At 55.2% G+C, this 71049-nt stretch overlaps 2 pseudogenes; one reads left to right on the forward strand and one right to left on the reverse strand.

The window, feature by feature from the left end:
- Window positions 1-24719: 24719 nt before the first annotated feature.
- Window positions 24720-50323, reverse strand: LOC116854975 (annotated as a pseudogene).
- A 4100-nt stretch (window positions 50324-54423) lies between these two features.
- Window positions 54424-55378, forward strand: LOC116854980 (annotated as a pseudogene).
- The last annotated feature ends 15671 nt before the right edge of the window (window positions 55379-71049 follow it).

The following is a 71049-nucleotide window of genomic DNA, read 5'->3' on the forward strand; positions in this document are numbered from 1 at the left end:
ACAAAAAGGAAGGTCCTGCCAAAATGCGTGGCATGGTTTAGAGAGAGAATTTCTGGGGGAAGACGATCTTTGGGGAGCACATAGGATATTCCCTAATTTTCCCCTCAAACCAGAAGATTTTTGTGTAACTAGTCACTCCTGACAAGAGCAGACACCGTCCACTTCATACACAGCCCGTCAGCTCCGCACCTGGCCTACCTGGTTCCCACTTTCATTTCCTAGAAGAAAACCAAGGCCCAGAAGGACCACAGAAGAATCCCGTTCAATTTCCGTCTCTGTTTTCCTTGGACTGAAAAAACCCATGATTCTAACATCAACCCAATATTGTAGACAAGTGCTTATCAGTAATTCTAGGCGGTTCTCTGCCCTCCAAGCAAAAACGAGAAAAGAGAAAGAAAAGGAAAGCAAGCTGGGTACACGGCCCGGGGCGGCACACACTCTCCTAGGTCGCGAGCGCAGCCGAGAACTCGGACGACGGACATCCCGGCCTTCTCAGTCCGCGGAGATGCCCCCCAGCGAGCGGCTGCTGAGGAAAATGAATCTGTGCAGGCTCGAAGCCGGAGGGATGCAGCCCTCGCGAGCCCCGGAACGCCCGCAGGAGCCCATTTTGCCCCGAGGCCACGAAGATAAGTCTAGAAGTCCAGTCCCTCCAGGCGCCGAGGGCCGCTTGCCGGGGATGGTGGATCTGCGACGGGCGGGGGTGGACACAGCTGCGCACCCGCGCTCCGGCTGCGGGAAGAGTGGTCTCTGCGCTCTGCCTCCCGCCTCGCCAAACGGGAGGCGTCCGTCTGCCCCGTGGAGCGCTGGACAGGAGGGTGCGGGGAGATGAGGCCTCGCGCCTGCTCCGTGTTGAATAGTCTGGTGGGGCCGATCAAGTCCCCATCCCGTTCATGTTTAAAACGAGACTCTCACTGCAGCAGATTCAAATGACCTTTCTTTGTGGGTCGCGGACCCGGTCACCAGCCCGGGGTGATGCCCGCGACACGAGCATTCTTGGAAGAGCCAAGTCACTTCGTGTGCCTCGTTTCTCCTTTGGCAAAATGAGAGCCTCGGTCCCTACCTCACCGGGTGGGGAGGACTAAGTGTGAAAATGAACGTGAAGCTTCCGCCGGGTTCCCCGAAGAGTGCGAGGTCGGCAAACCCGGCCGTAGCGGCAGGATGACCGAGCCCCATCGTTAAGAATTGGTTCAGGTCCCCATACACAGTCGCAATTACAGGGTCCCCCCAAGGCGGCAGAATTGCGTGGAGTCGCCGTCTCTCGGGGACGGTGAGAGAGTCTGGGTCGTCCGCCGGGGGGCGAGGTGGGACCCCCAGGGAGGCCGTGTACCCAGCACGCGCTAGAGACAGGAAAACACTCAAAAAGTCTGAGCCGTGACTGTGATGTCCAACAATATTTTGGATCAGATAGGCTGCACCTACTTCATAGCGACACCTAGAAATGCTGAATGAAATATGTCAGTCATCCTTTTAAATATGGAAGGAGCAAATCCCGCGGAGACCAGAACCTCCCGGACACCGGAGGGAGGTCCCACGGCAGCCCCAGGGGCACTGTCCGTGCCTGTGACCAGGCTCTTGGATTCAGAGGTCTCTGGGAGGTTGGAAATTAAAACCAAAACCCAACCACAAAGACGGGACCCTCAAAGATTTCCCCTCAGCAAAAGCATACTCCGGGAAAAACCCCTTTCTGGCAAGAGGAGATCGCAGACAAGTTTATCTCTTTCCATGGGCTCTGATGTGGGGGAAGAAGGCTTCCCAGAAAATTCATCACCACCGGCCTGTTCTCAGCTGGGACTGGGGTTCAGACTTTTACTACTTGCTCAGTGAGGGAACATTCCTTATAAAAGGAATGCCAGCGGGTGATGAAAGGGAAATGGGGAAATGGGAAGTCAGCTTTCTGGAACACCGTGGAAGTTACAGACTCAAGCCGGGGCTATCTGCTGTGGGTGTGACGATCAAGCGTAAGATGGAAGGAACCACCAAGCCACGGAGGAGCAAAGGAGCCGCACACATTGCTTTCTAGTCGGATGGGGGGAGGAGGGGGAGAGGGGCAAATGCCCAGCACTCGGACCTGCTGGCCTCACTGAGCACGGGTCCTGCCACCAGGTCGGTCCTGCCCCCGCCCCCGCCCCCACCCCCGGGGTATCTCATTCCCTGGAGGGGGGTGTACCTTCTTTGTCTCACAGTTTGGTATTGATTAGGATATTTTATAACTTCGTAAGGAAGTTACAGTAAGGAAAGATGTTAAGCTGCAGAAATTGATTCAATGCAAATGATCCTTTCCTCATAGCAATGCAAACGAATTTGGTCTGGTAGAAATACTAAAAAAAGCCTTTCTGGTAAAAAAGATACCCCTAAACCATCCAGTTTCGGCACATGACAGGGCTTAACCTGTGCTGCATCTACTCAGCGCTCTCATGACGACACTGTTTCCCTCAGTGGCCATAAATGCTTCCATCTTTTCTAGAACCCTTTGAGCAAAGATCGTCACCCTCTTCGTGGCCTTATTAATGAGTTAAACAAATCTCGGTCACTCACCTCTTGTTTGTAAGAGTCGTGTTTCTAATTTTTGGAAAACTCTATCGGCAAAGCAGAATTTTACGATGGAAACATCAGACCATCATCATCTTAACGTCTTTTTTTTTTTTTAAGATTTTATTTATTTATTGGACAGACAGAGAGCACATGCAGGCAGAGAGGCAGGCAGAGAGAGAGGAGGAAGCAGGCTCCCCGCTGAGCAGAGAGCCTGATGCGGGGCTCGATCCCAGGACCCTGAGATCATGACCTGAGCTGGAGGCAGACACTTTAACCCACTGAGCCACCCAGGCGCCCCATCCTAACCTGTCTTGAGTCACTCGGAGCCTCCTGGATGATGCAGATGTTTTGTCACTGATTGGACACACCCTCAACAAAATCTGTGTAAATTCTAGTTGGAAAATACAATGGGCACTATGCCAGATTAATTGAGTTTTAAGTCTATAATGATCAGATACAGTTCCTGACTGGCCGGGGTCCTAGTTGAAAGACACCAATTGCAAATAACGTTTTGGAACAGTGGGGGAAATTTGAGATGGATGGTGGATATAATAAGATGAAAGTGTGATTTTGTGCAAAAGTAGAGATAATTAACCAAGAAAAGCTCTTGTGTACATAAGTTCTTGGTACATTTATTATATTATTTCATTATTTTATTATCTATCATTGTATTACCATGACAATTATCTTATACATTATAATAAATATATAAAATAATATTACAGCCTATATAATAATATAGATAACATAATAGAATTAATATGTCATATTATACACAGAGTGACATACAATATAATAATTAATAGTATAATAATTATCAATAAATATTATTATGATCTTAATTTAATAAAAAACAGAGAGAATGCATATTGGGAATACAGGTTGAGAGTTACAAAAGACGATAGAAGGGACACTTGGTTGGTTAAGCATCAGACTCTTGATTTCATCTCAAGTCATGATCTAAAGGTCATGGGATTGAATCCTACCTTGGGCTCTGTGCTCAGTGGGGAGTCTGCTTGGGATTCTCTCTCCCTCTCTCCCTCTGACCTTCTCCCCCAGGTGCACTCTCTCTCTCCCTCTCTCAAATAAATAAATAAACCTCCTTTTTAAAAAAAGATTTTATTTATTTATTTGACAAATAAATAAAATCTTTAAAAAAAAGGATGTTAAGAGAAGACTGACTATATATACTGAGATGTGTAGTAATAGTGATGAACTCAGGATGGTAGAAATAGAGTATTTTCTTTTTCTTATCTCTTGTCTCTTGTTTTCTAATTTCAAATATATTTTTACTGTTTTATAATAATAAATGTTCTAAAAATAAATTAAAACATATAAAAACATTGATACTGAAAACTTCCAAGATGAAAATTTTGTAAGACTTATCCAAGGATAATAATTCTGGGTCTGTGGCAAAAGCAGTCACGGGATTTTCTGGGCGGACACATCCTTACCAAACCTGCACAGACTTTCCCAGAAACATCGTCACAGAAGAGGGGCTTATGATCCAAAGTCATAAACAGATAAGAGTTTTTTAAAGGTTGAAAAAATTAAAGCTCGAGAAAAAGTAATGTACCTACATCAATCCATAAAACAGTGACTGTCTCGTTTACAAGTACGGTTGTCAGAACAATTAATTAATTAACCGAAAATACATAAATGTTATCATAGAATTCTATGTCTCAACAAGCTATCTTTCAAGAGTGATAATAAAATAAAGACATACTTAGAAAGAAAGAAAGAAAGAAAGAAAGAAAGAAAGAAAGAAAGAAAGAAAAGAGGAGCATTGGGGGTGATGAAAACCGGGAGAACCAATTCTGGAGAGCAGTTTGCAGGTGTGAGAGGTGGAGTGGGGGGGATGAAGAGGGGTTTTGATGGCCCTTTGCTTTGTTAACTTCAAAATGTGCATTAATATTTCAAGAGTAAAAATTTGTCTGTGTTTGTAGAAAATACACCTCCAAAGCAGTGAAAACATGAGAAGAAATATAGAATAGACAATCAAGCAAATTGGAAAAGAGGAAAACATGGGATGAGAGGAAGACAAAAAGCAGCGGAACAATCACTATAAACCAAAAACAAGGGGGTAGAAATGAATCCAGATTTTTAGGAATTAAAAATGTGAATGTTTTACCTTCATCAGTTAAAAGGCAGGGATTCTCACATTGGATATTTTTAAAGATTTTATTTATATATTTGACAGAGGGAGAGAGAGCACAAGCAGGGGGAGCGGCAGAGGGAGAGGGAGAGACAGGCTCCCCACTGAGCAGAGAGTCTGACACGGGCTTCGATCCCGGGACCCCGGGATCACGACCTGAGCTGAAGGCAGACGCTTAACCAACTGAGCCCCCCAGGCCCCCTCATATTGGAGAATTTAGAAAAGAAGAAGAGCAATAGATACAGCTATGCACTATTTACAGTGGATGCTCAGAGAATGAAAACACAGGTTGGAAATGAGAAGCGGAAGCAGCAATGGGCCAGTCTAGAATCCCAGTTATTCATATCACGATAGACTACATACCTCTTCTATGTTCTATTACCCATTTTTTACATCCTTTTCCATCCTTCTCTGTGGGCCTGAAATAATCATGGCAAAGGAATCACGATTCCAGAATTGAGCAGGTGCGTTCTATTTAGACATGTCTGGCCAGCACCGGGGGACCCCAGGACACAGCAGCTCACCAAAAAGTCCCTTTCTGGGGCCCACTGGGCGGGGCACCTTCACCCCATGAGTGGGACTGTTTATAGAGACGTCCCCAAGTCAGAGTTGAATTTGATTCCTTAATGGGCATCTTCCCTTAGGAACCCTCCCTTAAAAAAAAAAAAAAAAAGATCCTCCCTGCATGGCCTTTGTACCGAGTGAGGCTTTCAAACGTCTTCAGACCCCCTTTCCTCGGTGACCCTAAGAGTAAGGACACAGCGAGTAAGAGGTGTGAGAGTGAGGAAATGAGGAAGTGAGAGGAAGAGCCCAGACAAACAATTCACTCGGCGCGCAGACGTTTCCAGGAAAAAGTCAAGTTCAGACTCGCACGGCAGATCTCCAGGTCACTGCCCAGGAAAGTCTGCCTGGGGAGGGCTGGGCGCCGCGGTCATGCCCCAGGGAGACGGACCGTGGGCCCGAGACGCCGCCCGTCCAGCCCAGCCAGCTGCATATCTCCAGCCCTCCGAATCCGTATCCCAAGACTGGTCTGCCTTGAGCTGAAAGCTGCTTTTTATTTCTTTCTTTTCGAGGCAAAACTACATTGAGATACAAGCCAAAGCCTTTGTTATTAACCCCCGCTTGGCAGTCTCCGTCAATACACGGGGTCACTCTCCGCTTGGTAGCAGATGGAGGGACTTGAATTAGCCTCTGGGGGGCCTGGGGAACAGGACAATCAAGGGATTTCCTCTGTTCCCAGCAAGAGAAAAAAAAAAGAAAAATAATAAAATCACGCTTCTCCCTTTTCTGCCCTCCAGAAAACATAGATTTGAGACTGGCCTTGCTTCGGTTACGCACGCATCCCGGAAGTCGCGTAGACCCTCCAGCGCTCGCGGCCTAGGGCCAGGAGTTCACAAAACCAAACCCAAACCTTCTACGTGATTTCTCCTTATTGTATCGTTATTTTGTGATTAACAGCAGGACTGCAGGCGTCAAGCAGAGGCTCTGGGCACTCGTGCTGAGTGAGACCCACATCTGGCCAGGTGCCGCGAACCTCTGCAAGGGACACGGGTGTCTTCGGGGAACGCTGTCCTGACGTTACTTGTGACAACTGCGGATATGTCCTATTTCTCCCTTATCAACCCTGCTTGCAGCTACGCAGATCTCCTGTCTGCAACAGTCTTTGGGGTCTTTAGAAAAACAAGTTCAATTCAAATTATAAAATAATGTTTACTATAAAAATACATCAAGTACAGAATGTTTAAAAGAATGTGGAAATCACTTGCAATAACATGAACACTAAGATATGTTTCTTTTTTTTTTTTAAGATTTTATTTATTTATTTGACAGACAGAGATCACAAGTAGGCAGAGAGGCAGGCAGAGAGAGAGGGAAGCAGGCTCCCCACAGAGCAGAGAGCCCGATGCGGGGCTCGATCCCAGGACACAGAGACCATGACCTGAGCCAAAGGCAGAGGTTTAACCCACTGAGCCACGCAGGCGCCCCTAAGATACGTTTCTTATATGTAAATCTGGTTCTTAAAACACCTTCAGACTTGCTTTTCTCCTTCACGAAGCTGGTAGGCTGCTGGCAGGGGCTGCTTCCGTGCACGGAGTGTGGCAGCCTTCGGGCGACAGAGGGGCTGCGCGGCCCGCCCTCGGTGAAGGTGGACGTGGCAGGGAGTCAGGCTTGGGTCAGTGAGTTCGAGGGGAGGTGATGTCTGTCTCTTCCAGAGAGAGACCGTTAGAGCCCAAGGGCCGTGACCGCGCTCCCTCCTTCTGCCGGGGGATACAGGAGTTAAAAAACTTAATTTGTTAAAATGGGGCAGAGCGAGGACCGTGAATTCCTAAGCTCCCCCCTTGACCTCTGGCAGGACTTGCTGATGCCCTAAGTAACACGGCAAGGGGGCACCCCGGTCAGCCGGGCCCCGCGGTCACCGGACAGATGCGTGACACGCACGGACGCGTCCATTGCCATTTGCTGCTGAGATTTGCTGCGTGTTTGTTCTGGGCACATCCGGCCCATCCTGAGTGAAACACCTGGAAGTACATTATGCTTCTGGATCATCAAATATCCTTTAAAAATAGATGCTTTCTACTCTACCTGAAGTTCCAACACTCGACTCACCCCTGTCCTACCTTTTCCCGGGATCAGCTGGGAGGAGAAGCCCGGAGCCCAGCAACCGGTTCCCCCGCAGGCACGTGGCGGTGTCGAATCATTTCTCTAAAGCCAGCCACGCCCCAGTTATCCCCACTGTGGCTGCCTGGGGTCCTGTCTGACCCACCGCTCCCTTTCTTGCGAGAGCTGGGTTGGGGGCTGGGATTTAAGGATGGCAGCCGAGAACGTGGGGCCCCACCGAAGCCCCACTGCCAGTCAAGTGACCACACCCACGGCAGGCGGGCAGGAACCGTCCATCCTCCAGCACACGAGGTCCCCCTGCGGGAGTCGTCAGATTGGGGTGGGGGGGTCTTCGGAGCCAGCATGCACCTGCCAGGATACCAGGAGTTCATCCTGGAGGTCAGTGCAGGCAGAGGCTGTCTTTGCGTCGTCCTGGACACGGCCCATGCGCCCTGCCCCCGGCCCGTACTCATAGCCGTCCACTGGAGGCAGCCCTTGGGTCTGGCCGAGGAAGGGGCTACAGCAGCCAAGGGAGAACCAAGCTCTCGGCAAGTCTGGGTTTTCCAAACCCAAGGCAGGTGTCAGTTAGTGGTGAACAACCCTCGGGGTCCCGTGTCCACCTAACCCGGGGACGGAGTGAGACTAAACGGCTCCCCGAGCCTGAGAGCCACCCAGCACTCTGCCTACTTCCTGCAGGGTCTCTGGCCACGGTGCCCACCTTCTGGGGCTGGGGTCAGGGTCGGGACAGGGCTGGGATCAGGGTCAGGGCTAGGGTCAGGGTCAGACAGGGCTGGGATCAGGTCAGGGCTGGGGTCAGGGAGAGGTCAGGGCCAGGGTCAGGGTCAGGTCAGGGCTGGGATCAGGGTCAGGTCAGGGCTCAGGGCCAGGTCAGGGCTGGGATCAGGGTCAGGGCAGGGGTCAGGGACAGAGCACAGGTAAGTGCCCTGGCTAGGGTCAGGGCCAGGGCAGGGCAGGGGGCACTCGGGCCTGCCGCCGACCTGCTGGTAGAGCAGGTGGACCAGAAAGACATCACCAGCGGGAGGAGGAGGCCGTAGCGGAGTCAGCAGTGTGGTTCCTCAGTGTCCGCTTGTCTGCTCAGAACGTGAGGAGAGAAGTGTCCGGCTGCTTAGGCAAGCACGAGCAAACACCTGAGCAAACACTCTTATACGCCGTTTGTGTTCCTTCCTTCATCAACGATGCTGTCAACTAGGGAAGGAAGTCTGCGTTGCTTTGTGGCCACGGGGACTGGAGAGGTGAGAACTGGGATCCGGGCCGGCCCCCTCATCCCCCCCCCACTGCACTGGGGCCTCCCGGGCACCGGAGAGCTCGGGGAATGCCATGCCAGCAAGACTCCGACCCACCTGGAACTCCAGGGGACGACGTCCCTGCGTTCCGTGCTGGCCCCTCCGTCCGCCTAGGGGCGTTCACAGCCGTTAGAGGCGGGCACCGCAGGTTTATCTCCAGACTTGTGTCTCGGGCTTTTCCTACATGGTTGTGGCCATGTGGTGCGCTGAGCTGGTCTGTGGTAGGGCCGATTTAATGTTAAAACCTGTTTAACTATTAGGGCCTGCCTAGCCAGAGCAACTCCATATTGCCCAGGTAGCCATATTGTTGTTTACATCCACGGACTTCATTCCAGGAATAAACGTCCCCGTAGTTCCTGGTATGGTTCTGGGTCTCGATTCTGGGAGTAAATGACTTAACAGTAGAAGCCACGTACCTTGGGTCTGCGGTTATGCCCTATAAAACCAGCCTGTGAGATCGGGAGGGGGTCGCTGTCTTCGGAGGCAGCCCTGGCCGGTCAGTCTGACTTCTAATGCTTGGCATAGAATAAGGCTTTGCATAACTTTTACTTTGTCTCAGTCTCGTTCCTTTGATAACGGACCCCAAAAGTCCACAGGTGCCCTAACTGGGATGGCCACTGCCGTGGCCCGTATCTGGGACTGAGGCCCAGTCAAGGGGCCCTGTCCTCCGTCACATCCAGCCTCACCGCAGGCCCAGATGGCTCCCCAGTCTCACAAGAGGGAAGACAGGAAGGACCCTGTGGGTAATTTAAGGAGAAATGTTCACTTAAGATAAAACAAACCTTTCTCAGCCTGTTAAAATGCACCTCACCCTAAATCAAATAGGAAACCCAGCAGCCAGATCCCAGAACAGGCATCCCCGCGCTGTGACACTCCATCCTCCCACAGACCAACCTTGACCCCGGGACGGCGGGGGCCCCACAGCCTGCGCCTCGAGGTCCTGTTCGTGGTTGCCTGGACAGGAGGCCAGTGTAGTGTCAGCTGTGCTCTGAGTCACGCTGAGGGCTGTCCCTGCCTTGGTGTCCGCCGCCACAGGGAGCAGGGCCCGGAGGGCACGGCACCCGCAATGCCCTGCCCCTCCTCCCACATGGCTCCCCAGGAAGAGCCAGGCCAGCGGCCCTCCCGTTGCTCTTGTCCCGCTCATACGGGCTCACCCCGGGGCATTCTGCAGTTTGGGTCTTGCTCCGTTTTCCAGAACAGATCTATACTCTGAACAAAGTGTATCAATAATTCGAGAAAGTTCAAACACGATGAGCATGGCTTTGAAGTTACAGGCAGCTTTGAGAATTTCAAGCAAACAATCCTATTTTTTTCCTGAAGAACAGGCCTTGAACCTGAGCAAACACGGTCGCCATGGCGATCCCAGATCCCGTCTGCGCTGAACCGAGGCTTTGGTGGGCGATTCCTGTTTTACCGCGACCCGGCAGGGAGGCGGAGCGCTCCTCGCCGCTCGGCCGTGTCTTCCCTCGAAGGGTCAGCAGAGATCCCCGGAGGTAGTGCCGATTTTCCTCAAGGTGATATCCGTGCAAAATACACGGTCTGAGCAGAAGAATGGCTTGTCCACTCTCCCTTTTCAGAGACACGGTGTCCGGATAAAGTCAGGTCTAAGTGTCATTGTCTCCAATCCCACATGTTCCGCGTGGGGAAGGCGGGTGACCCCCATGTCTCGTGTTCACAGCCACGTACATGGGTGCCCCACGCTCAGCGTTTGTCTCTTCCAGCCTCGCGGCCACGGGAGGCATGAGCCCTGGTCTTCCGTTCCCTCCAACCGCGTGGGGAGGAAGGGCTGCGTCTTCCTCGAGCCGAATGTGCTGACCACACTTGATGTCCTCACACCAGGATCCTGCAGTTTTTCATACCTTTAAGACGTTGAAAAGTCAGAAGAAGATGACTATTTCTTGATATATGGAACTTGTAAAAAATTCAGATCTCAGCGTCCCAAAATAAGGTTTTATTGGAACATGGCTTTGGCCCCATGGCATGGACCGTGTTGCGTGTCCTTGACGAACGGCACCTGTGGCGCGGCAGGCAGCAGGCAGGGAGTAGGGGCTTCGGGGACCTCGAGGCCCCACCTGGCCCAAGTGCTTGCTCTTTCCCAGGACAGGAATCCGCGGACCCTGGACCGGCCAAAACACCTGTGCTCGGCTGTCTGCCCCCGCCTTCTGTCTCATTACTGCTGTGACTTACTTCTGCTAAATCATTTGACTTTTTCTTTTTCTTTTTCTTTTAAAAGTGATTCATGTTTGGGGCACCTGGGTGGCACAGTCGGCTAAGTGTCCAGCTCTTGATTTCAGCTCGGATCATGATCTCGGGGTCATGGGATCGAGCCCTGTGCCAGGCTCCGCGCTCAGCGTGAAGTCCGCTTCAGATTCTCTCTCTCTCCCTCTGCCCTTCCCTCTGCTCTCTCTCTCCCAAATAAATAAACCGTTCTAAAAAATAAAGAAAAACTTAAAATAAAATTTAGCAGCTGTTTAAAAAACAATAATAACAACTCTTCCTATTTAGCAGGATTCCTCAAATATTGTTGAACTAGCCCAGCCTCACATTCTTGGGAAGGGCAGGAATAATAATAGTTGTATTTCTTTTCTTTTTTAATAAAAAATAAAACTAAAAAAACCGTAAGTGATCCTGTTTCTCTTCAAAGAGCAAAACAGCTTTGCAGGCAGCCTTTAGGGCCAACTCTAAAGGAGGTCATAAAAAGAAGTTATTTATTCCCAAACACAGCCGGTACCTTTGGCCTTTGGCCCTTCTGTCACCCCGCCCTGGAGCGCCCTCCCTTTCCACCAGGCACCACCTACACCAGCGAGCTGCCCCGGGCTTCCCCAGACCCCGCGTGGGTCCCTGCATCCCGGGTGCTGCCCCGTTCTGTCCATTTCATTCTTTAAACCTCATTGTGCTCTTGTACAAGGCGGGCTCAGTAATCAAACAAAGGCTGCCTGGATTAAAGTAGAATTATCTTCCGAATTTAAGTTATTCCCCAGATTTCTGGCGAAGAAAGGGAGAAGCATCGTCATTGAGGCTGCGTGGGGCTGCAGGGGAGAGGCAGGCCAGGACGGTGGTCTATGCGTGTGCCCTGTGTATGCCTGGGCACTAGAGCACACTCGTGTGTGGACACGCACATGTGTGCGCTGCAGCCAGACCCCCTACGGTGGGACTGAAGGGCCGATGGGGGGTGCCAGGCTGCCCTGGGCTTGGGTCCTGGCACTGTGTCCCGGGAGACAGTCCCACGGTGGCTGCACGGAGGCCACAACGTCTTGCCAGTGCTCATTCTGTCTTCCAGGCACCGCGCAGACTGACAAGCCATCAGGCGCCACGCAGGAGGCAGGTGCAAATCCTTTCTGCAGCCACAGAAGCAGGCCGAGGAGAATTAAAGGGAATCGTGGCTTTTGTGCATTAGGGATGGTCCCCGCAATTAATGAGGTCTCCACAATGCACGGGAGAGGCACACTAGAGCCTGCGCACATGTGGAGAACGGACACTGGTTGGCCGCGTGGCAGGCACGGCTTTTCCAGGGGCTGCTGCGGCAGGGGGTGGGGGGCACGTCCATAAGTCCCTCCTGGGGTGACAGAGGCAGGTCTTCCTACACGCAAGGCACCTCCCACTTCCAAGCTATCAGAACTTCTCCAACCTTGTTTCAAAGCCTTTGTCAAATGGGGTGGAGGACAAATTTTCTAGGTCATGAGTCCAGAAGAGAACTGTGGAGCGAGTGAGAAGGGGTTTTCCAACATGCTTTTCACCCTTACAGAAATTAAGGTAAATTCTAAAAAATAAAAAGCATTGAGGTTACAAATTAAGAAAAATATGAGTGTATATTGTCAGCAGAAAACTGCAGACTTCTTGCTGTTTAGGTGACATAATCTTCCAACGTGCGTATGGTGTTTTCTAACACCCCTGACCCCACCCACGGAGGACCTTGCTGGGTCTCATTTAATTTCATGACACTCACATGTCATAATGGCCTTGTATCAGCAGATGCACTCGTGTTAAGTGCAGAATTGGTTAATTTTGGGCAAATTCCTCACCTGGGTAACCACCACCATCAAGATGTTCTGGAAAGTTCCTTGTTCTTCTTTGCCGTTGGGCCCGTACTTCACCGCTGGTCTCAAAGCTCTCACCGTAGGTGAGTGTTGCTGCTCTGGACCCGTATCACCGGAGTCACACGGTAAACGTTCTTTCGTGTCTGCCTCATTTTGTGCAATAAAAACTTCTGAAATTGATTCGTCTTGTATCTGTCAGGGGTTACGCCCCCTTTACTGCTGACTTCTTTTCATTGCGTGGGTGTACAATGACACGCTTGTGTGTTCCTCCGTTCTTGGTCAGTGGGCTGTTCCTAGCTTGGAACTATTATGAATGAAGCTGCTGTTTACCTTTGTTTACAAAGTTTATATGGGCGTATGTTTTCTTGCCTCTGGACATCCAGCTGGGAGGGGCATTGCTGTGTGTGTAACTTCATATAAAGCCGATAAACCCTTTCCCAAAGTGGCTGTGAGGTTTTAAATGCTCAATAGGGACATGTGAGTTCCAACTGCCCCTCTTCACCAACATAGGGAATGGCCCACCTTTTTTCTTTTAGTCATTCTAGCGGGTGTGAGGTGGAATTTCACTGTGGTTTTAATTTTCATTTTCCTGATAGTTAGCGATGTAAGGTACCTTTCATGGGCTTAGGGTCCATTATCATAGACCTTCTTGTGAAGTTTCTGTTTATTGTACGGTTGTTCATCTTATTTTATGAATGATTTGTTGGAGTTGTGATGTATTTTGGTCACAAATCCTTTTTTTGGATAGATGTGCTGCTGATGTTTCCTCCCAATCCATGGCTTGACTTTTCATCTGAATGGTGCCTTTTGAAGAGTAGGTTTTTAATCTGAATGAAGTCTAACTTACCAATTCTTTTCTTTTACATTTAGTGAGTTTTGTGCCCTAAGGAAATGTCAGCCTCTTCAATCTTGCAAAAAAAAATAAAAGTCTTTAAACATTTTACAGTTTTAACTTTTATATTTAGGATTTTTTCCATTTCAACTTAATCTTTGCATTTGGTCTGAGGTGAGGGCCAAGGAGACATGTGGAGATCTGGTTGTTCTAACAAGAGTGGTTGAAAAGCGACTATCCCATCCGCGTTGAAGAAACTGGACACCTTTATTGAAAGTATGTTAACCTGCACATGCAGGTGTATTTACTGGAAGAGAGTCCATAATCTATGTGGCTCTCTGTATGCTAATAATACTCCATGGGACTACAGATGATTTGGAGTCAATCTTGAAATCAGGTAATGCAAGTCCTCCAACTTTGTTCTTTATCAAATTTGTTTTGGATCTTCTAGGTCCTTTATGGGTTTCTTTAAATAATATAGAAACAACTCATTAATTTCCACTAAAAATTGCTTGCTGTTGTTTTGATTAAGATTGCATTGGTTACCTAGATAAATCTGGGCAGAACTGACCTCATAACATTATTGGTGCTTTCAACCCATGAATACTATATACCTCTCCATTTATTTAGGCTTTCTGTGATTTCTGTTAGCAGTGTTTTAGGGTTATCAGGGTGTAAGTTGTAAGCATTTTTCATTATATTTATTCTGAATTATTTTATGTTTTTGATGCTATTACAAAATAGAAATATTTTTGTTTTACTTTCCAATCATCCATGTCAAGTGTACAGAAGTAAATTTTTCTGTCTTGGTCTTGTGTTCTGTGACATTCTTAATTTCATTTATTAATTCTAATAGATTTTGTGTCTATGGATTCATTGGGCTTTTTATGTATAGGGTCATGTTATCTGAGAAAAAGACACAATTTTACTTATTTATATGTATGCGTGTTATTTCTTGACTTTTGCATTGACTAATATTTCCAGGATAATATTAAATAGAGGTGGTAAGGACAAACATTCTTGCCTTTTTCCAGTCTTTGTGAAAAAACACTGAATCTTTTACCATTAAAAGGATGTTCAGTGTGGATGTCCTTTAATAGGTTGGAGATGTTTCATTTATTTTTAGTTCGTTCAGAGTTTTTGTCATGCATGGCTGTTGAAGGATTACAAATGTCTTTCTCGTATCTATTGAGATAAATATATGATTTTTCTCCTTTATCTTATTAAATAGTGAATTACATTGTTTAAATTTTTTGTTGAGGTGTAGCTTACATATAGTAAAACTCACTTTGTTTTTGCTATAAAGTTCTATGATTTTGACACACACAGATTTTAACTATTACCACAATCAAGATAAAACAGTTACATCACCCAAAAGAAAAGCCCTCCTACGTCTTAGTAATCAGCACCTTCCCCCACCTGCTGCCTCTAGCAACACTCATCTGTGTTTTCTTCTCGAACTTTCCATGTTCTGTCTATCCTAATCATAAAATCATACTGTGCACAGGGTTTGGTTATGGTGACTTACCACAATGCGTATTGAAACGTATATTGTTGTGCACATTTCTATCATCACTAAGCAGTATTCCATTTTTATGGAGATACCAAATTTGTTTATCATTAACTAGTTGGGGTCATTTTGTTTGTTTCCAGTTCACTAATTGATTTTCGAATGTTAAATCAGTCTTGAATTTCTGGGATTAATTCCATTTGGACATGATGCATTACCCTTTTTATATACTGCTGAGTTTTATTATCTAATATTTTCTAAATATTTTTACAAGTCTGTTCATGAGGAATATGTTCTTGTGACTTTCTCAGATGGTGACCAGTGTCATGCTGACCTCATCAAATGATTCGGAAATGCTTCTTCTTCCTTTTCTTAAATTGATGGTGGAATTGGTTTTACTTTTCCTCAGAAATCTGATGGTGTTATGAGGAATAAAGTGAAGCCACCTTGGCCCGAGTTTTCTTTGTAAAACGGTTTATCATTATGACCTTTATTTATTTAATAGAATATATTTAATATTCAGGGTTTTTTAAATCTTTTATTGACTTAGTTTTGGAAAATTGTGTTGGTTAAGGAATTTATCCATTTTTTATATGATTATCATGGTAAAAAATACAACATTACGTTTCCCATCGTAAGCATTTCAAGCACGCAGGTCAATGATGACAATTATATTCACGTGATTGTACCGTAGATCTCTAGAACCTTTTCATCTTATAACACTGAAACTCTGTGCCAGTTAAACATTAATTTGCCTCCTTTCTCCTGGTCCCCAGCCCCTCATAACCACCTTTCTCCTTTCAGTTTCTCTAATTTTGACTCTTTTAGATATTTCATATGCATTAGAACCATATAGTATTTGTTCTTTTTTAACTGGCTTATTTGGCTTCGTATCGTGTCCTCCAAGTTGACCGGGTTATAGCACGTGATGAAATGTCCTTCTTTTTTTAAGGCTGAATAATATTCCGTTGTGTGTGTATATGTATTTCTATACATATGTCCCCTTTTGTTTCTGCATTTATCAGGTGATGATTATCTGTATTGCTTCTACCTCTTGGCTATTATGAATAATGTCGTGATAACACGGGTGTGCGAATATCGCTCCAAGATCCTGTTTTGAATTCTTTTGAATACAGATCCAAAAGTGGGATTTCCATAATAGTAATTCTATTTTTAATATTTTAAGAAACCTGAAAACTGTTTTCCATAATGGCTGCACCATTTTCCGTGTGACAGCGCAGAGGGTCCCAACTTCTCCACATTCTCTTCAACATTTACTACTTTCTGTCCTTTGCTGGAAGCTACGTCGTCGGTATGGATTTGCATTTCCCGAGTAATTAGTGACGTTGAGCACCTTTGTCTGTCATTATTGGGTATTTGCAGATCTTCTTTGGAGAAATGTCTACTCAAGTACTTTGCTCATTTTTTAATTGGGTCATTTTGTTGTTGTTAAATTGTAAACACAAATGGTGGTGGCAAATGAGACTTTTATGAATGAAACTTTGACTACAGTTATATAAATGATAAAAGACCAAGAATATAGCATTCACTCATTCTTTATTTCATTTATCACTCACTTATTCATTGAATTATTCAGAGACTTTGTAATAATCATGTGTTTACTGAGACCCTCCTATGAGCAGAAATTATCGTAGATGTTATCGATGGTGTTGTAAACAAGACTGATGTGATCCTTCAAACCGCATGTTTAGAGTCAAGAAAGAGAGAAAAGAAAAGAAAAAGGAAGTTGCTCCTTTCCTATCCCAGATCCCAGATCTGAATGTTGGATTCCCTCTTGCTGTAACACCTAAGGTCAATCCCTCTATGTAGCTTTTCTTCCAAAGCTTTTCCGGGTGACACCCATATAATGGGGTCCCAAGCAGCCTTGAGTTCCAATTTTAAAATATTCACCCTACAGCCTCGAAGATACATACGTAATCACCGTATCCTGCTTTCGAGGATTCACACTACGGCAACCATAAACACATCTGACACCCTCTTTCCTTTGCAGACTTCCCAACCTTTAGAGATGTTCTCCTCTTATACTGAATTTTCCTTTGAACTCCACACCGTCTAGCCTCCTGGACACATAACTAAAGGGACTTCTGACCTTCTCTGTCTACCGACCCAAGATGGCTGAAGGGCCATGCAGCTCAATGCCCCCAAACCTCCCAAAATCCCACAAAAGTAAGCACAGTGAGGCACTTAGATTTATAATTTTTCTCCTATTCTGACACTTTTCCTCATAGAACATATTCACTGAGTCTTTCTCAGTACTAAAACTCTCCACCGTAGTGCAAACAGATACGAAAAAGATGGAAGGTACAGTCAGCTATACTGGGAAGATAATTTTTCCAGAACAAACCTGAGTTCTAGCTTTCCCTTGCACCATAACCCAGGCAAGTGACTCAATTTCCCTGAACCTTTGACAGAAATAGTAATATCTCGGTCCAAGAGTAGTTTGGGACAGTAAACGAGACGATGTACAGATCCTAGCAAACCGCGGGCACTCGGAAATATCAACCTCACTCTTCGGGCAAGAGACAGTCTTTGCGGGCCTTAGCATCCTGGCGTGTAAAATGAAAATCGTAATGACTTCTGCGAAGGTGAAAGGTACGTCCTGGTTGGCGCATTACGGGCTCGCGGGGGCTGGACGCATGTTAAACAACACCTTGAACAGGCAATGCCTTGCGAGAAGACCAAACGGAACTTTAGCTTCCCTGTCCTGCTGTCCCTTTCTTCATGGGGACTGTCACTCCTGCTCCTGATGGAAACTCAGACAAGCTCGTGAGTTCTCTGCTCGCTCTTGAGTAAGCAGACAGTCCTGAAGTAGCTTTAAATCACCACTGTCTCCCCCCAGAAAGGCCAACGTCTAGTCTAAGATCTTCATCCCGCAGCAGCCCTGATGTACTGTGCCCTCTCCTCCCCAGATCCGTCTGGAACCCTGTGCCCAGACAGCGTGCGTCATGGGGACATGTATACATACACATACTTCTTTCTTTTCCTTCAAAAATATCAGCAAAATATCATCTTGCTGGGAATAGTTAACTTGGAAAATCCAGAGGTTTATATGGCTGGCGACATTTCTATCTGTTTTCACAGTTTCGTGTGTGGATTTTATTATTTATTTTTTTAAGATTTTTTTTTTTTTAATTTTATTTATTTGACAGACAGAGATCACATGCAGGCAGAGAGGCAGGCAGAGAGAGAGGGGGAAGCAGGCTCCCCGCTGAGCAGAGAGCCCGATGCGGGGCCCGATCCCAGGACCCTGAGACCATGACCTGAGCCGAAGGCAGAGGCTTTAACCCACTGAGCCACCCAGGCACCCCTCGTGTGTGGATTAATACGCAGGTGCAGGCCTGAACGCCATAGTAGAGGAGCCACTTTGTGGCCGTTGGAGAAACGCACAGATCTGGGGCTTCTTCCCAGGAAGCCCTGCCCAGCGCGGGTCTCCGAGGGCAGAGCATGACTCCTGACAGCAGCATGTGGGTGTGCTCGGCCGCTGATGCTTCTGTCCACGTGATCCCATCCCCAAAGGGCCGAGGGCACCTGGAATCACAGCGAGTGGATTGCTACAAGTGGAAGGACCTCACAGTCCATCGGGACAACCCCTTCATTTCACGGACAAGACTGGGGTGATTCCTCTAGGGCCCCCGTGAAACCCGTTGGTGTGGGAGGAGAAGTCTGTGTTGAGGCTCCACACCCAGCAGGCCAAGGGGTCCTCCAAGTCCGTACTCCAAGTCAGTAAGAACGCAATGAGGTCCGTCAGTGCTTATCCGCTGCAGGTTTGCACATGTCCCATGACCAAGTTTTAGTGTTTGTAAGGCTTTCTCCCAGGGGTGCAGATAAGTTAGGACTATCTGTGCCCTTAGGAGCCCATGATCTTGACAGGTAGAAATGATGGGACGAATCGAAGGGAAACCAATGTCACCTTGATTCCAAAAAGCCCGCAGACGTGCAGACTGAAGACGGCTGGTGGACCCGAGGTCCGCGTCTGTCCTCGCCAGCGTGGCTCTCAGCAGGAAGGCAGCTTCCTGGTCCAACCGCGGAAATCAGGGTCAAGGGACAAGAGCAGCCGTTGCCTCCTCCTTCTCATCATGAGGCACGAGGCATTTCCTGCTAGTTCTAGGTCCTGGTTAGGCCTCCGACCCACCCGGGCAGCCCTCGAGGGGCTGCGAGCAGGACTGGTAAAGTGTGGACACGTTCAAGGACGAAGGTGGGGAGACGGGTCACTCGGCCTGCTGCGTGGCTCCGTGCCCGCTCCTGGGGGCAACTGTGTGCAGAGGGCGTGCGCTGGGGGGTGTGGAGCACAAGTCCAGCCACAGAGGGCACAAGTGGGCACACAACGCAGCAATTACCACAACACTTTCGTGCCATGTATTCTTGGGATGTCTTCGGGCATTTCAAAGTTCAGAAAGTACAAAAGCTAAAGAATGTCCCCGTGCATCCAGGCACAAGAATGACCATCTCTGACCTCACCCGGTCAGAGAGAAGACGCCTCTCACCTGTAGCAGTTGTCCTGACAGGGAAGGGGTCAATGCCAGTGGACCGAGCGCGTCGTCCGTCCGCGGTGGAGCTCCATTCGCGGGAACAGTGTGAGGGCTGAGGACAAAAACAGAAGACGACCTCGTCCCGGTCCCTGGCAGACCCGGGGCTCCATGGCGCTGGGGCCTCCACGCTGACAGTGGTGAATCGGGTAGCATGGGGCAGCTCCCACGAAGCTCCCGTTCTCCGGTGACTCCCTCGAAGCTTCCTGACCACAGGGAGCGGCCACGTGTCCGGACCTCCGCTCCCATCCCGTCTCGGCCTCTCCTGCTCTTCCCAGAGGCTCCAGAGCCACATCGGCGGACTCTGGGCCCCTCAGTGCTCGCTTCCCTTCCAGCTTGAGCTTCCCTTCCAGCTCTCATCCCTGGGCGGCCTCTCCTGGAGCCTCTGCCCCCTTCCCTGTTCCTCCGTCATCGGGGGGCCTCCCCCTGCAGCATCCTCCCGGGCTGCCCCGTCTCACCCCTGCAGGCTGGCAGGGCAAGGGAGGCCAGAAGCTGCGGCGCATCCTGACGCAGCCTGTGAGCCGGTTCCCTCCAGAGAGGCTGCGGGAAGTCGAGGGTCCCTCCAGCATTCCTGCAGCGCCATGGGACGGGGACGTGCTGCCTCGCTCCCGGGGTGGCCCTCTCACGCCGGAGGAGGCAACGGAGCTCCCTTCTCCCCTCCTCCCCCACCCCTTCCCTCACCCTTCCTTCTGGCTCTGTCCCTCCCTCTGGCCCTCTCCCTCTCCCACCCTCCCCCTCCATTCCCTCCCTCTCCCCCTTCCTCACTCCTCCCACCCTCTCCTTCCTCCCCCCTACCCATCCCTCCCCACTACGTGAGTTCACAGCAAGCAGAGACCACCAGCAAGCCAGGAAGCAGGACCCCACCCGTCACCCGCACTGCCCACACCCTGAGCTCGGTCCTCCGGCCCCGGAACGTGGACTGGCTGAGACGGGTGATCAACTGACCACACTGTGCCACCCCGCTAAGAGCCACAATGACACGGGTCTCAGAAGACAGTTTTCTCAGGGCTTCCTCATCTCCGGCATCCTCACCCCATGGCCAGGACTTACAGGATGACCAGAAGCAACACACCCTTGTGTCTCCGCCAGCTGTCCCCAGCCTCTGTCCCCCCAGCCTCTGTCCCCAGCCTCTGTCCCCAGCCTCTGTCCCCCCAGCCTCTGTCCCCAGCCTCTGCCCCCCAGCCTCTGTCCCCCAGCCTCTGTCCCCAGCCTCTGTCCCCAGCCTCTGCCTCCCCAGCCTCTGTCCCCAGCCTCTGTCCCCCAGCGTCTGCCCCCCAGCCCCCGTGAGCATGCTGGTGGCTCCCCACACGTTCAGACCCGGAACACCCCACAGACACTCCCACGCTGGGACAAATGACTGAGATCAACGGCATCAGGATTGGGGAAGAGCAAAGAGTCTGGCCTCAGTTCACCTGGTTCGGGTCCTGGCTCCACACTTCTCCTGCAGAAGGATGCGAGTTCCCACGCCCTTCCCACCCTCTCCGTGCCTCTGTTCTCAGCCAGGAAGTGGGGCCCGCATTGCCATGTCCTCATGCTGTGGGCACGACATGGAAATGCTCCTTTGCTCCGAGGGTCTCTGTCATCTCTGTGGTGCGGCCGGCCCAGCACCCCTGCAGTTTCTGGGTCCAAATATACACGTCAGAGCGGGGAACTTACCACAGTCACCAAAATCGTGGTTACAGATGGGGGTAAGTAAGAGATGGCGGGCCGTTCTCCCAGAGTCTGGCAGCGGGAGGACACGAGGCAGAGCCGACCCGAAAGCCAGGGGTCAGCACCCGCCAGCCGCCGCCGAGGAGAGCAGCTTCCACTGGTCCCGCCCAGCGTCTTCGGCGCCTTCCTGGTGCGATCCCAGCCGGGCGAAGGCGGAAATCCGTCCGGGCGAGTCCATCCCGAGCAGCGTGAACGGAGAGTTACGGCTCTAGATGGGATGAAAGTCCTGTCCAGAAGCCGCAGGAGCATAGTCCGACCTGCAGCAAATGACCCGACCGGAAGAGCCCCCGGGAGACTCGGTAGGCGCGTCCGTACAGAGCAGGGATGCCACAAGCGTCCCGCGTTTTCTGGGCACTGCCGGTGCGCGAAGGCCGCACGGACCATCGCTAGGGAGGGACGGCTCGCCGTCCCGGGACTGGGTTGAGGCCACTGGTCCTGGCCACCTCCTGCCCCCGCTGCTGACCCGCACTCCGCAGAGCACTTTCCTGCTCGCCCCCCAATCAGTGCCCGACGCGGGGCAAATCTCTCCGCTCTGGGTCACTACGACTCCTTTAATGCTTGAAAGAAACACCAGAAAACTCAGTGAAGAGAAAGCTGGATGGACCCCTTCTGTGTGCAGGAGGGAGGTGGGCGGAATGGAAAGGAGCCGAGGAGAATTTTCTGGAAGGACAATGATCTCTGGCTGAGGAAACACTTTAACAAACCCTCAGTCACATGGAAGAAAAGCCTGAGCGTAGTCTGGAAAGCAGAGGGTTAAACAGTGAATGTGTGATTTATATGTTCGAATGTCGTATTTGCACACACAGTGCATTTACGAGTGTGTGATGCCCACGGACTGCGAGCGGGAAGTGGAAGGAACTCCCAGGGTGAGGACAGACCGTGAGACTTTCCGCAGCGACAGCGGCCTCTGACCTCAGCTTCCTACCTTTCTCCTCCATCGGCCTCGTGCCCAGGGTAGCGACACAGCCGCACACCCCGGCTCCTGGCAGGATGGGCCCGTGGGGACAGTGACCAGCCCCAGAGGTTGGGGGTTGTTGCGCGGCCAGGAAGGAGAGGCTGGCACATCCCAGGGGTCCACAGAGACCCTGGAGAGGACGCCGGGGTGCCCGCCTCCTCACGAGTGGGGCCGCTCTGCCGAGGGCCTGAGCAAGAGGACAACGTCGCGGGAGGGCGTGTGTGAGGACAGAGGCTACACTCCTATGCCTGCCTCTAGCTCCCTTGGGCCAGACTGAGCTGGGTTTCCTTCCCAAAGAGTCACCCCAGGATGGGAGCTCAGGAGGCCAGCTCGGCAAAGGGAATTAACTGGTGTTTTCCAAGAGCAGCCATGTGCAGGCTCAGGGAGCATGTGCCGCCACAGCACGGCAGGCCCCTTCAGTCCTCCGAGGAGGGGCAGGGGGGCCCTGGGAGCCCCAGATCCGCTCCCGTGGCCCTGATTCACTGTCCCCTCAGGGAAAGTGCTGACCAGCACTGGGGGAAACAACGCCACTGATGTCCCCTCACGGCCAGAGCTGGAGAGACAGACAAGGGCCTACGTCAGAGCCGAGGTGAGGCTGAGGCCCGGCCCTACAGGAACGAGACAGCCCTGGACTGGGGCCCTCCTTGGGAGGTCTCGTCTGAAGCATTTCTTGGTGGCCCCTCCAGCTGCCTAGGAGGTCAAGCCCCCACTTTGCCTGCAGATCCCGTCAAGGCAAGAAGGTGGCGTCACCCGGTGGCTCTGGTGGACTGGAGGGGCAGCCGGGGCTGGGCCACCTGACCTGGAGAGCAGGCGCCTGTCACTGCTGGGCCCCCAGGCGGTGACTCGGGAGGGAACGGCCGGGCTCTGGGGCCAGCCCCGTGGGCAGAGGACAGGTCCAGCTTCTGGGCAGGCTCTGTGCCCGCTCCCTGGACAGCTCGCCCCTGAGAGGGGACACCAGCCTCCCTTCCTCTGGTCTGAGGCACAGGCTGCCGCGTCCCTTTCCAGCCGGGCCCGAGACTGCGTGTGGGCCGCTCGCCCACGTCGGCAGCCGGCATCGTGGGACTCAGGGCGGACCAGTGGCCTCCAAGCACCCGCGGTGTTGGTGGAGGACAGAAGGCACCGCATGTAGCACGTCTGCCATGGAGACTCCAGGGCAGGTGTGGGAGCCCCCACCTGGCCTCCTGGAGACCGGTTTGCGCTGCGCCTGTTTGCCGAGGACCGCGGCGGGACAGGCCTGGAAGAGGAGGCGGCCGGGCAGCGGCACGCGAGCCGTCCCAACCCCTGCCTTCCTGAGCTGCAGCTATGTGCCGGGCCTAGGGTCCGTGGCCCAGTGGATCCTCACAGCCCGGGAGACTGGAAGGCCTGTGGTTCTGGCCGGTGAGTCCGGAGGCAGCTCCCCACCACATGCGGGTGGCATTGTGCCTGGCCCGCCCGCCGCAGGCCATGCCTGCCTTTGTGGTGTCCCACCGCAGTGGCTGCAGGAAAGACATGAGGCCAGCAGCTGTGGCCCCAAACAGACAAGCTCCCGACGCTTCCAGGCTCCTGGCTGCAAGCCGGGGCTCAATCTCTCGCTCTCGCTCTCGCTCTCTGTCCAGCCCCATCACTCCTTCCAGAGTATCGGGCAGCAAAACCGCGCAGGAATCAGGGGCTCGTCCCAACGAGGCTGTGAGTGACGGCAATAAGCCTGTGGTGACCCTCCAGCTAACCAGTCAACAGGCTCCCAGGCTGTCCTCCTCCAGTGTCCTGGGGAGCCCCCACCCCCGTGCTGAGTGGTGCTGTCCCCGTCGCGAAGGCCACTCCACGGCTCCCACCAAGGGCCATGGCACGCCGGGCTCCTTCCACACCCTTTCCGGGTCCCCAGACAGCGAGAAGGCAAACCTACCCCCTTCCTCCACGGGCACCCAGAGCTGCGGCTTTTCGGTCCGTGGTTGGGGCGCGGTGCGTGCTTGTGGGGACGCACGCCCAGGGGCTGCCTCGCAGGAAGGGCAGGAACATGCCACAGCCTTGCGGTCAGAGCACGGCTGCACTGGCCACGGGGACATGGTTACCTCTTGTGCTGACGCACAGAAGGACGGACTGGGAGAGCCTGAGGACTTGCTCCAAAACATGTACATGCCAAGACACCCTGCGAGACTCGCACCCCACCAACATGCGTGCCCCGGGCACATCTGGTGGTTGGAAACCCTCAGAGACCCTCAGGGAGAACTGGAACGGCCCCTGCGAGGCGATACCCCCTGCTCTGAGGCAGGGGAGCCTTTCTCGAGGCAACAGGGAGACGGCCCTGCGGGATTCCTGCCCCACGCCGGCCAGCTAGGGGACCTCGGACAAGGGACACGGCTGTGAGGCTCACCTGCCCCCACGGGAACCACGGTCTCCTCCATGCCATGGGACGTGTGGCCCCGAAGAGAGAAGGAAGGGCTGAGACACGCAGCGGCCACACTAGCCGTCCTGCCCTTCCCCGGAGCAGCACCTGCGAGCCAGGCTCTGGCCGGGTGCCGGGGTCATGACACGGAGCAGGCGTGACCCCGCCCATGAGGGGTCAGCCAGGTCCACGCAGGGACAAGGAGCTGCTGTGGATCCCGGCAGAGGCTCCCGGGCTCCCCTCCCTGCACACGGCATTCGCCCAGAGCAGCAGCTCCCCACAGACGAGGACCGCGGAGCAGCCGGTGAGGAAAGCACCAGCCCTGGGGTGACGAGGGGGCCAGGGGCACATCCTGATGCTGCTGTGCCCCCGAGGCCCCTTGGTAGAGAAGGGGAGGCCCACGGGAAGAACAAACTCACAACAAAGGGGCAGGGAGTGGAAAGCGTAAGAATGTTGGAAATGGCATCCGTCTGGCTAGACTCAGGGTGGGCAGAGCCGTTACCTCCGAGGACTCGGCACAGGGGCGGCCTGAGTGATGCCGGGAGGGACCGGGAGTGTTCCTGGGAGGACACGGCAGCAAAGGCTGTGCCACAAAGCGCGTCCAGGAGTCCAGAAAGGGAAGGACGAGAGTCCTGGCCATTGATCCCGGTGTGACCTGAGAAAAACCTGGGTCCCCTGTGGCTCAATCTTTGTTTAAAGTCACATTCAGGGGATGCCTGGGTGGCTCAGTGGGCTGAGTGTCTGCTTTGGGCTCAGGTCACGGTCCAAGGGTCCTGGGATCGAGCCCTGCGTGGGGCTCCCAGCTCAGCGCGGTGTCTGGGTCTCCGTCCCTGCTGTGCCCTCTTTCCCGCTCTCCTTCTCTCTCTCACATAAAGAAATAAAGATCTTTAAAATAAATAAATAAATAAATAAATAAATAAATAAATAAATCCAGTCACATTCACGTCACAAAGGCTCGCTGCTGAGAAGGAAAGTGCTCGAGGGAAGGAGCGGTGGGTTTTTGCCTTTTCTGCCTCCCACCTTCCTCCTGCTCCTGCCAACACACACACATGTACATGCACACATGCACTTGCACACACATGCACACCCTCATGCACGCACACGCTCACGCACACACTCATGCACACCCTCAGGCATGCACACACACACGCACGCACACGCTCACACACACACTCGTGCACACACGCACTCACACGCTCATGCACTCACACACGCTCACGCACACACTCATGCACACACACATGCACGCACACGGGCGGAAATCCAGGCTGAACGCCCAGCAGCACTCCTTAACATTCCGTGCTGACATCCCTGCCACTCCCTAAAATTCCACACTCACAGCAACTGCTAAAGATCTGTACTTTTCTTTGTGCCCTTAAACCTCCTCATGGGTCATGTTGTGGTCACGACCCACCCCCACCCACCATGCACGGTCGTCCCTCTGGGGGCTGTGAGGCCTGGGGTCCCCCACCCCCGGCCGGGAGACCTCCCCGTGCACGGACGGTGCACAGCGTGGGGACCCTCTTCTAGAGAAGGAGTGAGACACGGCACAGCGGGAAGTAGGAATGAGAGGTGTTTAGAACAGAAGAAAAATCCGAAACAAACCCTGGCAGACGCAGTGAGCACAGGAAGAAAAGAGGAAAACTCGCCTTTTTTGCTAATTAAGTGCCTGATGATGACTAGTGTTTTGAAGCATTTCCTGCAGGGAGATCATCAGGCCTTCCCTCCGGCTCCGTTTGAATAAGGCCCCCTCCGCTCCGAGAGGGCTCGTCCCTTGACCGTGGCCCACGCGGGGGGGGCTGTGGGCGTGCTCCCATGGGGTCTGCATGGCGCTGGCCTGGGTCCACCTCGGCTCCCTTAGCCAGGCTGTGCCCGGGAAGCTGCAGCTCCAGCCTCCGGCGCCCGTCAGAATGGCCTGGAAGCTTCTCGACGTCCAAGCCTGGCCCAGCCCGGAGAGGCAGGGTCCGGGACTTCAGGGCCCACAGTACAAACCTCGAACCTCAGGACCCGAGGACCCATGGAGGGAGAGCTGCTTCCCAGGAGCCGAGAGGAAGGTATTTTCAGGTTCAGTGTATGAGCTTCTGCCTCACATGGGCCCTCGTCACTACTCACTCGCCCCTCCATGTCCAGGCCGCCTGGCGGTTTCTCTCTTGGGGCCCCCAGGCAGGGGCCCACAGACTCGTGGCCATGGCTCCAGCACCTCTACCCCAAGGGGCTTAGACTAGGGAGCGGCCCTTTGACCAGAAGACAGGAGAAGAGGGTTGTTTTGAAAACTAAGTTTGCACAGCAAACATGCGTTCATGTAGAACAGACGATAAACATTAATTTAGGAGACAACGTTCCTAAATACGCTTTTAGTCCCACTTTCCCTCCTACAGACGCCCGTGGTTTTCCAAGTTCACCTTGACGATGTTTGGACTTCACAGTGGTGCAGAATCAATGCATTTCACTACAAATTGTGCTTGGAGTTTTGAATCTGGGTCTTGTCCCCACCACAGACACTCAGATCCTCGCTCGGGGCACTGGGCCGTGGCCCCGAGCAGCAGCTCCATGCCAGCCACGTGACCACAGGGGGCCGCGGCCAACACGGGCTTATCAGGAGGTCACCCCCTCATCAGTCAAGGAAGACCTACACGCTCGGTTCCCAGGGTCACCACGACACTTCGCACAGACCGGTAGGTAGGACGGTGTCCCTGGGTCTGGAGGCCATGCATCTGAGGTCCGGGGTTGGTGGGGACAAGTGCACGGCACCCTTCCTTCCAGAGGAAACAGGAGTCCACAGGTTTTGCTATATTTCCTCTAAAACTGACAAGTGACGACACTCACACAGACCCCTAAAACTCCTCTCCAGGGAGAATGGGAAGGGCACCCAGGAAGGCCACAGTCACCTTGCCCTTCCCGGGCCTCCCCCTCCTGCAGGCCCAGCCCTGCGCCCAGGCCCCACGGAGAGGCCCATGGAGGGGCTGGGCCTGCCGGTGCGGGAAAGCATCCGTGTTGACGGGGTGCGGCTCCTCCAAGGCCTCAGAGTGGATCCCTGTGGAAAAGCCACAAAGCTGGGAAATAGGCTTCTTCTCAGACAGGTCCCGGGCTCGCCCGAGGGGCCAGGGTGATAGAGACCTGCTGGCTTGACCTCTATGGCCTGAGACCGGCCAGAAGACACCACCGGGTGGGCACCAAAGAGCAGGAACGCTGCGGAGAGGATGTGCAGGCGACACGGAGCCCGCGGAAGGTGGCCCCGAATGCCTTCCCGCAGGGCCAACCCCTCGAGCCCGCACCGGCCACAGCGCCGCCACCTCTCCCCTGCTCTGTCTCTCTCTCTTTCTGTCCCTCTCTGTCTTTGTCTCTGTTCCCGTCGCTGTCTCTCCCCTTGCCCCTCTTAGGCCCCCAGTCTTACCACCTGCCACATCGTACGTCTGCTTCTGAGTCTGTCTTTCCATCTATTAAGTGCTGGCGATGAAACTCTAGTGACCACGAAGGACGCAACGGAAGGAAAGCGGCTTGCACTGTGTTGGTGAGCAATAAGTTCTCAATAGAAGTGTCCGGGGCTTTAGAAGGGAATGAGTTAATGCCGGATCTGGAGGAATTTCTCCAAGGTAGGGAGTGCCATTTAAAAACAAATATATATTTTTTCTTTTCAAATTCTAGTTTCACAGTGCCTTTCAAGTGAAAAACAAGCAGAAAGGCCAACCTTTTTGTGTCCTTGGTATCTGGTTACAGACCAGCGGTGGGTAAAGGCCAAGAGAAACCCAGGTTAAACAGAGGGTGGTTCTGGACGCGCGCCCCGGCCATCAGCAGCTGACATTCCCCCGGACCTTTAACAAAGGGGATCGGGTTCCCACCCTCTCCCTAGCCCAGGATGCGGGCGCACAGAGCACACATTCATCCCACGGCCCCATGGGGCACACAGCTCGGGACGTGTGGGCCTGGCACTGGGCTGACATCAGGGTCCGCCTGGAAGCGCAGGATACAGCTGCTTCGAGATAGTGTGTGTGTCGACCTTCATCCGAGACCCAGCCCTGCAGGCGTGGGAACGAGGAGGCTGGCATCAAATCACCCAGGTTTGCGTTGGTGGGCGGGCCTGCCAGAGACGTGCCCCGGGAAGGTCAGGGCTAAGCGTCTGGGGACACACGGACTCCCCGCCTCTCCCAGGGGAGTCGGCACGTTGGAAAGGACCTGGCCAGAAGGAACTCTGGAGGAACCATGCTTTTCATCAAATTGCTTTACAACCAAGATGGTCTGATTCTAAAGCAGGAAAGATGCGAAGGGGTAGCCCTCACATTGTTCTGCCAAAAGCCCATGAAGGCAGTGGGATCGACACCTAAACCCCTTCTGCTTCCCCAGTGGCCGCACAGGGGCCCGCCTGGCACAGGAGTGGTCCGGGGCATCGTTCTGGAAAGGTCTGGGGACAAAGGGCCTCCCATCCGCCGGTGCCCCCAGTGCTGGCGCAGCACTGGGTAATGAGAGTCTGCTGAGAACAAAGGAGTTAATTCCGTAGATCTCTGATTTTCAACTGGGATTTCATCAGGAAGCCCCAGACAAAACAGATTTTAAATTCCCTTCAGTGTTACGCGCACAGGGGCCATGTCATGTCCTTTGTGTTCTATTTCCAAAGCTGCTGATGAAAAACATCTCAAGCTGAGTCACCCCACATCAGCCCCGGTTCGGGTTCATTTCAGTCCAGGGTTTCGCTGGGGCTGGGTGGGTGTCCTGGTGCTGCCTCCCCGAGCATCTCCGCCTGGACAGCTTAGAACAACAGAAACCGTCCCCTCCCAGGTCAGAAGGCCGAAGGTCTGGGTGTGGGCAGGGCCGCACTCGCCGGGAGGGGCCGAGGGGAGGCTCACCTCCCAGCCCTCTGCCCTCCCATTGCTGGCCTCCTCCTCCTAGCCACCCCACCCCTGCACCTGCCCGAGTCACCCCTGGGTGCTCACATGGCATTTCCCCTTCCTGTAAAGACTCAGTCACTCTGGACTTGGTTATATCACAGAGACCCCACGAACGAAGTCACTTCCCAGGTACAGGGCTCAGAACCTGGGGGGACACAGTTCTACCCCTAGCAATTACAAACTCAAATTTGAGGTATTTTTAAAAACAGACGCACCCTGTGGCTCTTCCTCCAAGGCCCAGAATCTACTTGAACTAGCCTGTTCTGTTTTTCCATCTCATGCCTGGTTAATTTAAGTCCCTTCAGGGCACAGAGCAAGCATTTCTCAAATAGCAACGGATCCCCTCCGGCTCCCCACTGAAACCACCCCAGCCCCGAGCTCAGTGTGCGGTTCCCCGGCTTGTTACCGAGACCACCCTCTGGAGGGCCAGCCCAGAGCCCAAGCCCCACGTTCAGAGTCTTTCTCTGGATGGTTCTTTCTCGGAGGAAGCTCCTGGTGCCGTCAGTGTGAGCACGTATGGCTTGGGGTTGAGCTGCCCCCCAGGAGCGCGGGGAGGGCCCCGGGGTCACGTGGGGACAGACAGCTGGTTGGGGGGGACTGTGGTTTGGAGGAACAGGGGAGTAAGAAGCCCCCACCACTGACCGGCCCTGGGTGTCAGATCCCGCCACAAAAGGGCTGGCACCAGCCACCCTACAGGCTGAGAATTAGCAGGAGGGAGGACGCCTGGCTGCTGCTCGGCTCAGTGCGAAGCAGGAGGAGAAGATGATAAATATCCACGTTCCCTATGACTGACAGAGTCTTCATTTGCATGTCATTCATGAGAAATGCTGATAAAGAACCACTCACAATGCGGAAAAAAAAGGAAAGGGAAGGGAAGGCAAGGGAAGGAAAGATTGCTTTAGTTGAAAATAAAGGGGTTTGTCTCAGCGGGAGATGAAATATTCACATTAACTCCCAGGATTTCCTGTGGTCCTGTTGGGGTCTTAGACGCTTGCGGCAGCATGAGCCACACGTCGCCATTTCATACAAAGTCAATGTCAAAAATGACACTCCGCGAGGTTTTTTGTTTTTGTTTTCTGGAAAGCAAGAGATAGGAGAGAAATTAATTCACAAGGACACTGAATGCTTTAACAAAATGCAAGCAGTCAACAGATGAAGACTAGAAAATGAAAGACTCATTTTTTCGGACTAATTCGAAAACAAGCAGGGAGACCCACAGACTGAACACAGCAAGACTGACTGTGTCCCTGAGAGAGAGGGGTAAACAGCCCGGACCCACAGTAGCGGATACGCGATCTCGGGGAATAACTCCAAAACAGACGCCCCCACCCCGAGATTGCTGAGTATAATCTATTCTGTTCTCAAAACAGGGGTAAAGACCGAAAGAGCCCATCAGATAAAGCTGAGAAAACAGCCATTTCTCGGAGATGGGCGCACACGTAGGGCAGCGACCTTCCCTGTCGGGCTGCCCTCTGCAGGGTCCCCGCCTGGAGGGTGCCCACCCGGAGGCTGGGTGCCCGTCAAATGCCCTCCTTCAGGATCCCTGTTGGGGAATGATGATCTGTGCGTGCGGTTGTGCCTCTCCCTAACTGACGACCGGGAGGAGCCTGAGCCCGGGTTTCTGCTGAAGAGGTGGGTGTTTGGACATCGCCCGGAAGGCTGGGGGCCGGATGACAGAGGCGAGGACAAAGCGGGAAGAGAGCGCGTTACAGATCCAACACTGATGGCCCAGGACTTCTGCTTAAAGCAAGCGAGGAGCGCCATCCACGCAGGCCCCACGTGATAAAGTCTGGATGGGACCTAAGGAGCAGGTTGCTTTGTTTAGGAATTTTCATCGTGTAGGAAAGAACTTGAAAAACAAAGAAACAAACAAAAAAAACTGTAAGATTATTTTTTCAATAAAGTGTATGTGTTTAGAATCTGAAAGGGTTCCAGGTTGGTTTTTAAACGACGTGAGTTTGAAAGCTTATCTGTGGGTGAAAGCCTCGTCTGCATCTAGCACCGACTGTGGGTTTACTGACTTCTGACACCAGGTCCTGACAGTCTGTAATGCATTCTCTGTTCAAAGACACAGCTTGACGGAATTTTCGCATGAGGCATTGCTGCTTCGGATCATTTGTCCGATGGGGGGATGTGATTTTTGTACATTTGCATGTTCGGTGTTTGAAGAGCGGTTTTCTTGAAGGAGCTCAAACCCCCTCGCGAGTCTTGGCTTCATAAGCAAAGACTACAGCACCGGATTCTTTGAGCTGATCCTAGATTTCACTTCTGAGTCCCCAGGCCCAGCCGACAGGCGGGAACTGCCACAGTCACTGGGCCCGCACGGCCTGCGGCTGGGACCACAGCTGGAACAGATGGAGACACTCGCCCTCCCCTCAGCTCCCCAGGGCAGGAGCACGTCACGGACACAGGCTCTCCTCCAGACCCCAGGACACTCCGCGTTGAGGTGGGGAGGGCACAAGGAGCCCCCAGCAGCACTCACATGCATGTTTCTCTCTGGACTTTGATTTCAGACAAATGGTCTGAAAATGTTAATGTCTCATCCATCAACTTCTGTCCATGTGTGTCTTGGAATGGAGAATGTATTACATGCTGTCAAAAAACCAGTGCGGGGAGCACACAAAAATCAGACTGTGCTAGATGCAAAGAAAGTTTTAAATCTATAAACGGGCCTAGCCATGGTCCCGGGGCTCCTTCTCTTCCTTCCGAAGCCTGGTACCTTCCAGAAGCACCAGTGCCCTCCCACGAAGTTGCCTGGGAGAGGCCCCGCTGCCCAGAAGTCTGTGAGTGTCCACAGGGGAGCCCAGAGCTGGTGTCTTGGCCATGTTTCCAGCCCCACGGCCCAACACAGCTTGAGCTTCTCAAGTGTATTCATGTGAAATCAAAGCTCCCCATCACAAGTAGAGCAGTGGTCCCATGTTACATGTGATGTCGTACCGACGTCACCAGAGTCAGATACGTCAAGAACTCCCCCTGCCGACAAGAGCTCCTCTCCTGCAGGGGGCTGGCAGCCTTGGGCTTGGACAGTGACCTGGGTGTCTGTGGAACACACTGTGGGGGGACAGGAAGCCCATGGTATGTGGCCCCAAAGGTCCAACACTATGACCTGTGAATGGGGTTGGGGTCTCAGTCCAAGGGTTCACATGCTCAGTGGCCGAGAGGATGTCCGACTGCCTGCCCAGGAAGGGGTAGCTGAATGTGAGCGAGATCAGAAACCATCAGTTTCCTTAGACCCTCTCCACAGTTACTGGAAGTTCTACCACATTTTCCTCAAGAATCAAGATCTTTCAAAGCGTTAATTCATAATGTAAAGGATCAGTTGGCCAACTCAGCACTTCCGTCCAGAGGCATATGACCACAGACACCAAGCACCCACCTGGTGATGGAATTCAGCAGCACGGAGCTCCTGAGACCAAATCCCTATGAGTTTCTAATGGGTCATGGAGCTAGGAGCCTGGGAAGGGTGCGAAATTAGACTGCTCACGCCTCTGGTACCATGAAGAGAGTTCCTTTGAAATCCGGACGATTATTCTCTCCTCCTCTAGTGTGTAACCATCTGACACTTTCAAAGAGCGTCATTACAGGCAATCACTTTCCATTAGTTATTGTTCCCCGCTGTCCCTGCAGTCTGGCTCTACCGCCAGCCCACTTGCTCAGCTCAGCAAGCCAGTGCAAGAAAAGACTCACTGACTTCCAAGAACAAACCAACAGAAATCAGAGTAAAAGAAAAAAATCCTCCTTCCATATTCCCAAAGCTAAACCCAGGAGTCGAAACTAGTAGTCCTTTCCGTGTGCTGGGGCAGGAGAGCCATGTGCTGCTAGCCAACCACACTGTACCCTCCCTAATGATGTCTTCCCAAAGACCTCCAGGTATATGTGTGCACACACGTGGACACACACACCCCAAACCACTACCATCACCTCCCTACTCAGAGAACACACACGTACACCACCACCACCACTACCACGAATGCCACCACCACCACCACTGTTACCACCATCATCATCATCACCACCATCACCATCACCATCATCACCATCATCACCATCATCATCATCACCATCATCACCACTACCAGCATCATCACCATCACCACCACCATCATCATATCGTCAATATCTGCACTACCTTGGGTTGTTTTTGCACTCATTCATTCAGCATTGATTAAATATTTCCTTACACACACTGGCCTTCCCCCTTAATTCAGCATTAATTAACTGCTTCCTATAGGTACTCATCACTTTGCTGGGCTGTGGAGAGGCAGAAATAAATAATCCATATTCCCTGTTCTTAGGTCTCATAGACTGTAAGGGATTTAAGGGACACAGAAAAACAAACTTAGGCCTTACTGTAAAAATGCACTTTCTTATATAAGTCAGACTCTAAAAACCAGGGTAGCAGAGCTCTGAAAGAGAGCTTCAGTGTTTAGATAAGGAGTGGTACTCCCTGGCTGAGGGAACAAAACCCAGCAAGCTGAGAAACCTCCCTCATCACCTCCCACCCTCCAGCATGGATATCGATGCCTCCGCAGAACACTTGTGGGGGCTGAGGTCTCATCCCCACGAAGGTGCCCACGCGGAGATCGGGGCTGGCCTAGGCGTGTTCCTCAGGAGGTGGGTTTGGGAAGGTGCTGCTCGTGATGGGGACTGGCCACCAGGTCCCAGGAAGCTTACGGAATTTCTAAGAATGTACCTAATGACACATTCCCCCAGGAGCTAATGGAATACTCTTCGTCTAGCCATATCGGCATGAAATACCAGCAGCGCGACCACACTCGGCCTCCCTGCAGGAAAGGGGGGTCTGGGAGTTCGTTCATCAGACCGTCGCAGAGACAGATCCGCAGATCAGTATCCAGGGTCACGAGGTCACATGCAGAGCACGTGTTAGTCAAGTGAACTTTTTCAGAAGAGTGTCTCCTTTTTGGAGCTGGTCAACAAGGCTCCACCGTTCGTAGAAACCACGGCACACCCTGAACTCGGCTGTCCCTCTTCACCTGCAGGGTCACTGCACACAGAAAGCCATGGCGGCACTTTCACAGCGGACAAAGAACAGTCTCGAAATGCCGTAATGAGCCCAAGTAATGCTCATGACACGACAGGTGCCAGGACGTTGGAGCTCATCTCTCTACGGTGAGTGAACCAAACTCCTGCAACGTTTCCCACACTAACCTCAGTGCGACGCCACAAGACCGACACGTCCAGATCTGCGTGATGCGGGGCTGAGTGAGAAAGACCAGCTGTCGAACGGGATGACTTGTGCGAACCTGCGTGAGTGAGCGAGCGTGTGTGTGTGCGTGAGTGGGTGCGTGAGCGAGCGTGTGTGCGTGTGCGAGCATGAGTGGGTGCGTGAGTGAGCATGTGTGCATGCATGTGAGTGTGTGAGCGTGCATGTGTGTGCGCGTGAGTGTGCGTGTGCGAGCACGAGTGTGTGCGTGCATGCGTGAGTGTGTGCGCGTGTGTGAGTGTGCGTGTGTGCACGTGTGTGTGCACATGCACAGAGCCTGCCTATCCAGAACTGAGTGTGTGAATGTGTGTGTGCGCACGCATGAGTGTGTGTGTGTGCGTGTGTGCGAGTACGGAGGACGGAACTGGGAGGAAGTCCTGTAAAACGTTGATGACAGCTATCTTGGTGGATGAAACTGGGTGTGGGAGGGAGAGTTCTTGCTCCATGGCTGTTAATTATTTGCACATTTATTTCAGAGAGAGTGTGGGGGGGGGGGGGGCAGCGGGAGAGAAGCTTCAGTGCACGCCCTGCAAGTGCAGAGCCCAACATGGGGCTCCATCTCTCCGCCCTGGGATCATAACCTGAGCCGAAACCAAGAGTGGGATGCGGGGGCGCCTGGTGGCTCAGCGGGTTAGGCAGCTGCCTTCGGCTCAGGTCATGATCCCGGGGTCCTGGAATCCAGCCCCCTGTCGGGCTCCCTGCTCAGCAGGAAGCCTGCTTCCCCCTCTCCCACTCCCCCTGCCTGTGTTCCCTCTCTCGCTGTGTCTCCGTCAAATAAATAAATAAATAAAATCTTAAAAACAAAAACAACAACAAAAAAAAAGAGTGCATGCTTAACTAAGGAGCCACCCAGGCGCCCCTAGAGTATAGGATTTGGAGCCAGAGCGACCAGAGGTCAAATCCTGGTTCTGAAACCATCAAATTCACTCTTCGACAGTCACTCCTTGAACCTTGATGTCCTCAGCTGTAAAACGTAAGTCACAAGAACACCTTGCATGGACGTGTATTTGGGATCAGATGAGAAGTCCGTTACCATGTCCTACCTGCTCCGTGGTGGTTGCTAGGACTTCCCTTTTTTCCATTTTTGAAATAGAGACATGCACGCATCTGGAAAAAGCATTTTTTTTTTTAAATCCACATCACTTAAGCCTGGGGCTTCTCGTTCTTTTTTCTTAAAGACAGTGTAATCTAACGCGGTATTGGGGACACTGTCGGTCAAGCAGTGTGACACGGTTCCCGGAGCCTCACACCACGGATGTCATCTGTGTCGTCAGCCCCAGAACGCAGGAAGCAGAGCTGATCTCTTCCACACTGGCTCCCGCCGTCTCTCTCCCGTCCTCTGCGTTCATCCAGACGCTGCTCAGAGCCGCCCCGGGGGAGGAGCCGAGGGGACGTGGGCTTCAGGAGACGCCCCCGCCTCACGGAAAGCACTACAGTATCCGCCCTGAGCGAGGCCCGCTGGCTCTGTGGGACGTGGGTGACCCCGTGACAAACAAGAAACTAAGATGCTAAGTGGCGGCCGGTTTGCCGGGTGACAAGGGGGCCCTTCCCCCATCGGCCTCTCGTGTCCACACACCCATCTCTCTAGCCTGCGGGGTGGGACACTCTCCGACTCTTCCCAAAACACAGAAGCTTCCCCGGGGCTGAGAGCACGGCTCGAAGCCACCTCGGCGCCCATCACGTCACTAGGAGCATTTCACCGACGGCTCTTCCAGACAATGACACCGGTCTCCCACGCCAGCTCACGACGTCACAGCAACGATTGAAAATCTCGGCACCTGTGCTCAGCCACGAGTCTTACTTCCTGCTGTGAGGCTCCCCCTAAAATAACAGGAAGCCCAGGGACGTCTGCACCACAGCCCAGACTCGGGGTGTGAGCCTGACCTGCCCTCGGCGCAGGATGCCCCCTCCTCGCCTGTCCTAGGACACGCGGGGACTTGGATGGGATTCTCCGCCCCTTATCGACCTTGCCATTACCGGTGAGCTCCCGGTACAAGGCCCTTGCTGGGAATCAAAACTGACATGCTTCAGCAGTGGCCTCAGCAGTGGCCTCAGCCGTGGCCTCAGCCGTAGCCGCTTTGATAGACCCGGTAACCAGTGTGGGTCCCTCTTCAGCAACTTTAGCCAGAAAACAAGAATCAGGCCTGCTCGTGGGGTGCACAGCTCCCTCGAAGGGCCAGCGTCAGCGGCTGATTGCATCACCTACATGAACACGAGCAGACTGGAGCCACAGATGTGGCTGAACACGTAGCACGTGTGTGTGCTAAAATGCCATTGGTATATAGTACTTTAAAATACGTAACGGACACCTAATATAGCATATTATATACAGCTACATTGTAGATGTTAGCTACACACATTTTAAAATCGTGGTGGAACACTAACGGCCTGGGGCTATTTGCTGTCTAGACTTCAGGGGCCAGGTGGGGTGGACTGGGGACTCTCCTGGGCTAGGGGACTGGGCCACTTTGGTTGACTGTCATAACTCCCATAGTGGTTCCTGACTTCCGTTACAAAGCAGAGGCGTCTCCCAGAGAGCAGTAGGGATGCGCGCACCATAGCAGAGATGGAACTGGGGCGGGAGCTTCTCTGGTCTCCGCTAAGACCCGGGATGTGAGCAGGGCGCAGTCAGGACAGAGGGCCAAACAGAAGAAAGCTTCTGTCTCTAGAAGGAAGAGAGGAAAGGGGCTTGGGAGTGGACATATATGGGGGGGTTCTGTGGGCCGGCATGGGCCGCGCACCTCCCGCAAGCCAGGGCGTCCCGCTCTGTGCCGTCCATGTCCCACCCAGGTTGTCCCCATGGGTCATGTCACTGCTGGCAGTGCCCTGGCCGCTGTCCCAGGGAGCAGGACCCACGACTCAGGCTCCCCTCGGCCAGCCCACTTTTCCTGCCCCTGTTTTACACCCCAAAATGTGTCCTTAGCTTCACCTGTGCCGGGACTGGGCACCAACATGGCTTGCAGACCTCACACTTCAAGTTATTTATAGCTTTTCATCACAGCCCTAAATAACACAGAAAATTATCACACATCACAGTTATTTGAAGCCACAAAAACGTTCTTTCAGCACTTTTTATTTGCAGCAAAGCCTTCAGGCTCCAGAGCCCAACTCCTGTGTGGGGGTGTCCCTCTGCAGCGGGCCCTGGCTTCCCCAGGGTGTCGGTTCTCTCTCCCCCTTGTCTCTGGGGACCCCAGCTCCCCCGGGCCCCTCTCCTGAGGTAGCCTCATGGGTCCCCAAACGAAGAAAATCCCAGCTGCTCAAATCAGAACTACTTCCAGGTCATGTAATAGGATTCTGCTTCTCCCCAGGTCGGCTGTGGAATTGTTTTTCTTTTCTCTTCTTTTTTTTTTTTTTTAAGATTTTATTTATTTGACAGAGATCACAAGTAGGCAGAGAGGCAGGCAGAGAGAGAGGAGGAAGCAGGCTCCCCGCTGAGCAGAGAGCCCGATGCGGGGCTCGATCCCAGGACCCTGAGATCATGACCTGAGCTGAAGGCAGAGGCTTTAACCCACTGAGCCACCCAGGCAGCCCTGCTTTTCTGATTATAAAATTACCTGATGCTAATAGGGCCTAAAGCATGAGCCATGTTCATGTGCTAACAATTTTTTTACGTTAATTGTTTTTCTTTAAGAAATATTAGTACATAGTTCAAGATGTCGAGCTACAACGGGTACCAGGGCAGTCTGCCTCCCACCGCCATCCCCAGCCACCCACATTCCTTCCCTGGATGCGACCAGTGGAGCCAGCTTCTCCTGCATCTTTCAAGAGCTATTTTGGCATCAACAGATACACTCGCACAATTTCAGGAACTGCAAACTGCGCACAGCCTCGTGGTCTGGGAGGACGACATCCATGTGGCGAGCCCACCCCCCGGGCTTCCTGCTCCTAACGCTGCATCACGCAGACAGGCCGCCCGCGCCGACCCCTCTCTGTCTTTCTGTCGCGTCTGGAGCCCAGGGCCAGTCGCCAGCCCAGACCCGGTCCAACCCAACTCACTCAAGTCTCTGCTGACTTCACTCAAGGACAAGAGCGCGTGAAGTTTCATTTTTCCTGTCGTTTTGAGATGCCCTGATGAACATTATTAACGCCTGTTCAACCCACAGAACCCCCCTCCACATTGACTAGAAAGCACCATGTTTTCTTTTCTGTCCTTTTTTCTGCCCCAGTTCAGGCTTCCTGGGGTCGGTTCCCACGTGTACGAGTCCAGATGACCGTCTAAAGGCAGCGTCATTTAGCTCCGAGCAGCTAAACCCAAAAGGGAATTTGAACTTTACTCAAAAGGATGCTAATGGACACTTGCCCATGGGAAAAAGATACACTTGCCCCAGTACCCTTGAACCACTCGCTTCCATGCGCAGAAAACAGAGGAATCCCAGAAGCGGAGCTCGGAGTGGAGGACACACGCCCCCGGGCGCACGCGGCAGTCTCCCGCACAGACGGGACCAGATGGGGTGGGACGCACAGCCCAGGCCGGACGCTCTAACGCAGAGCAAGAAATAACTCTCCCGGGGACGAGGTCAGCCCTTCCCTGGGGGCGGCTGGAGCGACGGCCCCCTCCCCACCCCCTGGGCGGCCACCCCGGGTGATCACGACACAGCTGTCCACATGGCCTGGAACATGTTCTACTTGTTATTTGTTCATTGTTTTTATTATGTCTGGTTAGCCACTGTGTAGGACGTCACTGGTGTTTGATGTAGTGTTCAGTGGTCCATTAGTTGTGTGTGACACCCAGCGCCCACCATCCACGTGCCCTCGTTCATGCCCGTCACCCGGTCACCCCATCCCCCACCCCGGCTCCCCTCTGAAACCCTCAGTGTGTTTCCCGGGGTCCAGAGTCTCATGGCTTGTCTCCCTCTCTGATTTCTTCCCAGTCGGTTTTCCGTCCCTTCCCCTGTGGACCGCTGTGCTATTCCTTATGTTCCACAGATTTCAAAAGAAAAATATGGACACAGACGGAACACCTGGCACTGGAGAGAAGATTCACATAATCCCAAAGAAACGTTGGCAAACGGGCAAGACAGATAAATGTAAGAATTTGTTAAAATTGTTCTCAAGTTTTCCAGCATTTCACTTCCTAGGTGTTTAAATCACCGTTCGGTTTTTGTTATCACAGAAAACTCTAATATTGAACTACACTCTCTTTAGGGCTGTTTGATCAGTAAATCTCAAGGCCGTGGCATTGCCTCCGAGCCTCCCCGTACGCCAGGCAAAGAGGTTCCAGAATTCCACCGACTAAACAGTAAAAATCATCTGTGTGGGTATTTAAATCAGTCCCCTGGATTTCAAAACGAATGTTTCTTTGGGTCATAAAATGTCTACAACCTGGTTCAGGTGCCAGGAGACCTCGCGAAGGCACCCACACCGCGGGGCCACCAGCCGAGTCACGGGGGTCCCACAACACGCCGTCCCCTGCAGCGACTCGCAGGCACTTCTGGTCCACGCTCAGAAGCTGACGTGTCCTCACGAAATCAACACTGCTCGTTCGGTAAACGCGCTGTGGGAAAATTGAGAGGCAAATGCTCACGTCGACGGAGTTTGTTGCGGGAAGCCATGACCACGACCGACGCTGCCATCCGTGATCACGTCACAGCGAGGGTGGAGTAAACTGTCACTTTCCTTGGGGCGACATGGGGAATGAGGGAAACCCCCACAGCAGGATGTGGTTTTGCCGAGACTGGAACAGGCTCATTGACCATCGCTCTCCAACGGCCCGGAGCCGGCCCTAGCGGCGGCCGTGGACTTGCCCGCCTCCCCCGCCCGTGGCTCTGCAGGGTCGCGGTCTCACTGGAGCCACGCAGAGTTTCCGTTTGGCTACTGAATCCGTGCGGGAGAAGAGCCTCCACAGGTGATGACTTCCACGACGGTCACTTGTCGTCCTGGCAAGGACACGATGCCACAGCCACCAGCACCCTGAGCACCGTCCCTTCCGCCCCGAGGCCCTCTCGCCCTCCCCATCTCTGCTTCTTCCCAATGACCATGATCGCAGAGTTCAGCCCATTCTTGGGGGCGGAGGGTGGAAGGCTGGGAGCTCAGGGACCCTCCTGCCTTGGAGACATGGCGGGACATTTCTTTGGACACGGAGCTGTGCCTTGGGTGCCCACCTCCTGACGGGCAGCCGTGGCACCTGGGCCCAAGCAAACCCACGGCTCCTATAAAGCTTGGGGGGCTCCACGACCGCTCCCGCTTTGTCGGCCAGAACACATCCCAGGGCCCGACGCAAGCCTGCAGGGCTTCCACGCTGCCCCGAGGACGGCAGGTACGTGCAGAACACCCCGTCTCTCCCGGGCGCTGTCACAGGAGCTCGCCACCGGCCACCGAATGCGGAACACCTCAACACAAGGTGAAATGATGCACGACAAAACCACAGATTTTGCAGGAGCTGCTCTCCCATGGGTGAATGAAGACAACCGTTCTCTCACGCAAACACTGAGTACATGAGGACCATCTCCAACTGGCTACTGGAAGGAGCTCCTGGGGGGCTCAGTGGGCTAAGCCTCTGCCTTCAGCTCAGGTCATGATCTCGGGGTCCTGGGATCGAGCCCCGCATCGGGCTCCCTGCTCAGCGGAGAGCCTGCTTCCCCTCTCTTTGCCCCTCCCCCCTCAACTCAGGTTTTCTCTCTCTTTCTCCCTCTCTCAAATAAATAAATAAATAAACAATCTTTCTTAAAAAGAGAAGTGCTTAGATCACGGAATGAGCACAAATGCAAAAGGCAATTCTTGAGTGTCAGAGAGGCCTTTGGGAACCCAATCTACGCTGACCTTCTCTGCGATCCTCCTCGACGCGGGAGGAGACGTGATGCTACATCACATTCCACTGAGAGAAATTACCCCAGAAGCCCCACGTGACACTTGATTCTTTCCTTCGTTTTAATAAGGATTCGTCACTAATGCAGTGAAAACCTAAATTTTATTCAGTGTGTGAGGAAATAGATGTATTAGTCACTCTCCTGGTTTTATCTTTCAAGATAATGTCCCCAACCAAAACTCTTTATACCATTTGTTTTGAATTTGGGGGCCCATGTTAAGCAAATTCACTTTAAATGGATCGTGAGGACCTTCTGAATAGGGCTCGGGACTTAGGCTCAGACACCAGGAGATTTAAGCTCGAAGGTCAGGGGTCTGCGACAGCTCGGTGGCTTCCGTGACTTTGGGCGTGTCCTTCAGCCTGGCTCTGGCGGAGTGCCCCCACCCGCCTCTCGCTGACACCGGCAAACACAACAGCCGGCGTGGAGAAGTCTCAGAAGATGATAGGTTTCGCTATCAAGATTTCCAGGCCACCTAAGTCTGTGTTTAAAATCCTACTTAGTCTCTTTATAATTTTATGTGTTATTTTAGGTTTTCTAATTATAGTAAAGTTCACATAAGTAAATTAAGCAAATGTGCGGAACTAAGACAGCCTACACGTTTCAGGTGGTCATTCCACCTGTTCTGGCTGGAATCCAGGATGGGTTACATAACAAAAGGAGGAACAAACTCAGAAGAATGTGATATTTGTGCAGGAAAATTAACACGCACCGCAGGGATATAATTAACTCTCCTCAAGGAGTTTCTGCGCAGCGGGGCGGAAACTCGGAACCTTTAAGAAGGAACCACGGAAACTCGTGGTCCTTTAAGAAGCATCAGATGCTGTGGAGACAAAGGAGAGGCAGGAACTCACATCTGTACACACATCGCAAAGTGTCTCTCAGCCGGCCCTGCTCTCCGTTCACGTTCCCTGTCACCTCTGCGTGGGTGTAGCGGAGGAGCCATTGAACGGAGGTTGTTGTAAGAGAAAGAAAGAAAGAAGAGAGAGAGAAGGAGGAAAGGAAGAAGGGAGAGAAGGAAGGAAGAGAGAACAGGAGGGAGGGAGGGGGAAGGGGAGGGGGATGAGGGAAGCAAGAAGGGAAGACAGGAAAAGAGGGAGAGAGGAAGAAGGAGTTCGCTGCTTCTTCAAATTTATATTGCAAAAACGTTATGATGTACTTGGTATTTTTCATTATTTGAAATCCAATAAATTAGTCCAAGTGTGAAGGCTAGTGATTACAGCAGGTGACGATCACTTCTCAGGGACAGAAAACATGTTTTCCCTCTGAGTCCTACTGGCAGGTACAGCCAGGAGGCCCTGAGAAGGTGTTCTGTGTCTGAACTGGGGAATCAGCAGGGGTAAAAACTGCACGGGAAATCCTGTGTCAGGAGAGACCAGTTCTGGGTGGAGGAAGCCACGGAGACACGGGGAGCCCAGTGCGTGTGTGTGTGTGTGTGTGTGTGTGTGTGTGTAGGTGGGGTTGCAAGGGACGGGTGTTGACAGCATGTGTAGTACTAGACAGAAAGGAGTAGGAAATGAAGGGGAGAAGAGGGCAAAGGTCAAGCACAGGAAATTTGCGCATCATTCTAATGAACTGCGATGACACCATCAAGGTCAGTATTAAAATGCAGGGTAAGGACTGGCCCTCTCTGAGCTGGATGAGAGTTACGAACCCTCCCCTGGAAAGTGCCCACATGTGCGCTCACACAGACGCACGACGCCCAGCACACAAGATATTCATATACCCACGAGCTGTCAAGCAGCTTAAGAGCTTTACTAGCTGGAGGGCCGTGGGGGAGGCAGCTCGCCGAGCCTCTCCCTCCAGCGGGAGAGCAGAGTGCAACCGGGAAGGGAAAATTGGGAGAAGGACCTCATGATGGCCAAGAAACACACCCCTCCACGCCACCACCGGGACAGAGGAATCCACCCTTCGTCCCCCATCAGCAGCCCCCTAGGACTCAGACTACACAAAAGAGGAAAAACAGGAAACCCTGGGGCTTCAGCTGTAGCTCAGAGGAAACCTGAACCACCTTAAGGAGAATGGAAGTAGAAAAAATGCCATCTGCACCACGTCCAAACAACCAGAGGGCTGGACAGAGCAGATAAGAAATACCATGGAAATGGGGAACACCAAAGCCGCACATGGAGAGAAGGAAGTGCGGCGCGGAGAGCTGGTTAAGACCCAGGCTGGGAAGAAGCACATCTCCAGGACCAGAGGGAAACCCCCACCGGGCTTTCTAACGTAAGAGGATCAGTTGCCCTAACCAGGAGAGAGCCATGGGGCAGGGCTGTGGCTGGCAGCCGGAAGGGAGGGATAGTAATAGAGACGAGACATCCTGCACAGAAGGCAATGGCGTTGCCGTGGTAGGAGACCGGGTAAGCAGTGACGGACTCTGGTCATGCGGAAAGGCAGCCTGGCCTGCTGGTGACCGAGCAAAGATGCATTTATGAAGTATGATGTGGTACATTTCATACAGGGGACAAAGATGGTCGTCCCTCCTCACTCTCTCCGTTTGACCTCAGGGACAACTCTGGCCACCTGCTGTCTGCTTCCTTTCTGACTCATCTTCCCCGGCTCGTCTCGCCCATGCTAGACTCCCTAGACCTCATTCCCGCTACTCCTTCTCTTCTCACCCTGTACCGCCTCCCGGAGAAATCTCATCTGTGACCACGCCTCCAGTCAGCCTTCAAAGGACGCTGACTCTCGAACCCTTATCCCTCGCCAGCAGGACCTATGCACACAACTGCTGCTCAGCATTTCCACGTGGACTTCATGACTCGAATTCAACGCACTCAAGATAGACTTGGTAGACTTCACGCCCACCGTGGTCATCTTCCGGGTCCTCCATGCTGGCCCATGGTCCCACCATCAGGGCAGTTCTGCTAACCAAACCGGGCCGCCTCCAGCAGCCTCACCTCCAATCTGTGCTCAGCACGTGGTAGTTATGCCCAAGTGCCCCTGACTTCACCCACTTTCCTCCATCTGCCCTGCTACCCTCTTGTCCAAGCTCCCTGTGCCCATCAGTCCTCCTCAAGGACACTGACCACCCTGACTCCACATGGCTCTGCTCCCTTCTGACCCACGCAGCGGGCTCCTGCAAGAGTGACAATGGGGACTCCCTTCCTAACTTCAAGCTAGATGCTCAGCCATGCTCTTGGGGCATGATGGCCCCATAGCCTAACTGGTGTAGCCCACAGGGATTCTTTCAATGTGGGACACATTCCAAGACAATCCAACCAAGATTATTTAAACTAAATCCTGAGATTTTTAAAAACCTCTCAAGGAAGCAGACTTTTCTTCCCCACTGGCCAAGAAAACAGAGCTTGTACCCAGATGGCCATTTTGGAACAAACCTCCCCGCCTCCTGTCTCCATCGGGAAGGGAGAGACTGCCTGATAACAGAAACCATTCCAAGAACTGGAGCCCAAAGTTAGAGACACAAACCAGGTCACAATATTTTAGCTTGGATCCAGTATCCCTGAAATGTATTTAGTGACCTTGGCTAATGATCTCACCCACTTTTTCTTCCTAAAACAATTCGATTCGGGTTTTCTGTGAAATGGAGCAAAAGCATCCTGTTATAGTTAACATGTGGGTCATCGTATGTCATTACCCTATTGGCAAAAATTCTTCAAGTGTTTGGTTACTCATTGTTCTTATGATAAAACCCCAAAATTTTTAATAGGGTCTCCATGGCCCTGATCTCATCCATTTGCCTTTCCAGTCACATATCAAACCACTCTCTACACATCGCTCTCAGCATTCCAACTGCACAGAATTCATTTCAGCTCCCTTATCACGTTCCTTCATACTGTAACATCTGTGGGCTTAATTTTTTGTCTTGAACGCTGTCACTTACCCATCACCACCCAGGTGACTCATCTTTCCCTCCAGGGAGCCGGGCAAAGTTAAATTCCTATGACATACTTTATAGAGTCGTGGTTCTTCCCTCCAAAATGCCTTCCACAGCTGATAATTAAGTACTGCTTAGTTTGACTATTTCATTGTCTGCTTTCTGCACTAGGTGCCAAGCTGTGTGAGTCCCCAGGGAGCTCTCCTGCTCACAGTTGCATCAGTAACACCTACCATAGCAGCACATAGTAGGTGCTGAAAACCGCCTGTTGGTGGATAGATGGTTGGATGAATGGATGAATGAGCAGATAGACAACCAGGTGGATGAAGACATGGATGGGTGGACGGACAGGTGGATGGATGGATGGATGGAGATGGATGGATGGATGGACAGACAGGTGGATGGATGGATGGATGGAGATGGATGGATGGATGGACAGACAGGTGGATGGACAGGTGGATGGATGGATGGATGGAGATGGATGGATGGATGGACAGACAGGTGGATGGATGGATGGATGGATAAACTGTCAATTAACTCTTGAGCTAGGAGTCAGAAACAAAGAATGAGAGGATTCAGACTTGAATTACTAGGTGGAGATGGTATCTTTAACTGAGCTATAGAGGAAGAGAACCTGGGCAAGGTCGTAGTGTGTGCATGTTGCTATTGAAATAGTGGGAGGGAGAAACAAGTGAAATTAAGTTTGCGGATGCAGCCCATGTTCCCCACCACCACCGAGTGACATGTGTCGTATCAGCCAGTCAGTAAGACACGTTCAGACAATGGCAACCAGCCACTGCTTTCATTCCACAAGCTGTAGACACACTCAAAATGCGTATCTTATCCGTTTCCTAAACCTGCTTTGTCCCGTGTGCACAGCCCGGGTCCTGTCGCTGGGTCTTCCTTTCTGAACACTCACTCGGCTTCAAACACTGCAGTCCCGACCGTCACGGGTGCCCCTTTCCTGCCCTCGGAATAATAATTGTACGTGACGTCGTGTGGACGTCGAGCACGTTTGCGTGAGTCGCTAAAAAGGGTGTTTTTGCTCAAGACTGAAAAGGACAAATCGTCAAGCTTTGGCACTCGTGAGGCTGAGCGGGGCCCACGGCGCTGAGACGGCACTGGAGAGAGAAGCTGTCCCTCAGAAATGAAACACCGGGGCCTGCTGCGTCAGGGGCGCTTACCCGCCGCCTACACTCAGACGGCTTGATCCCCTTAGCCTTGTCACCAACCACTGTTTTCTGATTATTTAGAAATAAGTGATTACAAAGACAGATTATTTCAAGTATTTTATACAACGAGAAAAATGTTTATTTTATGTGAATTTTTCCATTTTTGAGATTTTGTTTTTCCTGGTAGGATATTCCTCTTCGTGATGGTTGTTTTTTCTTCTTTTTCATTATTTTAGGGTTTATTTATCTAGTTTGAGAGAGTGCGTGCGTGCACGCAGGTGGGGGGAGGGGCCGAGGGAGAGACAGGGCCCCCCGCAGACCCCCCACCGAGCACGCAGCTCCACGCGGGGCTCAATCGCGCAACCCTGAGATCATGACCTGAGCCGAAACCAAGTGCCGGACGCTTTGCCGGCTCCGCCACCCGGCACCCTGGTCATGGTTGTTTTTGAATGTGAATGTGGCGCGTGGTGACTCTTAGGTACAGTTCACGCCTAGGTTTGTTAAACAGACACAGAAAGCAGGAGTCTTTGACACATTAAAAAAATGGATACGGGAAAACAGAAAAATAATTCTTCCAAAGAATTCCGTCACCCGTAATTAATTGTAACCCGCATGGTTGCATCAGGGCCCGAACACTGCCCCTGCGACCCGGCCCAGTGAGCTCACAGAAGAAGCCACACATGGAAACCGACGGGGAAAGCCTCCCTGAGTGAAAATACGTATGGAAAAGTGCGTCGCACACTTACTTCTGGTTGCCACACCGGGACCGGGAAGGGCCCAAAGAAGGGAGTGACCAAGCAAACTGCTGCGTTCGGCCCCGGAAGGGCAGGGAAATGGGGCCGGTGCCCAGAGGCCGTGGTGGAGGGAGGCTGAGAAGCGAGCCCAGCAGTGGCGGAGGAGCCGGGCCGACGGCCGGCCGGACTATAGGGCTGAGTGGGGCCCCCAGGAGCCCTCACGCTCCCTTCTTGCTCAGGAACAGGACTCTGGTGACGGTACTTGCACTGAGCACCCGGCATGCTGGAGGGGAGGACGGCTTTCCCAGCCTCCCTTGCAGTGTGGGGTGCCAGTGCAGAACCCAGAACAGCGGGGAGCAACCACAGGGGCCTCCTTGCAAGAAGGAGACCCCCTTCCACCTCCGTCCCTCTGTCCTTTCAGCTGGAACGCTGGCTCCAGCTTGAGCGGTCCTGAGATGTCGGAGACGTCTGAGCAGCGGGCACGGCAACCCCGGGCAGTTCAAGGACACGGGTGTGTGCACGCGAATCCGTTGTAGCCACGCCCAATCCTAACTAGCACATGACCTAAGCCCCGGGCGCAGCTGGTTCCTGACGAGCTCGGCCCTCCCGGGTGCACCTGGGAAAGGGGCCCAGGGCTCCGTGCCGGGGGAGCCCTCTCCTTGCTCACTGACTTGGCAAATGGGCTGAGACGTACACATGCCTGTGAACACAGACACGTGAACACACAATACACAGGTGAGCGTGCGTGCACATGTGTGGACACGGGCAAGCATGCGCACACGTGTGAACACATATGTGGGTGTGTGTGAGTGCGTGTGTACACTGTTCCTTACACCACGTCACTGTGAGCGTTAAGCACAAAGGGGACAGACACCTGCTTGTTCCAAGGGACCAGATTTCCTACCAAACCAATGAATTCTCGCCAAGCGTCAGAAGCAAGCTGTGGTACCCGGAGGCTTCCTGACTGTAGCCAGGACGGCGCACTCAGAGCAAGAGAAAGCGGAAGCTTAAAACAACTGTCGGTGCGCCCAGCGCCTTCTGCACTCGGGCAGCCGTCGGCCAGGCGGAGGGAGTTGGGTTGTGCGGCAGGAGAGATATTTAAATTCTTCTATTCTGAGTGCTGCAGAATCTCCTGTAATACAGAAAGGTTACAGCAGATGGGAGAGGAGCTGGTTCTAATAGGAATATTTATTAAGCAGAACGACTTGCGCTGGTTCCCGGGCCCCAGAGAGATCTCTCTTCTCTATAAATGGCAAGAACGCCGCTCTGTCAGCGAGTGGTGGAGGGTTAAACCAGGCAGAGAACGACCAGGTAAATCTCTTCCCGATGGTCCCAAATCTGTCCCTGCATCTTGTAGGCCACCCCCCCCCCATGCACCACCATCGCCCTAAACCAGGGGCAGGGACGTGCTGAACGTCCTTGTCGCCGTCCCAGGTTTACATCAGCCCTGACAAGTCTGACGTCAGCCACGCTGGAGCTGAGAGCAGCTTTGTTTGAATCAACATCAGCTGTGCAAGGCGGAGGTGAGAAACGATGCAAGGGTCGATCGTGTGTCAATGTAAGGGTGATGTGTTCATTGAGGGAAGGGGGCGCGTCGAGGCAGCTCCCTTTGTCCCATCTGGGGGGAGCCGTGCCACAGGCTCCCTGCGGACATGGGAGCCGGGAGGGAATCACGGGGCATCCCGGGGATCGGGGACACACAGAAAGGATTGTTGGGCGTTTACCAGTATTCGCGACCACGAGCCTCATATCCCTTCTGCCAGAAAGATGTATTTTATACGCACACACAGGCAGACATAGGCACACAGACACACACGGGCACGCGCAGGCATGTACTGAGAGCCGGTTGTTAATCATCTGCCAGCATTGTGTCCCCGCCCCCCGCCCTCCCTCCACTTCTCCCACACACGCTCTTCCCTGATCTAAAAATAAATTTCCTATATCAGAGCCGGGAGAAATCCTATCCAAGTTTCGAGGATCCGTGGTAAAGGCGCCATTGTCTTCCCTGGAAATCTTCCAGAGGCAGAAACACACCTCCTCAGTCCTTGCGGAGCCCGCCCGGGGTGGAGGCTGGCCGGCCGCGGGGCTTCAGGAAAATTCGGGCAGGAGGGCGTGGACACCGAGAACCCACTCTCGGAATTTCACGTCCGAGCCCTCGCCTGCCTCAGAGAGCTGGTCCGGAGCAGCTCGTGGATGCCACCGAAGCCAGAAACATTTTTGGAGCCCCCTCCTCTCCCCTCCTCTCCCCTGCCCACTCCCCACCCGCGTTGGGCCCTGCTCTCGGGCAGCTTGGGAGGCACCCGACGGAGCCGGTCTTCCGTCTGGACTCCCCCCAGACGGTATTATCCAGCAGCTGCATTCACTTGGTTTACGCAAAACCTCCCCCCGTCTGCCTGTTTGTAGAAGGAAAACCCACCTTCAGAGGAAAAACGCTGCCCACAGACGAGGGCGGCCTGGATGGCAACGGATGCCTGGTCTCTGCCCGCCGCACCCTGGCCACACGGCCGAAATAAAACACGTTCTGGGGAAATTTCAGAAGAACTTGGCAACGTTGTTGAGCTGAGCCCTTGTCACAGGGTGTGACCTCCCCCGCCGACAGATGGCTGCCGTGGGACGCCACACCCGGGGCCCCCTTTACTCCACCAGGGCTTACAGCCTGGGGCCGGAGGGGCTGGTGGCCTGCTGAGTGCAGGCCCCTGGGGCTCCCTCCACCTCCACCCTGCACACCAGGCCCAGGTTGGGGCCCGATGGGACTGGGTGTCGCAGGCAGTAGGGAGCCCAGCGGGGGGTGGGTGGCACCCCTTGCTGAGCGCCAGTGGGTGGGGTCAGGTGCCAGGAGGACTGGCAGGCACAGACAGGAAAGGGTGACCTCGGCCGGCTGTGCACTTCCTCTTTCTCTCCGCAGGGCCCCACCCCTGGGGCACTTGGCCGCCATCCGACAGGTGCAGAGGCAATTGGCAAAGTGCTCTCTTCCCAGACGCCAGCCCCTGTCTCAGCTGCACGCTGGGCCTTGGGGGGGGGGCGGGTGTGGCGACCCTCGGGGCCTACAGGTCCGCGCTGACATCGTGCAAGTCCCCGTTCTCCTGATCCTGGAGTCCATCCCCAGAACCTTCCTCCCAGCGAAAATGCAGAACGCGCCAGCGGGGTGGCGGGTGTTGGTTCCCCTGGGGGAGTGGGGGTGGCAGGTGTTGGCTCGCCCACACACAGCCACAGGTCCCCACTGCGCCACCAGCCATGACCTTGCGTCTTCCCGTCACCTTCATGCTGCTCCACGATGTTACCTGTGGGGGAACCACGTGTCAGGGGCTCCGTCGTGAGATTTCCTTGCACCGACATCTTCTCCCTTGCTCGGCAAAGGTGTTCTGACCACATACTTCCGGGCTCGTCCAGGGAGGGGTGAACAGGGCACCAAGCCCTCCCAGTTTGGCAGAGGCAGAGGGCAGAGCATCTGCTGTGTCCTCCCCCCACCCCCACCCCTGAGCGCCCACTCCACGGCAGGCAGGGGGAAGGCCCAAACTCACCATTACACCGGGTGTCTGCTCAGTGCAGGGGAAGGAATAGAAATTCGACGATGCCAAACACAAAAGTCATTCTGAATTCAAAAGTAGGTCACAGCGGCTCCTCCCAGGCTTGTTTTCTCCGTCTGCCCGTCTCACACTCGCCCGCCCCGACCAGGCTCCGGGCAGATGGGAAGCTGTCCTCTGATGCTTCTCCACGAGCCCTTTGCGCTCTGACATACAGGGAGGAGGGCATTTCGTACAGGGTTGGACCTTTCCCCATGCCGCTTCCTTCCTTTAATGGGTCCCAGGAGGGAGCATAAGCCTTGGGACGGCTGCTGTGTGGGGGACAGTCCAGCCCCCCCGACACCACAGCAAGGGAAAGGTTTGCAGGTGCACCCCGGAATACACGAGCCGACCGACCGCTCCCGCTCAGCCCGAGCTCCCAGAAACTCTGAGCAACCTTGCCCAGAAGGGGAGAGAGACTTCAAAGCGCCGTCCTAAAAAAAATACCCAAACGAAATGCAGAGCTGGGATGAAGTTCAGAGAAACAGGCCACCTGTGCTCACAGATGATTCAGAAAATGAACGAGGTGCTTCAAATTATCATCGGGTTGTTGGGTGGTCTAACGGGAATTTGTAATTTAATCCAGCAATGCCAACCTTGAGGAGAGGACGAGCAGCAGCTGTGGTTTCTGAAGAAGATCATGTTAGAAGCAATTCCTCGAATGGAGCAAGGACTGCGAGGTCAGCGTCTTGTCGCCCCTACGGCGCATCAGGCGCACGTGAGATCCTATGAAGTGGAGACGACATGACGCGGCTGATGCCTGGAGGGGAGGAGAGCCTGGCCGGAAACCGGGTGCGGCGGTCCCAGGAACACGGCCTACGTCCTCTCAGGGACACCACTGGAGTGATGGTGACCGCCCTTAGTCCGTGCATGTGGCTCTGTGCTGGCTTGGTGGCCCAGGGCAGGGTGGGCTGCGAGGCCGTGCCCTTACTCACCTGGTCGCTGGGGGTTCGTCCGTGGTCCTCCATCCCTGCCGAATGGCCTCACGTAGACCTGGGTTTCCAAACTGGGGTTTTCCTTTTCTCTCTGTGATTTATTGTTTATTAAATGCTTGTATCCGTCAGCTTGGGCGGCCACCAGATACTGCTGGCCGGGCACGGAGACAGCGGCAGAGACTCACGGGCATCCCCGATCAAGAGGCCAGCTGCGCGGGTCAGGCGGATGGCTGCCCCCTCCCTTCCTTACCCACGCGGGGTCCGGACGGAGCCACCCTTGGGCTCTCCCTCTGGAAGGAGAGCAACACTGCTGCGCCCGGGCCCACCCAGGGGCCACATGTGACCCTCATTTCTTCACCCCACCTCCAAACCCAGCCACCATGCGGCGGAGGGAGGGGGAGGTTAGGGCTTCAGCACAGGAATCTGGGGGGACTGAAGCTTTCATCTGTAAGACTGTGCGGAGTGAGTCACTGGAGTGACCTTGCGGGTCAGCCCATCCCTCGTAAGGAGCTGAGCCGGTCCTTGTCCTCCGTGTACCGTCGTCCGGACGTAGCACATGCTACAGGAACAGCTTCAGTTCTACGACGGCTCCCGGTTCCACGAAGGAGACGTTTGTATGTTTGGACTCATTTAAAGCTTGGCACAATCCCACCTTCTTCCCTCCTGCCTTCTCCCGAGGGGGAAACTGGGGTGGGAAGCGCATTTCCACAGAAGGACAGTCTTCGGCAGTGGGGCCGGCTCCTGAATCCAGGGCTCCCAACCAGGTTTGCTCCCCTGCGAGGCTTGGCCACGGTTATCTGGAGCCTTGGCCGGGTCGCAGGGGTGGAGGCTGATCTGTGTGAGGGTGTGTCCTGCTCCTGCTCGGTCTCAGGGACAGAATGACCTCGTGCTCCGGGAGTGGCTCGTGAGCCCTGATCTGGGAGCCACCTGGAGTCAGGGTGGCGTCCATACTTCACCCCTACCTGCTCCTCCTCTTCCCACCCTGCAGGGCCGGTGCCGCCTGCTGGCCACCTCACCAGGGGCTGGATATGTGCCAGCTTTCCGATTAACAAAGGGCCTTTGACAATGGCTCCAAGACTGCAAATTCCAGCCGCATTCCCGAAGGATGAGACAACCCGCTCCAGTGACAGGCTTGGCACCAGCCCTGGGATCAGGAGCCGAGCCACGGGTCTGAGGCTGCTTGGGGTCCTCTTCTGCGTCCATGTCCCTACTGCTCCTTTGAGCAGCCTGGTCACAGACTCAGTCGTCCCACTTCCCACACCCCCGCCCCTGTGGTCTCCCTGGGGCCCCGTCCATGTCATGGCGTCCATAGCATCTTCAAGGCTGATTTTCAAGCCACACCTGCCATCCACGCCATTCTCGTACCTTTCTGCACTGCCCAAGCTGGATTCCTACCCCCATCAGCAGTCGTGCCCCACCAGCCGCCCCCCTGGCTCGCCCACTTTCTCAGCTCAAGAGCCTGGAGGCCCCTGAGCTCCACTCCCAGTGCCCAATGCCCACCGCCCTCCCCCGACCCACACCACGGCTGCACCCCGAGCCCCAGCACTTGGCGCTGGACGGCCACACGGGTCAGCCGCAGCTCTCTGCGCAGAATATCCGCCCCATGGTGGCCTGAGATGGGAACCAGAGATCAGACGCTGCGCTTCCCTGCTTGTCAGCGGGGGCTCCCTACCTCCCCGGGGCTAAGCCCCCCTTGCTGCCAGCTCCCCTGGCCCAGCGCACGGAGCTGCCCCAGGCAGCACATCCACACCGGGTGTCCGTGGTTGAGCCCGACAAGCTTTCCCTGCCTCTTGCTGCTGTACCCACGGTTCCCTCCTGAGGGTCTTGTCCCCCAGAGCCTCCCATCGACATTTTGTCACCATGCAGGCTCCTCCTCTCTCCACCACCCTGTCCCCATCGTGCTCTGCTCCTGATGTCCCCCGACCGTGAGAAAGCAGAGCCTGAGAGAGGGGAGGACCCAGGCTGGGATCAGGAGACCATCCCATCGGCCCGTCCACACCCGCAGGATTGTTCAGCCTTAACGGGGGAAGATCCTGTCTCTGGCTGCAGCACCGGTGAACTTTGAGGACACTGCCAAGAGCACTAGGCCAGACCCAGAGGACAAATGCTGAATGACTCCAGTCCCATGAAGCACCTCGAGGAGTCAGGTCCTGAGACACAGAAAGGAGAACGGCGCAGGCCAGGGGCTGGCGACAGGCGAGAGGTTGGGGTGGTGGTGGACGGTGACAGCTGCCATCGGGCCATAAGGGTTCTGGAGATGAACGGTGTGGACGGTCGCCTGACTGTGTGCGTGAAAACGGTTCCACGCCAAACGTGCCGTACAAACGCACGCGTGTGCACATGCACACTCTGGGTTGCCCCGGGTCGGCCCACGCCCTCTGTGCCGGCCGGCACGGTCCCGGCGTGTTGGGGCCCCGTGCAGCAGGATCCCATTGCCCCCACCCCACGGTCCACCCCCGGCGACCGGAGTGAAGCTGCGGCCCGGCTGGTTTGCCTTCAGCGGCGCTCCGTATCCAGGTCACCGGCAAGGTCTCCCAATCGGGATCCTTCCTCTGCGTGTCCCAGAGCAGACTCAGGGCCCCAGCGCTCACACCCCTGTTGCCATGGCATCCTGGCTCTGACACATTTACATACGCCAGCCACGGCGCAGGAGACACGCCATTGTCCCCTCGCATCCCCTTCCGAGCCCTCCCGGGTCCAGGGCGGGGCCGGGTCCAGTGCTCAAGGCCTCGATGGACCCTCGAGCATCTGCTCCAGCTGCGAAGACACCGGTGGGGGCTGTTTCCAGAAGGAGACTCAACCGCCTCTGCTTGTCGGGTTTGGAGACAATCGTCCATCTCGCCCGCGGAGGGAGAAACTGCTATTTTTGCCTCCGCAGACGCCGTCAGAGAGCAACGCTGGGAGCGGGGAAGTGGCGCGGGACGGCCAGCTCTCCCACGGATGCTGGGCGCAGGGCTCTGCGGCTTCTGTGCAAAGAGCCGGATGCCGGCCTCCGCAGCCCCGGGGACAGGCTCCCTGGTCACCGTCACTCGTACCTGGGCTTTCTTGCTGCTCCCAGAGACGCAGCTGTCCCCAGACGACTGTCCTTCTGTGCGCGGCTTCTCGCGTGGCCCTTCTCCACCCCCGCCTCTCGTCCTCCGGGAAGCAGGAATGGGAGAAACCCCAGACAGGCGAGTCCATGCTTCTGCGGTCTGCTGGTGCTGTGCTCAGCACCACGGTCCTGCGTGGCCACCGGGTCTGGAGGAAGGCGGGGTCTTGGCCACAGGGTTCCCGGGAGGCAGGGCTGGTGAGGAACGGGGAGACCCAGGAGTGACCGCAAGTCAAGGGCACCAGGGACGGCGATCCAGGGCCCCAGAAGACACGCGGTCCCTGGGGAAACGCTCCGTCCATCGTGGAGAAGCTGACCGCCTGAGGGGGATGTGCGTGTCAAGTCAAATTTCCAAACACAAGTGGACGACTGTCGGACCGGCCGGAGCCCCGACGAGGCCCATGTGTCCCTGCTGTCCCCAGGCCGCAGCTCCCCCTCCCGTGCCCCCTCGCAGGGCCTGAGCGGAAGCCGGGTCACATGAGAAGTTCCTCTCCTGGGCACGTTTTTCAAACACAACATGTTCTCCAGAAAACATATCCACGGGAAAGTGTTGTCATGACAACTGTGAAGCCTCGAGAGGAGGGGCTGGGGGAGGCTGAGCAAGGACCACAGTCGGGTCGTGGACACTAGCGAGGTTCCCCTCCATCCTGCTGGACAACGCACAGGTTGCTCCCCTGCAGCGGGTCCTCCAGGGTCTCGGGGCCAGCGGGAAGGGGCTGCTTCCTCCCGTCCTCCCCTGGAAGCCGGGCTGGGACTCCCCCGTCCACAGAGCAAAGGCAGGCAGGGGCTGGCAGAACCCAGAGCGCACCTGCCTTGAGCTCAGGCCTGATGGTTAAGTAAAGCCCCGGAGGCCAGGAGCCCCCACCCGCCTCTGAAGGAGCCAGGACCAGGACCGCTGTGGGAGCATGCTGAGGCCCCTTGCAGGTGTTGGCGGGGAAGCCAGAACCTTCCTGACCCCACAGGGTCCAGCGAGCGGTCTGGGTCCCTCCATCTAGGACGTGTGCACACCAGAGACTGACCCGTGAGAGCTGCCTACCTGGGAAGTCCCAAGCGTTCTCCTCTCTGTCTCATCTGCCCATGGACGTGGCCCTTGCCCATGGACGTGGCCCTTGCCCATGGATGTGGCAAGAAGGGGACACAGTGACCACAGCCCACGGTGAGGAAACAGACCTCCTCCCTCTCCCAAGGGCTGATGTGAGAATCCCCGGCCTCAGACACTTGGGTGCTTCAGGTCCATAGGTCCTGGGCCTGCTCATGGGATGCCCGCACCCCCAGACACTCCACGGGTCCATGGCCACGCTCGTCTTACTCCTGTGCCCCAGGAGGGGCAGCCAGTGCCCCTGCACTGATGAAACTCCAATCACACAAGTGAGAGGCATAGATGAGGAGCCTGTTCTAGAGGCCGCAGCGCTTGTGGTGTCCACCTCTCGCCCCAGCTTCAGACAGACGGGACCCTCCAGCCCACTGCATTAGGGCTCAGCCTAACCTCCCTGCTGCAGCTCCTTCTCAGGAATGCGCTGGGCTGCGTGTAGAGGTAGAGGGCTCTGGCCTTCCCCCCGCTGAAACACGGCTCCCCTGCCCTGGGGCCTCCAGCCCTGTGGGGTGTCTTATCCCCCTGCTCACTGCCCCTAGGGCAGAAATCCAGGAGCACAAGTGACCCGGAGCCATGGCCTTCCACTCCAGCCCTGGGCTGGCTGCAGCCTGACCTCAAACGTGACCCCAGGCTCTGAAGAGGCCCAGAAGGATCCCAGGAGGCCTCGGGGTGAGCTGTTCTCTACTGCAAACAAAACAAAACAAAAAACCAGAAGAAAACCAAGCCTCAGCAGATGCGCGGTACTGACTCACGTCTGAGAGGCTCAGAGCACTCGCGGTCTGAACAGAAGCACAGCCAACAGCTGCTATTAAACACGGACCATTTTTCTGACGCGACCCTAGCTCTGGGGGCTCCCGTGGAACCAGAGCAGCTGATACAAAACCGGTCAGGAAGGGAACAACCCATTCTTGAAAACGGACCATGATGCTGAGACCAAATCTGTTTGTATGTTTCCCGGAGTCCGTGACACAATAGCGTGTTCCGACACCGCGGTCCCAGGGCAGAGTCACAGCGCGGTTCATGTCCCGTCCGGCCTGCACTATGGATCAGAGAGTAAAGTTAACGGCGAAAATAAGTGACTCTGTCTCCGATCTTCAGGGAGAAGGCCCCGACTGGGTTGGAAAAGAACTTGGGAAACAGTAAGGCCGCTCTTCTTTCCAGCCGTCCGTCCGTCGTGCCGGCGTGCACAGCAACACTCCGTGCGCCAGGACTCTGGAAGAGGATAGGACGGGGGGCTTGCGCTCCGAGGGGGACCGTCCGAGGGCCAGGGAGGGAGGGAGGCGCACAGATACTTGCTGATACGAAACAAACCGCGCGCGCTCGCTGAGCGTTTGCTCCCAGCTCCGGCCCACGGACTTTGCCTAGAGTCGCTCATTTGATCCTCAGAAGGGGGAAAGAATCGCGAGACCCCACCGTACAGTGAGGCACGGGGCCCAGCGAGATGCAGCGATGGGACCTGCCCTGTGTCTCCAGGAATCCGAGGGGCTGAATTCAATCCCAGATTGCCTGACCCAGCACCCACGTCCCTGTCCTAAACCTCCCTGTCGACACAACAGGTGTTTCTCCGTTGGATCACCCCCCGGATTTACTGAGCTCTGGGGCTGCAGGAGGCATCAAAGGGCCGCGGCCCCTTCCTCATTCTGCTTACGATGGTGATCTACAAAGAAGAGCCAGAAGAGGACCCAGGCCCACTGCCCTCGCTGGAGCCCCCCAACGCCCCCGGGTCTCACACCACATCTTGGCTTGATGCTGTTCGGAGTTAGAAGACCTGGGGCTGGGGAGGCTCCTATCACTTATTGTTAGACTTACCCATTTGGAGGCAAATGTGATTGGGGAAGAATTTGGTTTTTTGTGAAAGTGAAATTTCCCTCTAATTTCTCCACAGAGACTCTCTGTTCCTTCTTTCACAGGGTAACTTGGAACATTTTGGAAAAAGTCCTGACTTTATCACCCACCCTTTCTCTTTCTTCTCCCCTTACACAGCAGTGATGCCCTCCTCCTTCCTTCTAGGAAGTGGTGTCAGGACCCAGCCCTGAGGATGAGCCTGAGGTCAGCGACGTTCCCGTAAAATGCAGTGATGAACTTGTCCACGGCTGCTGCAGGGAGGGACTGAACGGCAGGTCAAGCATTGGGTACATTTGCTGGTGGACATTTTCCGGGGGAGCCGTACTGAACGGGGTCCACGGACGTTGAGGACCACTGCTCAGAACAGGGGAGGTGAGGATTCCATGCGGTCCCGCGGTGCTGCCTGATTACCGCACCAGGTCTGACCCTGCGCTTAGCTTGAAGAAGTTGAAGCATTCGTGTTCAGCAGCATTTTATGACTCCAGGGTGGGCCGTGGAAGCAGATGGCCCAAGTTCAAAGCCTGTGCGTGATTTTCAGCAGATGACGTCCTCTCTCCACGCCTGGGCTTCCTCCCTCAGAAGAATTAAATGAATTGTGTGTGTGTGTTCGATGCATATATTTTTTGATTGCATGTACACACGCACACGCACACGCACTCCTAACGCCTGCAAACGTGCCTTGTTCACAGCTAACGCTGCCCACGAACTGGCTGTCACTGGTGCGGCACGAAGGCGTCCCCAGTCTTGCTCCTTCACTGGGCTGCGTTTCATGCATTTTCTTTCCAGAACGGCGCTGCCGTGTCCGCGTTGAATTTCACCTCGTTGCGCCATCGTGGTTTCGGTCTCTCCTGTTATGGTCCATCTCGGTTTCTTGTTCAAGTACCGACTCTCCCCCGAAGACACACTGACCTTCAAAAGCCCGTAACCTTCCTCTTTGCTTAAACACCCTACTTCCCTGACCGTACGTACTTCTCAGACTGCAGCGTTTGGGGCAAGGGCGCATCTTGTGCACAACACGGTAGTGTCTTCTCCTGAACACGGCATATCAAGTCCGCGCTGATGACACGTTATCGAGGAGGAAAGGCAGCGAGCGAGAGTGTCGAGCAGGACGGCCGAGGCTTTATCCGACGATGCGCCTCCAGAGCCATGGTTCTCCAACTTGGCCCCACGTTGGAACCCCCGGTGACGACCAGGGAAAGAATTCGGATTCCTGGCCTGGACACTCGCCGAGCTCCCCGGCCGTGTGGACGAGCTCCCGGGGCTGAGCGTCGCTACGGCAGACTGAACCCACGCCTCCCCCGCCCCCTCGCTTGCTCCAGCATCTGCCGCTCCTCGGGCACCTGATGCCAGGAGCCACGGCGAGCCCACGTCCCTTGTGCATCGAGGACAGGGACGCGTTGCCGGCACGCATTGCCGGCACAGTCCGTAGGAAGCCCCCGGTGTGTGCTGCCTGATGGACCAGCATTCTCCGTTTGCCCCCAGAGATCCGCGTCCCCGGCCTTCCAGGCGTCTCGGGCCGCGGGACTGTGTGCTCTGCTCCAGCTTTCACTGTGTCGCCGCAGAAGTGAGCATAGGCGGCCGCTGAGGGACACCAGGAGGGACTCAGGGCTCAGGGTGTCCTCAGCCTGGAGCTTCAGCTGAAGACCTTTAGGAGGACCCTGCCCTGGGGACCTCATCTGCAAGTGGGCGCGGTTCCATCTCCCAGACAAGAGCTAAGGACCCACTAGTCCCCGATCTCTGTACACAAACTCTGTGCCACAGACTTATCCTCCCTTCACAGCTTTACCGTGTGTTCAAGTCCCGCTGCTCTTGGTAACATCTAGACGAAGAAAGTCATTTAAAATGTGGCACCATGCCCTCGACGGGGCCCAGTGTCATTTCCTTCAAACCAGGCAAGGCCCCGGGAAAGCTCCCGGCCACGTCATCCGTGCAGGAAGGGAGTCGGCGTGGAACAAAAGGCAGGCTCTCTTGATCTGAGCCCTGGTGGCTGAGCGAGGTCCCCCCGTCCCCGTGGACCGCTACTCGCACCCACCAGCGGCTGACACTCACCCCAAACGCATCTTGCTTCAGAGCGGGAGTGAGGTGACCAAGAGCCTCCTGCTCCCCGAGGCGGAAACACAAAGGCCGCCCGGATGTCCCCACAGAAGCCCGGGCGTAGGCCGAAATGGCCTACAAATGAGCTCATGGCATCCACGGGCTGCACGGGGTCCTGCTGGGCCGCAACCGCTGTCTCCGTTGCACCTGTGCGCAGACACACGGACACACGCACATGTGAGGTCTTGTGCTTTCCTCCTGCCAACTCCGTGTCCTGGGACCTGCTCCAGTAGGCCTCGGCTTCTGTGGCGCACAAGCATCCCACGTGTCCGACTCCGTGACCAGGAGGATAAAGGGGACAGCCAGGGCGGCGGCAGAGCCTCATGGGACCAGGTGTGACCCGAAGGTCAAGTCGCCTTCCACACCCTCTGCTAACAGGGACTGACGTGGTCACGCTGCAGTGGGATGCCACGTGTCACGTTGGCAGGCTCCTGGCTCAGCAACAAAGGGGGGTTTCTGAGTATTTCCACTGCGTGACCCGGTGGACAGCAGAGCTCAGCAAGGGCCACAGCCAGCGAGGAAGCCATGGACCGGCTCTGGCCCCACCGGCTCCGGGCCCTCCAGCCCCTCTCAGAGCGGCCTCGCTAACTCCCCCTTCCTGCATTCCTACCAAGTGCGACTTTTGTGCTACAATATTCACAGACTTTTCTTCAGAGCAAAGATTGCAGAGAAATGCTAGTCTGAGTCAGAAAAGCTGCTTATTCCAGGTTTGATAGACCCAGTCATGTTGTGTTTATGTTCCTAATTTCTGTTCCTGAGAGAAAGCACAGCCGTCCCTGCCAGCAGTCTGTCCTGGCCTCCCGGCACCCATGGTCCCCCCACTTGCCCCGATAACGAGACAGTGACCCTCACCCAGTGTGGCCACGCCCAAGAACGGCTTGAGCTGGAAGCCGGGTGATGGGTCCTCCCCCTCCCTCCTTCCGTAGATCTAGGAGGAAAGTGCAAGCTACCCTAAGGCCCACTTCTTCCCTCCTCCCCCTGCACGTCCGGGTTCCCTGTGTGGAGCCCCAGCTCCAGAGAGTCTTCGAGAGCCTGGGAGGGGCGAGCCAGGAGGGAGCAGCGTCCCACCCGCCCTACCTTCCGCGTCCCATCCGAGTCCCAGATGGGCTTTCCTGCACTTGCTTCTCCCCGGCAGGAGCCCACGCGTGGTGGTAACAAGGGCCGACGTTGATCACCCAGCAGCAAGCGTGGGCGGGGCCGTCGCACGCGTCCATTCACGCTCGCGAACGGCAGGGTGAGCGCCGTCTCATCCCCGTTGCGTAGAGCAGGACACAGAGGCTCTCCTGGGTGGCACGTTGGGAGTCAGGATTCTGCCAGGGCCAGCGAACTCCCTATCTCTGTGTTCACCCCGTGACCCCGCACACCTCGCCCCTGCAGCTCTCCACCGGCCTCTGCGCGCCTGCGGCTGCAGCTCCCCTGCCGCTTCCAGTTGGCGACGGGAGAAGAAATTAGGCACAAACAAGTCAGCTGCAAGAGATTGGGAGCAGGGGACGACAGTCGAAAAGACGGCTGCCCCAAGCAACTCCACAGTCTCACTTTTATTGGATAGAAACAATAGCCAACAGAAGGACTGATGAAGGTCAAACGTTAGTCACGTCTGGTAGACAAGCAAGAAGGAGGAGAAAGTTTATAGTTAACCAAGCACATTCAAAGGACTCATCTAACTAACAACGGGGGCTTCTGGGAAGAGAAAGGAGCGATCACGGAAAAGGGAAGCAGGCGGTTTTCGTTCCACCCTGAGCTGACCCGGCATTCCCGGGTGCTCGGCTTCCCTGAAGTAGGCGGCGTTCCGCCCTGGGCGGGCCGGACGTCCCCAGCTGCCCAGCTTCACGGTCGTGTATCGTCCTTCTCCCCAAAGACCTGTTGCCAGTATATGTTTTTCTTAAGGCCATATCTAAATGTGCTTGGCAACTAGTAAAATCCTCCAGGGGTTACAGTTTAAGTGACAAATTGTCCCAAGGGCGGCAGCACCCCGGGTTCCTAGGCCAGAGGCGGGAACACGGCATTCTCCCCACACGGATTAGCCCAGGCGTGTGCGCTCAGCTCTCCTGCAGCGCCCAGACCCCGCCTCTGTCTGGCTCACAGCAGATTCCACGGCCTAACCACATGCATCGCGGCTCCCATAGAAGCCGTTTCTGACAGGCTCCCGCAGCGCCCTTCTGTGCGCCCTGGGACTCGCCTCATCCCTGGAGGCTTGAGGCCCGAGCATCAGGGACCGCCCCTTGCCTGCTGGCCTGGGGATGGCGCCCTCTGTCCAGCCTCCCGGGTCCCAGGAGCTGGGCCTGTGGCCAGGAGGCTACGCAGGCCCGACCTTCCCATGGGTCAGGGTCCACACCAACCCAGAGAAAGACGCTTTTGATGGCATATCCAGAAAATGGGAGGACTCGCCCATCCCCGGCATCCTCAGATTCTAAACCGAAGAGGATTTGGGAAAGGATCTGCAGATTCACGTGGGTCGCGAGGCTGGAGAAACTGTCCTGTGGAACGCAGCAGCCCTGGAGTTTCCTTTCCTGCTAAAAATCCCATCGCTGAAGCTTCCTCCTGTCACTACTCGGGGAGACTAAGAAGCGTCTTTTCCGTTGCCCCGGGAATACATACGCTGCGGATTATTTTTAATAAAATGGTTGGATGTGTCCTGAGTGAGGCAAGGAGGTGCCCGTGGCATGAGGAAGCCTCAGTCTCCTCAGCGGGGAGCCAGGGCCTTCCTGACGGTCAGCGTGGAAGGATGCGCTTTAGAAGCCGCCCTTGCAAAGGCCCCTGAGTGTCCCATGAGATGATGTTGCTGTAAACCAGCCCTTTACCCCAGTCCTTCATTCCCCTGCTCTGAAGAAGCAGAGAGCAGAGAGGATGGAGGGTCCTTGTGGCCAGAGGTCTGGCGACCACAGGGACCAGCTCCACTCCACCCCCATGGCCCGGTCTGTGCGCCTGGGACGTGGACGGTCCCCGCCTGCAGGGGCCTGAGGAAGCGAGCCGCAGCTTCTGCTGGGAAGTCCTCATCCGGCCGGTAAGTGGGGATTAGAGAGCCCATTGCGGGAACTGGGAAGGGCCCAGTGCCCCCGCCCCCGCCGGCGTGCCGCTGGCTCAGCAGATAACCGGGCGTGGGAGCGGCCCACAGTGCCGGCCGGAGAGCGCGGCAGTCCGCTCTGCTGACCCCCACACCCGTCTTTCCGAGGAGAGCGACACGGCGTAAGGGGTGCTTCTGCAGACGTCCGGCCCCTTCTGCCGTAGAGTGAGGTCGGCCATCGCGGCCTGCCGGCCAGGCCCCCTCCTCAGCTTCTTCCGAGGGACACCTTCTCCGAGCGGGGGACACCACTCTGCTCCAGGCCGCTCGCCATCCCTGCCCCCACCGTGTCCCACAGCGCACTTCCAACACCACAGTTGGTATTTCCGGACGTGTCCGCGGAACCCGGGAAAGCCCCGGTAGGTCAGCGAGGCCACCGCGGCGAGCCCTGCGCCGCGTCTGTTGTAGGAGCACAAAGGCCCCAGCAGCAGAGACGTCAGAACCCACGGGCAGGGGGCCCCGTCTGAACGATTCAAGCAAGAGAAGCCATGCAGGGAAGGCTCGGCTGGGGTCCCACCAGCGAGGGCCGGAGGAGTCACCGCCGGCAGACACACTGACAACCCCCTTTCCCTACCCCCTCACACAATGGCAGCAGTTCCTAGCTTGAAGGGACAGACAGGCTTCCTGGACCCCAGGGGTAAAGTCTAGTGTGACGGGGGCACCTGGGGGCTCGGGCGGTTAAGCGTCCGACTCTTGGTTTCGGCTCAGGTCATGATCCCGGGTGGTTAGGTCCAGCCCCGTGCGGGGCTCTGGGCTCAGTGTGGGGTCTGCTGGAGCTTCTCTGTCTCTGTCTCTGTCTCTCCCCCTCCCCCGCGCCATAAATAAATATATCTTTTTAAAAAGGACCCAGTGCGATACAGCGGTTGGGAATGTGACCGCCAACCTTGGCGGCCAGGCCGGGCCGTACAGGAGGGTCACTGCGCGGGTGCCTCGGGGGCCCGGGACCGTGAGCTCTCACGGGCAAAGTCGGGGTCACAGTCTTGGCAGAATAGAGGGTGATGGGGACCCGCCGGCACTGGGACCCGCCTGTTGGTTTGAGGTGGCAGCCGCGGAAGGCTGCGGAACAGGAATGGCAGGAGAGGGAGACCGTCATCCGCTGAGGGCGCGTTCCGGAGCCCCTGAGCTCCTCTCAGGAGGAGAGCGTTGGAGGGAGAGCTGGGCCTCCAGCGTTCCGCCGTCTTCAGGCTCCTGGCAGTGCTGCTCACGGAACGTGACCCCTTCCCTGGGACGGAGTTCTGGGCCTCGCAAGCCGACGGGCAGGCCAGTCTGGGGAGATCGTCCTTGAGAGACGTAAACTGACCCTCTCCGGGCACGAATGCAGAGTGGGGCAACCCGCGGCCTCAGGGAGACCGAGTCAGCAGCCCGCGCTGAGGACCGGGAGGAGGGCAAAGGCGTGGAGGGAGGGGACCCCGGGGCAGAAATGCGGGGAGCAGGGAAGGATCTGGAGCGTAACGCTGAGCACACGACGCTGTCCTGGCATCCTCACGGCCTCCCTGAGCACCTGTTGCATCCAGCCCAGCATCAGGGGTGCTCGGGGCAGAGAAGGGAACAGAGCGCTGTCAGCTCGCGACACAGATGAACACGGAGCCTGCAGGCTCCGGTTGCCAGAACCAAGAAGCCACAGAAGGTGGAGGCTGGACCCAGAAGCATCTAGAACACAAGCCTACTGCTGCCCCCACCACCCCGAAAACACGCAAACCCTCAGAGCCATCTGGAAGGGCACTGGTCCCCACAGTACGGAAGACAGTGCTGGGGCCCAAGGAGGGCTTCCCCGGGACAGACTGAGCCCGCAGGCTGGGTAGCCAAGGACACCTTCGCGGCCGGAGCTGTCAGACGGAGTCAGCTAGACGCCCTCAGAGGGGCTCCGCCCCCACCATGTCCTCGTGGTGCGGGACGCTTGCTCTGCAGGTGCTCCCAGGAGCCTCGGGAGGGAGCTCCCACGCCACGGGGCGTATCCCATTCCGTCCGAGGGGAACCCAGAGGCCAGGGGTCAGCTGCAGGGGCGCGTCCGCAGCCCCAGCTCGGAGAGAACAGACTGGCTTCCTGTGTGCACGGCTCAGCCAGAGGGAGGACGGGACCGCCCACCGTTTCCCAGTCCTGTGGTTCCCGGGCGATGACGTGATCCACACCCGGAGACGCTCCGTGATCATCGTCATTCAACGACAAACGTGGCCCATATCTGCCAGGTGCCTCCAGAGTTGTTTGGGACAAAGAAAATTCTTAACAATGTCATTTTGTTAGACACATGGGAAATATGGACTTGAGTCACAAAATACTCAGTGATCGTTCAAAGAAGTGCTTCTGGCGGGTACCGAGCTCCACACCCTCGGGAGCTGCTGTCCGGGAGTTGCTCCAGGCCGGAGGGACTCAGAGGTGCGGTCGGTGCACTGGGGGGCCTGCTCCTGTCCCGCCCGTCCCTCGTCTGGCGGCCCCAGCCGGGGGTCCTGTCGTCTGCGGCTGCGGACTGCAGCCGGCGTTGCCTGGGTCAGCAGCAAACACAATCGCGCTGTGTTTGCCCGGCCGTGTCCTGGAGAGTGAGGACAAGAGAGCCTTGTTTCCTGTGGGGCTGGAGGTCAAGGTCCACCACCGCGGCGTGTGGGTTTTCCCTTCTAGGACAACTCTCCCATGCAAGTTTCTTCAGCCGCCCCCTCTCGGGGCCGCGCCGTGGGCAGGGACCACGCACGCGCTGCGCATCCCCCGCGGGAGGAGGAGCCCTGGCGCTCCGCCGGCTCCCCGGCTCCGGGAGGCACTCCCGGGTGGCCCTGCTCTCAGCCCCACCCCCGAGTGTCCACTGCTCCAGGACGCTTCTGAGCACAGGAAACCGGATGGCATGTCACTGTGCTGAGGGGACACCCCTGGCTGCTCCTGCCCGAAAAGGAACCCAGCGAGTACGCATTTGTCAGTCAGTCCCGAGGGGGCGTCCGCTCATGCCTCCTGGAGTTGGACGTGTCAGCTTGGCCCCCAGTCCTCGCCACAGTTTGAAGCGCTCCCTGTCCGCAAGAGGGAATCCACGGGAGAAGTGGGACGGTCACCTCTCTGCTGAACGTGTGGGAAAACCAGGAGTCAGAGAGAGCCAGGGCCCCCGACTATGTCCCAGCACCCCCGGGCGCCTGCCTTTCTGAGAAGAGACCTGTTCTCACATCAGGTAAAGCACAGCCCTGGGTTCTGAAGGGTGTTGAGGCAAATCCGGCTATAAACCCAGACCGGAATATCCACTCGCGTTCTGGCTAGCTGGGACAGTTGGCAAAACTCACGTTTGTGCCTTTGAAATAAGTGAGTCTCGCTTGGGCACCCAGAATGCACCTGCTCACCTTCCAGAAAGTTCTGATGGAAATTAACCCCACATCCCAAACAGTAGAAACACCTGAAAAATAGTGGCTGGAAAATCTTGGGGGCACCTGGGTGGCTCAGTGGGTTGGGCGACTGCCTTCAGCTCAGATCACTGGTCCTGGTGTCCTGGGATCACATCCCGCGTCTGGCTCCCTGCTCGGCAGGGCATCTGCTTCTACCCCGACCTTTCCTCTCATGCTCTCTCTCACTCTTTCTCTCTCTGTGTCAAATACATAAAATCTTTAAAAAGAAAGTGAAAAGAAAAAAGAAAATCTTACAAAGAAACACAAACCCTTCACCGCGCCATGATGGGGTAAGCACGAGCGTGTGGTGACTTCTCACCAGTGTGAGTTTGCCACACGGAAGGGGCAGCTGTGATGACTGGGGACGGTGCACTGCTTGCCTCCGTCAGACCTCAAGGAGCCACATGGACCCTGTCAGCCCACCATGACTGGGCCCCACCAGCCAGGGGTGTCCCCAGGCCTTCTCTCCGCTGCCCCATCCAAATCCACGCTTAACGCGCCGCACAGGTGCTGTGTCCAGGAGGAGGGAAGGATGTACTTGGGGGTGAGTGCCTGGGCTCCCGGAGCATCACTGTCCCACTGACCGTCTGACCATCTGTCCCTCGCAGCCTGAGGGCCACTGCACTCACGCCACGGCTCCGACAAACCATGTCTTTCGTGGCTGGACCTTGCTTCGTGCTTCCGTGTGCCTCCCCCCACTCCAGGCTGCACCCAGCCACGTGCGACGTTGATGCTCTGGCTTCCCCCATCCCCCTGTATTCCTGAAGCGTCCCTACGCTCCCGATCCCCGTCTCGTGCTCCTGGCCGACCGCGATCTTTCCTTCCTTCCTCTGCAACAGGACGAGGTAAGAAAGCAGGAGCCGTGGGCTTCGTGGGAGCGCTGTGGGGACACCTCGCCCCGGAGGTCCACTCAGCAACAGAAGCAGCCTCTCCCCTCTGACCCCAAGAGAGGTTCCAGCAAGCTCCCGTGGTACACCTGTCTGGTCCCTCTGGAAGAATCTGCCTTCTTGGGGGCAAAACTCTGTCTAGCAGGCGACCAGACAGGTGTACCATGGGAGCTTGCTGGAACCTCTCTTGGGGTCAGAGGGGAGAGGCTGCTTCTGTTGCTGAGTGGACCTCCGGGGCGAGGTGCTGGGTTTGGGAGGCAACGTGTCCTGTTTCAGCTGACCTGCTCCCAGGGCCCACCCCCTACCCCAGAGTCGGGCACCAGAGAAGGACAGGTCTCCTCTGTGGCCTCCACAGCCTCTGGGTAGAGGGACCCATCGTCTCATGCCTAGATCCTGCTGCCATGAAACCCTCCTGTCCTACAGAGGAGGAGGACTGTGTCGGGCCAGGGCTCCACGGCCCCGGAACCACCTGTGAGGGGTGCCCAGCACCCTCTGCCAGGTACTGCTCACGGTGGTGGCTGAGCCTGGGAAACCGTATCCCCGGGTGCGATCAAGCGTGGACGCTCGGCCCGCATCACTGCTGTTGGGGACGGAAGCCCCCAAAGAGCAGAGCGGCTTTGGGTCGGGAGCTGCTGTGATCAGGAAGCACTGAGGCCCCGGGTGAGTGGGCCGTGGGCATCCCAGAGAGTCATTCGGGACCGCAGGGCTCCTCGGGGCTCCGTAAGGATGAGGATGGAGGCGGGTCCCTCTGCACCTCCTCCCCCCACATCCCTGTGCCGTGGAGGATGCCGTGAGGTGTGGGCGCGAGGCCGCCTTAAGGGAGTGATGGAGGGCAAAAGGGGTTGATGAGAAAAAGTTTGACTCTGTCACCCTCCCTTTGGGTACGACTGTCTAGCGGATGCGTCTCTGGCCAGTTAATGGGCACCACTGCAAGCCGCTGGCCCACATCAGAGTGTCCTGACATGAGGTTGAGCTTCCTTGAAAGCTTCCTTTTCCCTTCATTCAGGCTCTGACCCTGAGACCCTCTCCTCATTAGAAATAAGATTCACAGAGAAATCTCCTGTCCTGGAAGGACACTCCCTTGTTGGCTCCAGCCCTAGGAACCCTGACGGTGGGCAGCGAGGTAGCCATTCTCATCGTGGCGGCCTGCGTGTCCACGGGAACGGGGTCCGTGCGGCAAGTCTACACGGGAGGATAGCAGCCATTGCTCTAGCTCGTGATGTGACGTCATTTCGGGTAACGAGGCCAGGCTTCTGCATCCTGCTGCCACAGGGCCCCAGGGACGCGGGGCTGTGGCTGAGCCCCAGCCGACCAGCCCCAATGCGGGCTGCAAGGGCAAGTCGATGCAAAACCCCACAGGCTCAGACCACCATCTGGGAGCCAGGAGCCACCACTCCCGCGATGGCTACTCGCAGTCCCATCAGTCGGGAAAGGCAGGGGCGATGCCCTCTGAGAGTCTGGGCAAGGTGCGTAGGTATGAGGCCAGTTCTCCTGGCCTCGCTCCCCATGGAAGATGCCCAGGACGGCAGAGCCCCCGAGGGTGCGGGCAGAGCCCTGTACCCCGATTGCATCTCAGCTGCCTGCTCCCACGTGCGGCCGCAGCACACACGTCAGAAAACAGGAGAAGCCACTGTGAGGCGCCAGCAGGTTTTCCCCATCACTGGGATTGCTTTGCATGAGCCTCTCCAGGGCGCAGTGGCAGACTGTTGGGATGACCTGCAGACGTCACCGCTGCTGTCCCCAGTTGTGGACGTTTCTGCAAACCTGACTTTCATGTAACTGACAGTCGGACTGTCCCCAAGTTTCTCAGGCAAATACTAAGCTGCAGTACGGCCGCACACGAGGGGAGAAAGGCATTTCCAGACAGAGCACGGACCCCTCGGAGCCCTACCGATGACCGGAGACTCTCACCCATGAGCAGAGAATCAGAACCAGCCGGAAAAGCGGACTTTGGTAGGAACGATGAGCCATGAGGCCTGTACAAACAGGGATGAGTGTAATAACCGTTGAGGGTGAAAATCAAGAGCCGTAAGGACAATGTGGAACTAGGCCAGTGGTGGGGAGGAGGGCCGCGGGGGCGATCGCGCCAGCCCTCCCCGTGCTCGTATGGTCCCAAGGGGCTGGGTACGGTTTCAGTCTGGGGTGGAACAGACTCACTGGGCATAAAGGCTACAAGACAGATGCTGTAACTTGTCGTCTCAGAGGGAAAGGGGGACAAAGAAGAATGGATCGTTTCGATAAAAGAACACTAAATCTGGAGAAGGCGAGGGACACCACAGCAAAGAGAAGCCCCGAAGCAGGACGGCCACAGTGAACACACAGAGGAGGAGCCCCGAGATAGTCGGAGATAGTCAGAGATACTCTGCAGTTGGAACCCGTGCTCCCGGCGAGGGCACGGAGGATCCTCTGGAAACAGACTCCCGGAGCCTCGGCACAGATCACCAGTGGTGGGTCAGACCGGCAGCCTGGAAATCGGTGCCCCTGAGAGTCTGATTCGGGTGGTCCCAACACCGCGCCTTGAGAAGCCCCCCAGAACCCCAGAGAGGAGGGACATCTAAGGGCTGTCGGTGCAGGGTCTCCTCGCACAGACGAGCCGGTGCTCTGGGCTCCCTGCAGAAGGACACTGCTTTCATGGGGTGCTTCTCCCCTGCCCTGGGAGCTGGCCCGTGGGAGCCGGAGGCCCCCAGACACTGCCCACCCTGCATCCTCCCGTGGGGGCGGGGCTTGCGGAGCACAGTGTCCTGGACGCAAGACTCAGCAGAGAAGGTCAACACAGTCACATGCATAACAGAATCCGATTTGGCTTTTGAAGATTTTATTTATTTGTCAGACAGCAAGAGAGTGTGAGCAGGGGGGAGGGGCAGAGGGAGAAGCAGGCTCCCCACTGAGCAGAGAGCCCGATGTGGGGCTGATCCCAGGACCCCAGAATGGTGACCCCAGCCAAAGGCAGACACTCCACCGACAGAGCCCCCCAGGCGTCCTTAACATGATCCAACTTTCACGAGAATTCATTCATGGGCTTTGTGTCCAGCGAGGCACGGAGAAGGAGAAGCAAAACAAGACGGCGTTCGCCTGGCGCCGACCTGGCTCTCGGACCGGACGAGGGCGGGGCCGTGGATATTATGAAAATTTGTATTTTCCCATATTTTCCTTCTATTGCTTCTCTTCTTCCTTTCTTTCTTCCTTTCTTTCTTTCTTCTTTACTAGCCTGTATGTATTGTACAGAGAGAAAAAAGCAAAAAGGGAGGATGTTTCTTTACGGTGCAGTTTCCTTGCACGGTTTTTCCAAGCAGGGGCTTCCCAGACAGCTCAGGTGATGGCGGGCGAGTCTCTGCACCTGGAACCTTCCGCTCCACCTCCACTGTTACCCAGCAAAACAGCACCGGTTCTCGCTTCCTTCTTATTTTATTTTTTTGGTCTTCTTGGGGGAAGCAAGAGTGTGGGCTGTGAAACCCCCACTTGGCAAAGATTTCTCTTTGTGTCGGGAAAGAATTAGTTTTGAAGAAACGCTGCAGGGTGTTTCGCTCCTAGAACACTCAGAAATCCAGCACTGGTGGCACTTTTCACAGCATTTATGGACAAGCTGTTTTTACTGCGATCGGGAAGACTAACGAGACTGTTAACTTGTCCTCCGGGACATCCACTGCGGCCCCTGGGATGTGTGTGCGTCGAGTGGACAACAAGGACACCCATGTGGTCACCCAGCACCGGTACAGGGTTCGTGCCGTTGGGCGGCCGTCTTGGAGTGTCACACTACCGTCTGTCTTTCCGCAATGTCCTCCAGCTGACGGACCAGCCCCCGCTCTAGGCCGTCATTCCAAGTGAGAGTGGCCTTATTCCTACCCTAGAGATGCTGTCTTCTTTTCTCTCTTTCTTTTTTTAGGATTTAGGATTACTAGCCATTCATTTCCAGGAGGCCCCAGCAGTGGGCACCGAG

Source organism: Lontra canadensis, unplaced genomic scaffold (assembly GCF_010015895.1).
Source record: "Lontra canadensis isolate GAN:19392208 unplaced genomic scaffold, GSC_riverotter_1.0 scaffold97, whole genome shotgun sequence".
In the NCBI taxonomy this organism is placed as follows: domain Eukaryota; kingdom Metazoa; phylum Chordata; class Mammalia; order Carnivora; family Mustelidae; genus Lontra; species Lontra canadensis.